Source organism: Carcharhinus amblyrhynchos, chromosome 7 (assembly GCF_965287045.1).
Source record: "Carcharhinus amblyrhynchos chromosome 7, sCarAmb.v2.hapA, whole genome shotgun sequence".
NCBI lineage: Eukaryota > Metazoa > Chordata > Chondrichthyes > Carcharhiniformes > Carcharhinidae > Carcharhinus > Carcharhinus amblyrhynchos.
The window spans coordinates 923,806-994,838 of NC_137330.1; the positions used below are offsets into that span (position 1 = coordinate 923,806).

The 71,033-nt window shown below is 48.5% G+C and overlaps 1 protein-coding gene and 1 long non-coding RNA gene across 2 annotated transcripts; both read left to right on the top strand.

Annotated features, from left to right (window-relative positions):
* Positions 1–39,291: 39,291 nt before the first annotated feature.
* Positions 39,292–43,717, top strand: LOC145345294 (uncharacterized). Its single transcript, XR_013887046.1, has 3 exons — positions 39,292–39,383; positions 41,854–41,885; positions 43,580–43,717. It is a non-coding gene; the product is annotated as an uncharacterized LOC145345294 (long non-coding RNA).
* An 11,727-nt stretch (positions 43,718–55,444) lies between these two features.
* On the top strand, positions 55,445–60,387 carry LOC145345362 (suppressor of cytokine signaling 3-like; the record flags this gene model as incomplete). Its single annotated transcript, XM_080193179.1, has 2 exons — positions 55,445–55,657; positions 59,597–60,387. Coding segments are annotated over 2 exons (966 nt in total), but the record flags the coding sequence as incomplete, so codon positions are not given.
* Between the last annotated feature and the right edge of the window lie 10,646 nt (positions 60,388–71,033).

A 71,033-nucleotide genomic window follows, 5' to 3' on the forward strand; every position in this document is an offset into this window, starting at 1 on the left:
CTCATATTATTTAAATGGAGAAAGACTGCAGAAATCTGCAACGGAAAGCGATTTGGGATGGACTTGTGCATGAAACACACAAAGCTAGCAGGTAATCAAGAAAGGGAACAGAACTTTGACCAATATTTCAAGGGGGTTGGAGTATAAGGAGAGGGAAGTCTTGCTGCAACTGTACAAGGTACTGGTGAGACCACATCAGGAGAACTTTGAGCAGTTTTGATCCCTTATTTAAGGAATTATTTCAGTGGAGACAGTTCGGAGAAGGTTCATTAGAATGATCCAGAGTATAGAGGGATTGACTAATGAAGCAAAGGGTAAACAAGTTGGGACTGTACTTATTGGAATTTAGAAGAATAAGAGATGATCTCATTGAAAGATATAGGATTCTTCAGGGGCTTGACAGGGCAAATACTGAAAGAATGTTTCCCCTCACGGTAAATGGGTGGATACTGAAGAGTGCAGTAGAACAGAGGGAGCTGGGAATACAGATGCATAATTCCCTAAAAGTGGCGTCACAGGTAAATAGGTCATAAAGAGTGCTTTTGGAACATTGGCCTTTATAAATCAAAGTATTGAGTATAAGAGCTGGAATGTTATGGTGAGGTTGTATAAGACATTGGTGAGGTTGAATTTAGGTGTTGTGTGCAGTTTTGGTCACCTAATTACAGGAAGGATGTAAATAAGGTTGAAAGAGTGCAGAGAAGGTTTACAAGGATGTTGCTGGGACTTGAGAAACTGAGTTACAGAGAAAGATTGACTAGGTTAGGACTTTATTCCCTGGAGCGTAGAAGAATGAGGGGAGATTTGATAGAGGTGTATAAAATTATGATGGGTATAAGAACATAAGAAATAGGAGCAGGAGTAGGCCATCCAGCCCTTCGAGCCTGCCCCGCCGTTCAATAAGATCATGGCTGATCTGTCGTGGCTTAGTTCCACTTTCCCACCCTCTCCCCATAACACTTAATCCCCTCGCTTATCAAAAACCCATCAACCTGCGTCTTAAAAATATTTAGCGAGGCAGCCTCCACCACCTCAACGGGCAGAGAATTCCAGAGATTCACCACCCTTTGAGTGAAGAAGTACCTCCTCAACTCCGTTCTAAACCGCCCCCCCTTTATCTTGAGGCTGTGCCCCCTAGTCCTACTGTCCTTTCTGAGCGGGAAGAGCCTCTCCACCTCTATCCTATCCATCCCATTCATCATCTTATAAGTCTCAATGAGATCTCCCCTCATTCTTCTAAACTCTAACGAGTACAAGCCTAGTTGATTCAGCCTCTCCTCATAGCTCAAGCCTCTCAACTCCGGTATCAGCCTAGTAAACCTCCTCTGCACTCCCTCCAAGGCCAAAATATCCTTGCGTAAGTGCGGCGACCAAAACTGCATACAGTACTCCAGCTGCGGCCTCACCAATGCCCTATACAGCTGCAGCAAGACCTCCCTACTTTTATATTCAATCCCCCTCGCTATGAAGGCCAGCATCCCATTAGCCTTCCTGACCACCTGCTGCACCTGCAGGCTGGGTTTTTGCGACTCATGCACAAGGACCCCGAGGTCCCTCTGCACCGTCGCCTGCTGCAGTTTTTCGCTCCATAAGAAATAGTCCTTCCTACCATTATTCCTATCAAAGTGGACAACCTTGCACTTGGCAACATTAAATTCCATTTGCCATTTCCTGGCCCATTCGCCCAGCCTATCTAGATCCTTCTGCAGACTCTCCACACCCTCCGCGCAATTTGCCGTTCCCCCAATCTTGGTGCCATCAGCAAATTTCGACACCATACACTCGGTTCCCTCTTCCATATCATCTGTATAAATGGTAAATAGCTGAGGCCCCAGCACCGACCCCTGGGGCACTCCACTAGTCACCAACCGCCAATCCGAATAGCTCCCATTAACCCCCACTCTCTGCCTCCTATTTGACAACCAATCCTCTATCCACGCTAACACCCTACCCCCAACTCCATGCCCCCTTACCTTCTGCAATAACCTCTTGTGAGGTACCTTGTCAAACGCCTTCTGAAAATCAAGAAAGACCACATCCACTGGCTCTCCTCTATCCACCGCCCTAGACACATTCTCATAGAACTCCAATAAATTTGTCAGACACGACTTCCCTTTAACGAAACCGTGCTGCGTCTGCTCTATCAAGCAATTCCCCTCAAGATGCCTCGCTATTTCCTCCTTGATGACGGATTCTAACATTTTACCTACAACAGACGTTAAACTAACCGGCCTATAATTCCCTGCCTTTTGCCTGGCACCCTTCTTAAACAACGGCGTAACATTAGCCGCTTTCCAATCTTCCGGCACTTCCCCGGAATCCAGCGACGTCTGGAAAATAACCACCAAGGCATCCACTATCACCTCCGCCATTTCTTTCAGAACCCTCGGATGCATTCCATCCGGTCCTGGGGACTTGTCCACAATCAGTCCCTCCAGTCTGTCGAGCACCACCTCTCTAGTAACAACAAAGTCATTGAGACCCTCCAGTCCTACCACCTTTCCATTGCTAACACCCGGCAAATTATTCACGTCTTCCTTCGTGAAGACCGAAACAAAAAAGTTATTCAAGACCTCAGCCATTTCCCCATCCCTGACTACTAAGTCCCCCCTCTCATCCTCTAAGGGTCCAACGTTCACCCTAGCCAGCCTCTTCCTTTTTATATATTTCTAAAAACTCTTGTTATCCTTTTTTATATTAAGCACTAGCCCAGCTTCATAGTTTCTCCTACCCTTCTTTATCAACTTCTTTGTCGTTCTTTGTTGACATTTATTACCTCTCCTCCTACAGTCCTTTTTAACCATCGGAATAAATTTCTGCTGAGCACCAAGAAAGATCTCCTTAAAGATCCTCCACTGCTCCTCAGCAGACCTACCTTCCAACGCGCTCCCCCAGTCAACATTCACCAATTCTTCTCTCATCCTACCGTACTCCCCTCTGTTCAAACAAAGGACGCGTGTCCGGGAACCCACTTTCTCCTCCTCCATCTGCACCAGAAACTCCACCATACAATGATCACTCTCCCCAAGAGGATCCTTCACCACAAGGTCCCTAATTCTTCCCGCCTCGTTACATAACACCAGATCCAAGATAGCTCGCTCCCTTGTCGGCTCCAACACACACTGTTCAAGAAAACTATCCTGCAAGCAGGCTTTTTCCACTGAGGCTAAGGGAGAAAGAAACTAGAGGACATGGGTTAAGGGTGAAGGGGGAAGAGTTTAAAGGGAATATTAGGGGGAGCTTCTTCACACAGAGAGTGGTGGGAGTGTGGAATGAGCTGCCAGATGAAGTGGTAAATGCGGGCTCACTTTGAACATTTAAGAAACACTTGGACTGGTACATGGATGTGAGGGCTGTGGAGAGATATGGTCCAGGTGCAGGTCAGTGGGACTAGGCAGAAAAAATGGTTTGGCACAGCCAAGAAGGGCCCAAATGCCTGTTTCTGTGCTGTAATGTTCTGTGATTCTATGGGAGAGTCTGGGACAAGAGCGTAGAGCCTCAGAATAAAAGGGTGCCAATTTAAGACAGAGATGAGGAAGAATTTCTTCTCTCAGAGCATTGTGGGTCTTTGGAACTCCTTCCCACAGAGAGCTGTGGGGCCAGAGTACTTGTGTAAATTTTAGGCTGAGATAGATTTTTGATCAGTAAGGGAATCGAGCGTTACAGGAAAAGTGGATGTGAGGAAAATCGGATCAGCCACGATCCTATGCAGTATCTGAAGTATAATTTGTTCAGACTGCTGTCTCCTTATCCCTTACATTCGAATATAGTCCTTCAGCAACAGCACCTGGAAAAGGATAAAATCATTGGTTATCAACAAGCTTGTTTGGGGGAGTGAAGGACCATCAGTGATATCTTTAGACTGTTAATTGACTGAACAACTACAGAGTATTAAAGGGGTCAGCCAGAAGGGACAACCTTCCACTTTTCGAACCTTTCCAAGTGGTTTACCAGCTCCTGTGTCAGGGGATAACTCTGCACAGTTTACCATTGGACATCGATGGATGATCTAGTGCCCTGTTTGATTTGATGAGGGCAGTCTCGTGAGGTGGTTGCATGTTCCTGGATGAGAATTGGCACTATGGTGGAGAATTCCAGGTTGCTGCAGCTTCACCCACCATTTTATGTGAGCAACACTTAAACAACCTCTCCCCGCTGACTGTCCATAGGCAAGACCAGGACAGAAAACAAATATTTGCACACAAGCATTAGCCACATGTACCATCTACAAGATGCACTGCAGCGATTCATCAAGTCTCCTTTGACAGCCCCACCCAAACCTGCTTCTTCTACCACCTAGACAGACAAGGGCAGCAGACACATGAATGTTATGGTTCAGATCGGAAACACAACAATATTTTTCTGAAGCCTGCCTGAATCATTAATTTTACGCCTTGAATTTGGCTCAGATAAGCATGATATAGTTCGTTTCAGGTATGATTCCAATGACCCAGGAGGGAGCTTTTATCAAACAAAGTTCAATTAAGAATATAGTTAACATGTATGGAAAGAAAATTAGCAATAACTTGTATCAATTACAAACAAAAACAAAACCACCATGATAATATATAACCCTTAACAACTATATATCTAAGATGTTCTAATCAAACCAAAACCTTCCATAGACAAGACCCTTTAAACAAGTTTAACACAGCAAAGTCCAAAGCTCATGTGTTACTGGAATTGAGTTCCTTGGTTGGAGAATTGAAAAATTTCAGTGTTGTAAGTTCCAGTAGTCCCCTTGACACACCCAGAACAATTTGAAGTCAGAATGGCTTCCCAGAATCCCAGGTAAAGTCTGGTCAAGCCATCAACAGCAGATTTTCTACTCCAGGCAGGTAAAACCTGCTTTTCGGACAACCAGCAGAATTCCAAATAAAACAGGGAGAGAGAAACACTTCTTTTCTGCTTCCTGTCCCTTCTAAAACTAACCTGCAGCTCAGAACTGAAAATGAAAGAACTCCTGTCACCTGACCTGCCAACCAGCTTTCCTCCTAATAATGCAGGACCATAAAACTAATCCCAGAGTAAACATAAAAAAACCCACTGAAGGAGCATTAAAAAACTCCTCATAGACAGCCTACCAACAATGACATCAGCCAGGCCTGTGAGCTTCAGAGACCATGATTTATTAAAAAGATCTCTTAAAGGTACATTAACATCACTTGGGAAACTTCACTATCTAAGTTCCCCCTCCAAGCACCCCCCCATACCATCCTGAAATATATTGGCTGTTCCTTCACTACAGCTGGGTCAAAATCCTGGAACTGCCTCCCTAAAAGCATTGTGGGTGTATCTTCACCTCTTGGGACTGACTGATCTCCAATAATAATCCTGGAATTGGCTCCCGAACAGCACTGTGGGTGCACCTATATCACACGGGACTGACTGATATCCATTAACATTTCTGAAGCTCCCTCCATAACAGCACTGTGGGTGTACCTACACCATATGGGACTGACTGTGTATGGACCTATACCACACAGACTGACTGATGTCCAAGAACAAATCCCTCCCTTACAGCACTGTGGGTGTATCTACACCACACAGACTTTCTGATGTCCAATAACAAATCCTAGAACTCGCTCCCGAAGAGAACTACGGATGTACTTACACTACATGAGACTGACTGATGTCCAATAACAATCCTAGAACTCGCTCCCTATGAATGTACTTACACCACATGGGACTGACTGATGTCCAATAACAATCCTGGAACTCCCTCCCTAACAGAACTATGGATGTACTTACACTACACGGGACTGACTGATGTCCAATAACAATCCTGAAACTCCCTCCCTAACAGAACTGTGGACGTACCTATATTCCATGGGATTGTAGTGGGTTCAAGAATGTGGCTAACCCACACCTTCTCGAGGGGGTGATTAGGGATGGGTAATAAATGCTGGGCGTAACCATCAATATTACTTAGTTATGGCATGGACAGAGTGAGAGAGCTTTATAACTGATTTTGTTCCAACATGAAATATTGTGGAGATTGAACAAGTCTTCAGACATACCGTCACCATCTTTTTTCATCTTGAAGAGTTTCAACTCTATTCCCAGGGTCACCACAATTCCGAACAGGACAAAGATCCCGAGACACAAACGAATGGTGAATGTTTTGGACGTTGAACTAAACTCTGGAAAGTGATAGAGAGGGAAGAATGTTAATGTTTAATTCTGCTCCACTGCAAAGACTTTAGGGAGGAGATCCAGACAGGTGCTGAGTGATTGTTGTGACTCATGTACCAGCGCAATCTCTCTGTACTGCTGCAGATTCCAATCACCCTTTCATTGAAATAGTATTCCCTCTTCATGGTCTTCTAGCCAAATTACAAAGGCTCACATTCCCCACAATACAATCTTTCTACCGTAGTATCCAACTTCCTCAAATCTAAACCCATAGAATGGAATCCCTACACTGCAGAAGGAAGCCTTTTGGTACCGACTCTCCGAAAGAACATCCCACCCAGGCCATGTCCCCCCCCCACTTCCATCCTACCCCTGTAATCCTGTGTATTTGTCATGGCCAATCCCCTGAACCTGCACATCTTTGGACACTAAGGAAAAATTTAGCATGGCCAATCCCCCAAACCTGCACATCTTTAAACACTAAAGAGTAATTTAGCATGGCCAATCCACTGAACCTGCGCATCCTTCAGACTGTGAGAGAAAATCGGAGCACTGGGAGGAAACCCATGCAGATACGAGGAGAACGTGCAGAGTACATACAGTGACTCATGCTGGGAATCAAATCCCAGAGACGTTGGCACTGTGAGGCAGCAATGCTAACCACTGTGTCACCAGTGCTACCCTTCCCAGAACCTCAGAATGGATATCTCTTTTTTGCATCTGGAGAGAAAGAAGGGGAGAGATAATGTAGCTGGAACATGAGAATCTTCCTACCCACTTTCCTTCCTTCATGCATCTGAAATGACATTTCATGAAACAGAAAAAGTTCTCTTATGAGGAGAAAAATGAAGAAAATAACATTCTGATGGTGAGGACAGAACCTCAAGTTATATTAGGAAGCCGGACTTGACCACAACAATTTACCCTTTTTGGCAAAACTGTGAGGAGTTTGCTCCTGGATTGATTCGACTGACAAAATTATCATTTTCATATTAATAAAGTCCTTATTCAGAAAACAGTTTGAATATAGCTCTCACAAATGAAGCAGCTTAACTCTTAACAGTTGAACAACAATTAATAATGAAAGGTGACTATTTCAGTTTGTAATGTTTCACTATTTCCGTTCCAAATCAGCAACATTCCTCTTTCAGACTTAAAACCATTTTAAATATAGTCAGCAATCACAAATGTACTTGCTATAAGTGTAGTCACTGTTTTCTGAGAGAGATGAGTTTTTTTTCCAGTAGCTTGCAGAAACCTCTGCTTCACACAATTTCCAGCTAAACCTCCACATCTAAACCTCAAAATTTCCTACTCTCTGCTCTGGATGTTAACCACATTATCACTAGATCCTGTCAATCAACTGCCCCAGGAATTTATTGTGTAAACCAAACTTCATTAGATCTATCAAAGTAATACATTCCGAGCTGAATGAGTTCAGCATAGAGTATAAAAATTGGCATGTCATGTTGCAGCTGTATTGAACTTTAATGAGGCTACATTAGGAATATTACATACAGTTCTGATTGCCACACTACCAGAAGGATGTGGAGAGTGCAGAAAATGTTTACCAGTGTGTTGGCTGGCTTGGAGAGTATTAGCTCTGAGGAAGGATCGGGCAAGCTTGAACATTGGCGGCTGAGGGGCGACCTGTTAGAAGTTTACAAAATTATGAGAGGCATGGATAAAATGGACAGTCAGCATCTTTTTCCCAGGGTAGAAATGTCACTCACTAGAGGTTATAGGTATGAGGTAAAAAGGGGAAAGCTTAAAGGAGATGTGAGAGGCAGGTTTTTTTATACAGAGGGTGGTAAATGCCTGGAATGAGCTGCCAGAGCAGGTGGCAGAAGCAGATACAATAGCAACGTTTAAGAGGCATCTTGACAGATACATGAATAGGCAGGGAATAGAGGGATACGGACTGTATAGAGGCAATAGGTTTTTAGTTCAGAAAGGTATCTTGTGTTAGCACAGGCTTGGTGGGCCAAAGGGCCAGTTCCTGTACTGTTCCTCGTTCTTAGAACTTGCTTTAACAACCCCTGAGTTCAATTTTTTTCCAGACACACCGACTGCCTGTAGATTAAAGCTGAAATTTTAAACATTCCACAGAAACATGTGAAAAACCAACATGTAAAGGCACCTTTAGCAACCGCCTACTATCATCATGAATACATAAAGGATAAAGAGTAACTAGGGAGAGAGTAGGGCCTCTTGTGGATCCACAGATAGATGACCTTGTTGACCCTTTAGAGATGGATGAGATCCTAAATGAATATTTCTCATCAGTATTCACTGTTGAGAAAAACATGGATGTTCGGGAACTTGGGGAACTGGAAGAGTGGACATATTACAGAGAAGGAAGTGCTGGAAGTCTTAAAGTGAATCAAGGTAGATAAGTACCCAGTACCTGATGAAGTGTATCTCAGGACATTGTGGGAGACTAGGGAGTAAATTGCAGATCCCCTCGCAGAGATATTTGAATCATCGATAGCCACAGACGTGATGCCTGACGATTGGAGGGAGGCAAATGTTGTGCCTTTGTTTAAGAAGAGCTGCTGGGAAAAGCCTGGGAACTACAGGCCGGTGAGCCTCACATCTGCAGTGGGAAAGTTGTTCGAAGGTCTTCTAAGAGACAGGATCTACAGGTATTTAGAGAGGCAAGAACTGATTAGGGACAGTCAGCATGGCTTTGTGAGTGGAAAATCAAGATCATAAATTTGATTGAGTTTTTTGAAGGGGTAACCAAGAAGGTAGATGAGGGCAGTACAGTTGATGTTGTCTACATGGACTTTAGCAAGGCCTTTGACAAGGTACCGCATAGTAGGTTGTTGCATAAGGTTAAATGTGATGGGATCCAGGGTGAGGTAGCTAAATGGATACAAAATTGGTTTGATGACAGAAGCCAGAGGGTGGTTGTAGAGGGTTGTTTTTCAAACTGGAGGCCTGTGACCAGCGGTATGTCTCAGGAATCGGTGCTGGGCCGACTGTAATTTGTTATTTATATTAAACTTCATTACAATAACTGACTGGATCATTGTCATTCCTGTAGAAAGTAACAGTAGAGCCAGCGAAGGGGAAATGACAGGTAAGTGAAACTTCCTCTCCTGGTAGAATAACACTGGATGATGGATCCAGAGACAGGGTGGGATTGGGTAAGGAAGCTGTAAAATAAACAATACATCAGACATGGCAGCTTGGATAGAATCCGACTTATTGAAGCTTCATAATGAATGAGTTCTGCTGCCATAAAATCCTCAATAAACTCCTGTCTGACAACGTTAACATCACCCTCCCAACCCCCATCCCCATCCCCTGACCCCACCTCCCTGACCACTGCCCCTGCTACCCCGCCCCCTGCCTCTGCCCTCTGGTCCCCTGCCCCCGCCTTCCATCCACCTGGCCCCGCCCCCACCTTGGCCCCCTGTCCTTGCCCCCCCCCCCCACCCTCCTGCCCTGACCTGCCTGCCCTCACCCCCCCACCCCCTGACCTCTCTGCCCCACCCTCCTGCCCACCCTGCCCTTGCCCCCCAACCCCCTGCCCTCCAACCCCCTGCCCTAGAACCCCCCCAACCCTCGCACCCCACGCCCCCACCCCCAACTTGCATGACCCCGCGCTCCCAACCCGCGAGCCCCCACTCCACATGCCCCACACCCCCCACCCCCACCCAACCCCACCCCACCCCTGCTCCCAGTGGGGAAAGAACAGACCAAATGGGACCAGATTTGAACCCTGCCCAATTCTACCCTGCATTGACTTTAGATTTTATACCTGTCCAATATCTGATGATGTTTCAGTGTCGTGTGTGGAACCAGAGTTGCTGCAGGATTGTATCTGAGATCGATCCGTCCTTTTAGATTAGAAATTCGCCCCATCTGCTGCTAATTTTGTTGTCCCCAAGTCAACGTTAATATTTAATTATCAGCCACAAGTAGGCTTACATTAACACTGCAATGAAGTTACTGTAAAAATCTCCTAGTCCCCACGCTCTGGCGCCTGTTTGGGTCACTGAGGGGGAATTTAGCACGGCCAATGTGCCCTAACCAGCACGTCTTTCACACTGTGGGAGGAAACCGGAGCACCCGGAGGAAATCCACACAGACACAGAAAATACATGCAGACTCCGCATGACAGTGGCCCAAGGCCAGAATCGAACCCAGTTCTCTGGCGCTGTCAGGCAGCAGGGTAAACAACTGTGCCACCGTGCCACCCTAAGTCACAAACATTACAGCTTTTGTGCCCATAAACACACTGTGATTGCAACCCATTCTTTCCTGCCAGATCCCAATAACTAAATGGAGCATTAGGCACCAACTGTACATTTACTCCTGCAACTGTGAAATTGTAATGCATTTGATCACACATTTCGCATTTTCAATTCATACTCATTCTTGAATAGATGAAGTAATTGACCAATGTTTCAGTTCTAAAATACACTCTTTAGCTAACCCACAGAATCATGGTGTCACTTCCACTGATTGCAATGGACAAGGTACAAACTGTACCTAAACATTCTGATCCTGTGAAACTCAAAGCCCAGTGTCCAACACGAAATATGACTCTGTGATTGACAACATTTGCAATGGAATCCTCAGGGCGCCAAGAATTCTGCTGAGAATCAGTTTAACATTATCAGTTGGCATCACAGTGTGATATATTAGCATGTTCTGGAGGTTACAAATGTTAATGCACAGACAGAACGGACAGATAGACATATTGCACCTGTTTAAGGCGAACAAATTAGGTGACAGCCATTTGCTGGTTCTTTCCTTAGAGCAATGCCATAACCATTGAGAACAGAAGGACACTGATTGAAATTGATTGGACAGAGAAGCAATGATGACATGTGGAGGGACCTTTCCAAACAGAGAGTGTTTAGGATCTGAAATGTTCTGACCACAATGTTGAGGAGGCAGGTTCAATAGCAATCCTTAAAGAATGGGAATTGAATAAGTGCCTCCTTGTGGAAAAATGCCAAGTTTCAGGAATGGGACTTTCTAAATCACCCTTTCAAAGAGGTGACAAGGACACCGAGGGCCGAATGGCCTACCCCTGCGCTCAAGCTATCCTATGGCTCATACCAATGAGTGAGATCGCAGCTGATGTGTCACCCTAATCTAGGTGCCTTCTGTGTCCCCCAATCCTTTAGGTTTTGTTTCAATAGAGACATCAACCTCAGATTAAAAACCAACCAACCATAAAAGATCAATAGCCGATTTGTGGGAGAGATTTCCAAACCTTTCTTTAGAAGTAAAAACAGAAAATGCTGGAAAATGTCAGCAGGTCTGACAGCATCTGGACAATTTCAGCAGGTCTCACCTGACAGGTGAGCAAAGAGAGCCGTTTCGAGTCCAGGTGACCCTTCATCAACTCTTGAGTTGTTGGGAGCCGCACTCATCCAGGCAAGTGGAGAGTATTCCATCACACTCCTGACTTGTGTCCTTGTAGATGGTGGACAGGCTTTGTGGGGAGTCAGGAGGTGAGTTACTCTCTGCAGGAGTCCTGCAGTGGTGGTGGAGGCGAATCCTGCAGTGGTGGCGAATCCTGCAGTGGTGGTGGAGGCGAACTCGCTGGGGTCTTTTAAAAGACTTCTGGATGAGTATATGGGGTTTTATGGGATTGGGGGTTATAGATAGGTGTTGATGTGATCGGCGCAACTCATGGGCCGAAGGGCCTGTTTGTGCTGTAGTGTTCTGTGTTCTATGTTCTAATATTGCAGAACGATCTCACCACAGAAACACTGCCACTGACACAGACACAACATGTCAAAGAGAGCTGGAACATTGAGGACTCAACACTGAGTCCACTGACATCTGACTGTGACCTTTCTCCTCCACCTTGACCCCTTTTAGTTATTCAAAAAGTAAAATTCTGTCCCAAGATAACAAACCCCCTCCCCCACTGGGCCACTGTCACTTGTTCTCAGGTTTACCTTTCACTGAGCACTGACCCTTGTCCTCTGATTGCCCCCATTCTGCTATCATACCTTCATGCAGCTATTAGCACCTTCTCTACCCTTCACACTGCCATTCACACTCCCTGTACCCTACATGTCTTGGTTGCAATGTCCCCAAGCTCCCACCAGTTACTGACATCCTACTCTTCAGCTGTTCCACCTCCCTCTTAATATAAAATCCATCACATTCTTCCCTGTCTTTAGTTCTGAAGAAGAGTCACACAGACTCAAAACGTTAACTCTGTTGAAGTGGTGGAGGCTACCTCGCTAAATGTTTTTAAGACGCGGGTTGATGGGTTTTTGATAAGAGAGGGGATTAAGGGTTATGGGGAGAGGGCGGGAATGTGGAACTGAGCCACGACAGATCAGCCATGATCTTACTGAATGGCGGGGCAGGCTCGAAGAGCTAGATGGCCTACTCCTGCTCCTATTTCTTATGTTCTTATGTTTATGTTCTTATGTTCTCTGTTTACTTCAGTCAGAATAAGACATTCTTTCTGTCCCAATTCCCTGGTTATCTGGACTGTATCTGGGTTATTCTTTGCATTCACTTTTCGTGTCCAATTTTGCTTCTAGTGTCTTGTCGTCAACTGCAACATAATCCAGCTAAAAATCTTTCTATTGTAAAAGCCCCCAGTTGCTTAGCAACCACCGCAACTTCTATTTACTCTTTGTGCTACAATGCTCTCTAAACACAATGGAAACTCAGTTGGAATTTAAACCAAACCCCACACACCGTGTAAGGCTGCAAGGGGCTGAAAGGCGCTATTACAATGCAGGTCCTCTTTACGTCCAACTGTCAACATTTCTACTTTTCAAAGCAGAGATCTCACCACTTCATCTCAGGGAAGAGAGAGAGAGGAGATGGTGAATAGACAATGTGTTCCAGTCATGGGGGTCAGTGGTGATTATCACCAGAAACCTCTTGGAAATGTTTCCCAGGGAAGATGCGACTCCCACACTCCAGGTCTGGATGGAGCCCAGGTTATGATGTCCCTGCTCTGAAAGGTGGGTGGAGGGGGCAGAGAGGGAGGGAGAAGAAAGAGAATCCTCATTGACTAACAGATAGAAAGGGGGAAAGGGGGGTTGGGGGGAAGGGGAGGGGGGTGTTGTTGCAGCCACACCAGCAGCAGAACCAGGCAGCTAAGGCTCACAGCGAAGCCTCTTTGCAAATTCAGCTCAGAACAGCGAAGTTTCCTCCATAACTGGTTCTGCAGAAGTTCATACAGGAGGAAAGATCTTTCTCACAACTTTACTTCCCTCACCTTCTCTCTTTTAAAATGAAGAAGTTACATTCCCCATCACGTCATGCCCATGCCAGTAATATCCGTTTACACAAGAACTGGCTGATTATGTCTTCAGCCCTTGCTCTCAGTCAGAGGAATGTGCAGAAGAGGATTGCTTTAAGATGTCTCTGTGTTGTATGAAAGCCAGACTCTGGATGGTGTCCCTCTCAATGCTGCTGCTGATTGGTGAGTCTGTCTTCATTTCTGTCCCTGGGGGGGGGAGAGATGGATGAGTGTCGAGCGGGAGGTTTCTTCATGTGAAACCTCTCTGTTGAAATGGTTTGAATGATGCCGATCTCACTCAGTGTTAACGATTATTTCCAGATTGCCACAAACTCAAACCCTCTGTTTCTCTACAGTTTAAATAGTGAGTTCAGCAATGTTCACCTGGCTTGTTCAGGACTTGAGGGCACAGCCTCAAGATAAGCGGGGGGCAGTTTAGATCGGAGTTGAGGAGGAACTTCTTCACTCAAAGGGTGGTGAATCTCTGGAATTCTCTGCCCGTTGAAGTGGTGGAGGCTACCTCGCTAAATATATTTAAGTCACGGGTAGATAAGTTTTTGACAGACAAGGGAATTAAGGGTTATGGGGAGAAAGTGGGAAAGTGGAACTGATCCACTTCAGATCAGCCATGATCTTATTGAATGGCGGGGCAGGCTCGAAGGGCTAGACGGCCTACTCCTGCTCCTATTTCTTATGTTCTTATGTTCTTATTGTTCAATCTCAGATGTCCCATCTCTCCCCTGCTCACTTTCTCACACCTCGGACCCTGCAAAAAAATACCCATTCTGCTGCCTGACCTGGAGCCCAATGATAAAATTCTCCTCTTCGTGTTTAATCTCCAACACTGCTCAATCCCTCCCTAGCTCTGTAACCTCCTCCAGCCCCTACAATTCTCATCCTCCTGTTCAAATCGATCTCTCCCTCTCTCTCTCTCTCTCTATAGAATCATGGAATCCCTACTGTGCACAAAGAGGCTGTTCAGCCCATCACGATTGCACTAACAACAATTCCACCCAGGCCCCTTAACTCCACCCATTTACCCCACTAATGCCCCTGACACCAATGGTTACTTTAGCAAGGTCAATCAACCTATATATCTCTCTCCATCTTTCCCTGTCTCTCTCTCTCTCTCTCTGTCCCTCTCACAGGTTCTCTCTCTTCCTCTCAGTTTCTCTTTCAGGTTCTCTCTCTCTCTCTGTCTCTCTCTCTCAGGTTCTCTCTCTCTCAGGTTCTCTCTCTCTCTCTGTCACAATGTTTCTCGCCATCGCTCTCACTCGCTCGCTGGACATTAGCAAATTGCTCACTGTGTTAAGAATTTACCACATCCCCTTTTCTGACTTGTCACTTGTTCAGTTTCCACATTAGCCTCTGCAGAAACAGCTGGTGTGTTCATAACCACACACTTGTTAAAAATAAAATCCTCACATTACCCACTGATCATTTACAATTATTGTCCTTTAACTAATTGCACACCAGATCAGGACTGACATTGTGAAAAACAGAGTGAAACAACACTGACTCCTTTTAAATTCATGAAGGAATCTGTTTGTGTTTGTCCCACACCCCCAGTCAATGTTTATATTAACTCTTCTGTTCAGACCATCATTTTATCATTCCATTTCAAAAGGGAAAAGCTCCAAAATTTCCAGATTTTTCTCCACATCTGTGTTATTTTTATCGTCCACCTCCATCTATTTGTGAATATGTTTCATTTCCCCAGAAAGTGGCATTTAAATATCTACACATCTCTCCATCTGAGCCAGTTTTTATGATCTCTTCCATTTCCACTTCCTCTTCCTTTACACTGATATCAACATCAATCCCCCCGACAATCAATATCCTGTGGGTTACTATTGATCAGACACTGAACTGGGACCCAGCCTTATAAATACTGTGGCTACCAGAGCAGGTCAGAGGCTGGGAATCCTGCGAAGAGTAAGTCACTTCCTGACTCCCCCCAAAGCCTGTCCACCATCTACAAGGACACAAGTCAGGAGTGCGATGGAATACTCTCCACTTGCCTGGATGAGTGCAGCTCCCAACAACACTCGAGAAGCTCAACACCATCTCTGTATCTCCATCTGTCTCCCTCTTTCTCTCTCGTCTGTATCTCTCTCACAGTCTATCTCTCTCTTTCGCTCAGTCTGTCTGTCTGTCTGTCTGTCTCTCTCCATCTGTTTTTCTCTCTGTCTCTGCCCATCTCTTGCTCTCCGTCTCTCTGTGCCTCTATTTCTTTCCCTGTCTCTCTCTCGCTCTCTCACTATCTCTCTTTCTGTCTGTCTCTCTATCTGTCCATCTCTGTAATGTTCTATGTTCTATCTCTCTCTCCCTATTCTCTGTCTCCCACCCTATTCTCTGTCTCTCTCTCTCTTTCTACTTCCTTTTTTCAAAATGGCCTTTTTTTTATTTCTTCCCTCCTTTCAAACACTTAAAGAGCTTCCTCTTTTTATTAGCAGCTTTCTCACAGATGTTATCCCTGTTGCTGTCTCTGACAGGCCATTCCAGATCCTAACCACCGTCTGATATATTTTAACTCTCCTGATGTCTCTCCACTTCTTCCTTAATGATCTGAAGTGTCTGCACTCAGTCACTGACTCGCTGATCACACAATGACATGGGAATGAAAACACTGTCATAGATTGTCTGGAATAACTAGTCCTGTTGGTGTCTATCCCCCTACACACAGCAGGCTCAGTCCCATCCTGTCTGTGCCAGTGTGTTAAAAGATTTATCAAACTCGTCCCTCTCACCCCTGCCCTTCCTTACAGTTCCATTAACTTTCCACTTGAACTGTCTGACTGTGAAAGTTTACACCAGAACTTCCCCCGTTTTCTAGTTAATAAAATGGGTCAGAGATCAGAATAATTCTGAATAAACGACTTTAAAGAAATGTTCAAATAAAAATAGAAACTGCAGATGCTGCAAATCTAAAATAAACCCAGAAAATGCTGGAAAATCTCAGGAGGACTGGCAGTGTCTGTGGAGGGAGGAACAGAGTTAACGTTTCGAGTCAAAGGACAAAGAACAAAGAAAATTACAGCACAGGAACAGGCCCTTCGGCCCTCCAAGCCTGCTTTGTCCATGCTGCGCGACTGAGCTAAAACCCCCTACCCTACCCTTCTGAGGACCACATCCCTCTATTCCCATCCTATTCATGTATTTGTCCAGACACCCCTTAAAAGTCACTCCCGTATCTGCTTCCACTCCCTCCCCCGGCAGCGAGTTCCAGCCACCCACCACCATTTGTGTGAAAAAACCTGCCTTGTTCATCTCCATTAAACCTTGTCCCTCGCACCTTAAACCCGTGCCCCCTAATAATTGACTCTTCCACCCGAGGAAAAAGCTTCTGACTATCCACTCTGTCCATGCTTTTATAATCTTGCAGACTTCTATCAGGTCTCCCCTCAATCTCTATCGTTCCAGTGAGAACAAACCAAGTTTCTCCAACCTCTCCTCATAGCTAATGCCCTCCATACCAGGCAACATCCTGGTAAATCTTTTCTGTACCCCCTCCAAAGCCTCCACATCCTTCTGGTAGTGTGGTGACCAGAATTGAACACTATATTCCAAGTGCGGCCTAACTAAGGTCCTATAAAGCTGCAACATGACTTGCCAATTTTTAAACTCAGTGCCCCAGCCGGTGAAGGCAAGCATGCCGTATGCCTTCTTGATGACCTTCTCCGCCTGCATTGCCACTTTCAGTGACCTGTGTACCTGTACACCCAGATCCCTCTGCCTATCAACACGCTTAAGGATTCTGCCATTACTGTATAAATGGCAGAAGCATTCTATAAGAGTCTATTGACTCTCCTTCAGAAGTAAAGAGAGGGAAGATTGTGATGTATTTTATACTGTTGTTAATTCCCAGGCCAGAAATTCTAAGGTATATTATGCCGTTAGCCTAGACCTCGACATTTACATTTGATTTTGGCATTAGGATGGGCAGAAGGTATTTCAGTCCAGGTATGGTTCAAGCGATCCACTTGGAAACTTTTATTGAACATATTTATTTGATAACACTGTTAGAAGAATTAGCATAACTTTTACCAATTAAAATATCTAGACATGGCAAAGTGTAATCTTTAACAGCTAGCTATCTCTGTTGTTGCAATTTCAAACCATATCCCATTGACATACACCCTTCTTTAGAATTAGTTAGCACAAAAACTAGTTTGCCCACATGATACTGGATTTTCAGTCTTTTAACACTTCTGGACAGAGCTCCCCACCACAGGGATGGGATTCTCCAGCCATGCTTGCCCCATGACTGGAGAATCCCACCAAAGGTCAGTATACCTTTGTGTGATCCGCCCCTGCCCACTACGTTTCCAGTAGCAGGTGGGATGGGAGAATTTCTTACCCCTCCCCCACCCCCACTCCAGTTTCTAAAACATGAATCCCAGAGAAAGACCCACTCTTATGCAGCAGAATCTCCAAGCAAGGAATTTATTTCCTGGCAGATTCCAGTCTCCAACTTCAGAGAGGGGAAAAGAGAGAGGGACTGCTCTCCCTGGCCTCAAAATCAGCCTCTCAGCTTGAACATTCTGTGTACGGCCACTTTCCATCACATCACCATACCAGCCAATCATACGAATCAAGCTCCACTCTGTAAAACCCCAGGGGGAAACAGCAGAACAGCATTACTTCAGATTAAAACCAACATACTAGCCATTAGAAGCAATTATGCTGCTGCAGGAACAATACAGGGTGCCGGTAACCAGAACGGCTCTGAGTGCACAAAACTGCAACAACTCACCCTGCACAAGAAAATGGCTCAAATACACTTCTTAAAGGCACAGTGACATCACACTGTGTAAGAGGGAGGTGGAACAGCTGAAGAGTCGGACGTCAGTGACTGGTGGGAGCTCGGGGACATTACAACCAAGATGTGTAGGGTACAGGGAGTGTGAATGGCAGTGTGAAGGGCTAGAGAAGGTGCTAATAGCTACATGAAGGTATGATAACAGAATGGGGGCAATCAGAGAACAAGGGGCAGTGCTAAGTGAAGGGTAAACCTGAGAACAAGTGACAGTGGCCCAGTGGGGGAGGGGGGTTTGTTATCTTGGGACAGAATTTTAGTTTTTGAATAACTAAAAGGGGTCAAGGTGGAGGAGAAAGGTCACAGTCAGATGTCAGTGGATTCAGTGTTGAGTCCTCAATGTTCCAGCTCTCGGGAGCTTTGACATGTTGTGTCTGTGTCAGTGGCAGTGTTTCTGTGGTGAGATCATTCTGCAATATTCTAACAGATTGTTTCACCATTCTGTTTCCTTTTCAATGTGTTTCTTTGCAGCCACTTCAGCTGGAGAAAACAGCGAAGGAAACCGTGAGTAAAATAATTTAATAAAACTTCTCTCTAAATGTCTAAAGTCACTCTGAAATGAGAGAAATTATTAGCATTGATGAAGTGTAAAATGAAACTACAGAGAACACAGCATTCTAATCTAATGATACTGGGTAACTTCACTCAGTGGTAACACAGTGGATTAGAGGCAGTGAACAGTTCAGGACACCACAGATGTCAATTAGAAACAGCACAGTGAATAGTGACCTGAATCATACCTGGATATCATGCACTAAGTTAAATGTCCATTAGTGTCACATCCTTTCCAATTAGAAGATTAGACATTTATTTGCTGTAATTTTTCAATATATTTGTTGATCTTGAACCGGACCCAGCCATATAAATACTGTGGTTCCCAGAGCAGGTCAGAGACTGGGAATCCTGCGGAGAGTAACTCACCTCCTGACTCCCCCCAAAGCCTGTCCACCATCTACAAGTCAGGAGTGTGATGGAATACTCTCCACTTGCCTGGATGAGTGCGGCTCCCAACAACACTCGAGAAGCTCGACACCATCCAGGACAAAGCAGCCCCCGCTCGATCGACACACTAACCCCCACCTTCAACATTCACTCCCTCCACCACCGACACACAGAGGCAGTCGTGTGTACCATCTACAAGATGCACTGCAGTGACTCACCAAGGATCCTTCCGCAGCACCTTCCAAACCCGCCACCTTTACCACCTAGAAGGACACGGGCAGCAGACACATGGGGAACACCACCACCTGCAAGCTCCCCCTCCGAGCCCCACACACACCATCCTGACTTGGAAATATATCGGCCGTTCCTTCACTGTCACTGGTGTCAAAATCCTGGAACTTCCTCTCTAACAGCACTGTGGGTGTACCTACACCACACGGGACTGACTGATGTCCAATTACAATCCTGGATCTTCCTCCCTAACAGCGCTATGTGTGTACCTACACCACGTGGACTCACTGATGTCCAATAACAATCCTGGAGCACCATCCCTACCTGCATTTTGGGTGTACCTACACCAGACGAGATGACTGATGTCCAATAACTATCCTGGAACTCCCTCTCTCACAGCATTGTGGGTGTACCTACACCACATGGACTGACTGATGTCCAATAACAATCCTGTAACTCCCTCCCTAACAGCATTGTGGGTGTGCCTACACCACTCGGACTGACTGATGTCCAATAACAATCCTGGAACTCCCTCTCTAACAGCACTGTGGGTGTACCTACACCACACGGACTGACTGATGTCCAATAACAATCCTGTAACTCCCTCTCTAACAGCACTGTGGGTGTACCTACACCACATGGACTGACTGATGTCCAATAACAATCCTGGAACTCCCTCCCTAACAGCACTGTGGGTGTACTTACACCACACAGACTGACTGGTGTCCAATAACAATCCTGGAACACCATCCCTGACAGCGCTGTGGGTGTACCTACACCAGACGAGACTGCAGCAAGTTCAAGATGGCGGCTCACTCACCACCTTCTCAAGGGGCAATTAGGGATGGACAATAAATGCTGGGTCTGACCAGCAGAGCCAATTTCCCTTGAATGAGTAAAAAGATCAAGGGGAGAGATCCAGTAGATGGAGGGATAACACCAGTTCAGGAGTCCAGGACCAGGGGGTGTATCATAAACAGAGATTAGAGCAAGATATTTCATACACAGAGTTCGGGAACACTTCTGACAACAAAATGACCTTGAGGAAATCTCTCCCACAAATTGGTAATTGATCTTTGATTATTGAATGATTTTAAACCTGAGGTTGATGTCTCTGTTGAAACAAAACCTGAAGGGGTTTCAGTTGGGATCTGGAATAGGGTGACACATCAGCTGTGCTGTCACTCATCGCTGTGAGTCATTAGATAGCTTGTTGTGCCTGCCGCACAGTCTGTTTTAACCCTTATACCGTGGACAGTAACTGTGAGTAGGTGTCTTGTTAGTACAATCAATATTTATTTAAAACACACAATCAGTAATCACCCACCCACCCAACAATAAGTTACATTTACAGAAAATAGGAAAGTTCAAGTCCAATACAAGACCTTGATTTAACTCTGTGTGACTGTAAGTCATGATGTGGGTATGCCGGCGTTGGACTGGCGTAAACACAGTAAAAAGGTACATTGGGGAGACCATGCAGACGCTACGACAACGGATGAATGAACATCGCTCGACAGTCACCAGGCAAGACTGTTCCCTTCCTGTTGGCGAACACTTCAGTGGTCACGGGCATTCAGCCTCTGACCTTCGGGTAAGCGTTCTCCAAGGTGGCCTTCATGACACACGACAGCGCAGAGTCGCTGAACAGAGACTGATAGCCAAGTTCCGCACACATGAGGACGGTCTCAACAGGGATCTTGGGTTCATGTCGCACTATCTGTAACCCCCGTGACTTGCCTGGGTTTGCAAAACCTCACTTACTGTACTGTCTGGAGACAATACACATCTCTTTAAACTGTGATCAGTGCTCCTTCCACTCACATTATCAGCCACTTCAGGTCTTGAACAGCAGGTTAGGTGTAAAGATTCGCATTCTAATCAGTAATCTCTAAACTGTCTGTGCTTTATATGCTCTGTCTGAGGCCAGAACTCTCCATTCACCTGACGAAGAGGGTGTCCCTCGAAAGCTTGTGAGTATATTATCAAATAAATAGGTTGGACTAAAACCTGGTGTTGTCAGACTTTTTACTGACTGTAAGTCCCCAGGTAGATATTGGCCTTTATCTGTGTGCTGGTCTCGGCCGTCCTCTGTGTAGTCTGGTCCTTTGGTCTGGTCTGGCTCTCCGGCTCTGGTCTACCTTCCTTCTCGGGTCTGGTGGCTCTCCTCGTGCTGGTCGTCTCTGGTGATGGTCACCGGTGTTGTAGCTCGCTCGTGGGGTCAGAGAGAGAGAGAGAGATTCCTGTTTGTGCAGCACCCTTTATACCCGGGTGGGTTTCAGGCCCCTTTTGGCCATTTCCAATCAATCGATCAGGACTTGATCACCCTGATCAATAAACTCCAATCAGGTGCTGCCTCACCAATCTCTGGGTGTGTCCCCAACGGCCATGTCTGTAGGTGCTGGGGACACGTAGGGTTCACACCTCCCCCCCAGATAAGAGGTTACGGCACCCCCTGTATCTGGTAAACAAAGTAAAAAGTCTGACAACACCAGGTTTTAGTCCAACCGATTTATTTGATAATAGACTCACTAGCTTTCGGGGTTAGTCCCTTTGTCAGGTGAATGGAGAGTTCTGGCCTCAGACAGAGCATATAAAGCACAGACAGTTTAGAGATTACTGATTAGAATGCGAATCCTTACACCTAACCTACTGTTCAAGTCTTAAAGTGGCTGACACTGTGTGTGGAAGGAGCACTGATCACAGGTTACAGAGATGTGTATTGTCTCCAGACAGTACAGTAAGTGAGGTTTTGCAAACCCAGGCAAGTCACGGGGGTTACAGATAGTGCGACATGAACCCAAGATCCCTGTTGAGACCGTCCTCATGTGTGCGGAACTTGGCTATCAGTCTCTGTTCAGCGACTCTGCGCTGTCGTGTGTCGTGAAGGTCGCCTTGGAGAACGCTTACCCGAAGGTCAGAGGCTGAATGCCCGTGACCACTGAAGTGTTCGCCAACAGGAAGGGAACAGTCTTGCCTGGTGATTGTCGAGCGGTGTTCATTCATCCGTTGTCGTAGCGTCTGCATGGTCTCCCCAATGTACCATGCCTCGGGACATCCTTTCTTGCAACGTATCAGGTAGACAATGTTGGCCGAGTTGCAAGAGTATTTACCGTGTACCTGGTGGTACATGGTATGATATGGAGACAATACACATCTCTGTAACCTGTGATCAGTGCTCCTTCCACACACATTGTCAGCCACTTCAGGTCTTGAACAGCAGGTTAGGTGTAAGGATTCGCATTCTAATCAGTAATCTCTAAACTGTCTGTGCTTTATATGCTCTGTCTGAGGCCAGAACTCTCCATTCACCTGACGAAGAGGGTAACCTCGAAAGCTTGTGAGTCTATTATCAAATAAATCGGTTGGACTAAAACCTGGTGTTGTCAGACTTTTTACTGTGTTTACGCCAGTCCAACGCCGGCATACCCACATCATGTCTGGTGAACAGCCCAGTTTGACCAGAAAGTCTCCTTTGTCTTGGCGACGACCCTGTGTATTTACCCGTCTGGGTTACAGCCTGGTTCTCTCTGTCTTTTAGGCTGTAGCCTGTCGTTTCAGTTCTTGCCCAATTGTCCCAGAGTGCCATCACCACATCACCATTTTAGATAGCCCATTTGGTCACAAGTCGAGCACAGAGGAGGCCATTCGGCCCTCAGTATCCCTGACAGCTCTTTGAAGGGGTGATTTAGGGAATCCCATTCCTCCTCACATTCCTGAAAACTGGCATTCTTTCCACAATAAGAGGCACATATTCAATTTCCTTTCTTTCAGAATTGTTATTGAACCTAGCTGCTAGACACTGTGAGCCAGAACATTCCAGACCCTCAGCACTTTCCCCCTAGAAAGGCCCTTTGATCATTGCTTCTCTGTCCAATCACATTAAATCTGTGCCCTCTCATTCTCCATCGTCATGGCATTGCCCTGGGGAATGAACCAGCGAATGGCTGTCACCTATTTTGTTCAGCTGAAACAGGCGCAGTGTGTATACTTGTCCTTCCTGTCTGTGCATTAATATATGTAACTTCCAGGGAGAGGGGGCAGCGATGGGGGTGGGGGGTGAGTGGGAATAAGTAAAACATTAACTCCAGATGCCCAAAAGGAGGCTGCTGGGATGAAGTTGATATTCCCCCCACCTGATTTCACTCGTTATTGAAGTCAGTGCAGGGTAGAATCGGGCAGGGTTTAAATCCAGCCCCATTTTGTCTGTGTTCCTCCCCCTCCCCCCCTTCCCTCCCCACCCCCACCCTGGGAGGATGATGTTAACACTGTCAGACAGGAGTTTATTGAGGATGTTATAGCAGTAGAACTCATTCATTGTGAAGCTTGAATAAGTCGGGTTGTATTCAAGCTGCCGTGTCTGATGTATTGTTTATTTTACAGCTTCCTTACCCAAACCCACCCTGTCTCTGGATCCATCATCTGGTGCTATTCTACCAGGAGAGGAAGCTTCACTCACCTGTCATTTCCCCCTCACCATCTGTACTGTTGATTTCTACAGGAATGACAATGATAAACTCAGTTATTTTAATAACGTTAACTACAACATCACCTATCAGTTTAAAGTAGGTTTACCCCCGAAAGGTCACAAATCCTACACCTGTAAATATAACAAATACTTCGAGAACAACAAGACCTGGGGCTTTTCCCCACGCAGTGATCCAGTGTGGTTAACTGTAACAGGTAAGTGAGACACACCAACATTCTCAATGGCAAACATAACACTCGGAATCAGAGCATAACACAGCACAGCAAGAGGCCATTCACCCATCCTGCTGTCTCATTGAAAGGAATCTCCAAATAATCACCCTGATTTTCCCAACAGCACAGATTCCCAATCCCAAACCCTCCCCATCCCATTTGGTCCCTGTCTTGTCCTGTAATTCTTTCTCTGCTTCAGAATTTCCCCCAGTCTGGGGGCGGTGAGGGGGGGGGGGGGTGGGGTGGGAGTGGGGGGGGTGGGTGCAGGGGCGGTGACATCCAACCTCCACCTACCCCTGTGGCACACTGTAAACAACCGTGTACCTTTCACCGAGATCACCGCTCATTCTTCACAACTCTCCAGAATCCAGGCCCACTTTCTTCAACCTCTCCTCATCGGATAGTCCTTCCATCCCAAAGATTGGTCTGCTGAATCCCCACTACAATCCCAATACAGCAAGCGCAACCTTCCTGAGAAAACGAGACTAAAACTGTACACGGTGCTCCAAGTGTGGTCCAACCAACACTCTGTACAATCGCAGCAGGACATCTTCACTCAAATCCCCTTGTAATGAAGGCCAGTGTACCATTTGCCTTGCTAACTGCTCACTGTCTCTGTCTGCTGCCTTTTAGTGTCCCATAAACAAGGACACCCAGATCTCTCTGGACATCAACTCTTTCCAATCTCGCACCATTTGTACTCTTTCTCGTTTTTGTACCAGAGTGGATAATTTCACAGTTATTCACATTATATTCCATCTGTCCTATCCTTACCCAATCACTCAACCTGTCCAAATCCAACCAAACCCTCCTTTCACCATCTCCACAACTCACATTCTCACTCAGTTTATGTTTAATCCCTCCCTCGCAACCTCCCCAGTTCTGTAACCTCCTCCAGCCCCTACAATTCCCATCCTCCTGTTCAAATCCCTCTGTGAATCCCTCACACAGCCTCCACATCTCTCTGCAACAACAATCTGCTTTATTTTCCATTCACTCCGGTATATTGATAAAGGATTTTATTTTCTCTGTGTGATCGATTTGTTACAGATAAACTTCCAGAGCCCACACTCTCTACAGAGCCAGCCTCTGGTGTGGTCACAGTGGGGGAACGAGTTCAGTTTAACTGCACCTCCAGCTACCCAGCCAACATCTCCCACTTGTACAAGAAACATAGCAGATTCCCTATCGATTCCCGGAATGTCTCAGACTCCGAGCGCACTGTAATCTTCACCCTCAGTGACCTTGTACCAGAGGATAGTAACGAATACAGCTGCAGTTTTGAGAAAACTGTGAATGGGAAAGTTTACAAGTCAGATCGCAGTGCCTTCGTGGAGGTAACAGTGGAAGGTGAGAGGCATTTTAGTTACTGAATATCTTTCCCATTGTTCCTGCAAGGAGGGATTGTTATATCCCCAATAATAACTCAATTCAATTAAACTTGTGTTTAATTTATTATAAGCTGCTGGAGAGGGGGCGAGAGAGACAGAGAGAGAGAGACAGAAGAAGAGAGAGACAAAGAAAGAGACAGACAGATGAACAGACAGACAGAAAGAGAGAGAGAGAGAGCGACAGAGTGAGACAGGCTCAGAATGCCCCTTCCTCTCTATCTATGTAACCTCCTCCAGCCCCTACAATACTCATCCTGTTCAAAGCCCTTCCTCGCTCCCTTCCTCCCTATCTCTGTAACCTCCTCGGGCCCTCTACAATCCTCATCCTCCTGTTCAAATCCCTCCCTCGCTCCCTCCCTCCCTATCTCTGTAACCTCCTCCAGTCCCTACAATTCCCATCCTCCTGTTCAAACCCCTCAGTGAATCCCTCACACATCCTCCACATCTCTCTGCAACAACAATCTGCTTTATTTTCCATTCACTCCGGTATATTGATAAAGGATTTTATTTTCTCTGTGTGATCGATTTGTTACAGATAAACTTCCAGAGCCCACACTCTCTACAGAGCCAGCCTCTGGTGTGGTCACAGTGGGGGAACGAGTTCAGTTTAACTGCACCTCCAGCTACCCAGCCAACATCTCCCACTTGTACAAGAAACATAGCAGATTCCCTATCGATTCCCGGAATGTCTCAGACTCCGAGCGCACTGTAATCTTCACCCTCAGTGACCTTGTACCAGAGGATAGTAACGAATACAGCTGCAGTTTTGAGAAAACTGTGAATGGGAAAGTTTACAAGTCAGATCGCAGTGCCTTCGTGGAGGTAACAGTGAAAGGTGAGAGGCATTTTAGTTACTGAATATCATTCCCATTGTTCCTGCAAGGAGAGATTGTTATATCCCCAGTAATAACTCAATTCAATTAAACTTGTGTTTAATTTATTATAAGCTGCTGGAGAGGGGGAGAGAGAGAGAGAGAGAGACAGAGAGAGATAGAGACAAAGAGACAGAGGGAGGGAGAGAAAAGAAAGAGACAGAGAGACAGAGAGAGAGAGACAGAGAGAGAGAGACAGAGAAAGAGAAGGAGAGAGACAAAGAAAGAGACAGATAGACAGACAAACAGACAGACAGAAAGAGAGAGAGAAAGAGACAGAGAGAATGAGAGAGCCTCAAAGCGCCAGGGATCCAGGTTCAATTCCAGCCTTGAGTCACTTTCAGTGTGGACTCTGCATGTTCTCCCCGTGTCTGTGTGCATTTCCTCTGGGTGCCCTGGTTTCCTCCCACAGCCCAAAGATGTGGGGATTAGGTGGTTTGGCCATGTTAAGTTGCCCCTCAGTATCCGAAAGATGTGCAGGTCAGATGGATTGGCCATGCTAAATTTCCCTTTTGTGTTCAAAAGTCTGAGTTAGGTGGATTGACTATACTAAATTGCTCCTTAATGTCAAAAGATGTGCAGGTTAGGGGGATTGGCCATGCTGAATTCCCCTTGTGCAGGTTAGATAGGTTGGCCACGCTAAATTGCCCCTTAGTGTCCAAAGATGTGTACATTAGGTGGATTGGCCATGATAAATTACCGTTTGGTGCCCAGAGATGTGTAAGTTAGAAGAATCGGCCATGCTAAATTGTCTCTTGGTGCCCAGTGATGTATAGTTTCGGTCGATTGGCCATGCTGAATATGCGGGATTACAGGGTTAGGGCCTGAGTCAGATGCTCTTTCTGAGAGTGGGTGCAGACTCGATGGGCCAAATGGCCTCCTTCTGCACTGTTGGGATTGTGTGGTTTCTATTCTGGAGGAAATTGGAAAGCTCACCAGACTGAGTCCTGGGAGAAATGATTGAGTGGTAAGAGTTTATGTTCCATCGAAGTTTGGAGATGAAGCGGTGAACTCCGATGAAGCTTGTGAAATTCTGCAGGGGTTTGACAGGGTGGATACTGAGAGGTTGTCTCCCTTTCCTCCCCAACACCCCCTGGCTGGACAATCAGAACTGGGGAGATGGGGGTGATGGGGGTCACGCTTTCAGTATAATGCGGGGGGGGGAGGGTGAGGTGAGGGGGGGGAGGTGGCAGGCATGGACATTGAAGACTGAGATGAGGAACAATGTCTTCACTCAGAGGGTGGGGAAAGTTTTGACCCAGAGAGCAGTGGAAGGTCAGTCACTGAGTGTGTTCAAACTGAGATTAATGAACCTTTTGGTCATCACTGAGGGAACCTGGAAATATGGATTGGGAATGGAGTGTGAGTGAGGAGTTGAGGCCCAATATCTTCCATCATCCTATTGAATGGGAACACAGGCTAAACGGGGCTGAATGGCCTCCTCCTGCTTTTATACTTTCTCACTGGTTATTGACTGAGGTTTGTTAACTAACAGTCCTTTATACCATCGGACGTAGGAGTAGAAATAGGCCATTCGGCCCATCGAGTCTGCTCTGCCATTCAATGAGATCGTGACTGATCTGATGTGATAATCCTTCACTCCCACTTTCCCACCTTATCCCCTGGATTTCCTCACTGATTAACAATCTGTTTGTCTCAGCCTTGAACATACCTAACCCCCCCCCCTCCCCCAGCCTCTCCAGCCCTCTGCGGGAAAGAATTCCACAGATTCCCTCCGCCCTGAGGGAAGAAATCCCTCCCCATCTCTGTCTCCAATGGGTGACCGCCCCCCCCACCCCCGGTCCCAGACTCTCCCACAAGGGGAAACAGCCTCTCAGCATCGACCCTGTCACCACCACCACCCACCCACCTCGAGAATCCGATAAGTCTCAATAAGGTCTCCTCTCATTCTGTGAAACTCCAATGAGTACAGACCCAACCCACCTCAACCTCTCCTCATAAGAAAATCCCTCCCTACCCGGGATCGACCGAGTGAACCTTCTCTGGACTGCCTCCAATGCTGGGATATCTTTCCTTAGATAAGGAGACCAGTGCTGTGCACAGTATTCCTGGTGTGGTCTAACTCGCACCTTGAATAGTTTGAGGAAAACTTCCCTATTTATGTGTTGTTGTAAAGACTCACAATAGAAAATATAGATAAACTTAACTGTGATAATGGTCACACACACACACACACACACACAAAGACACCCTACCTTGGATTAACCCCACTCCGCATATACCTGTTTCTAAAACTCTGAGAGATGTCCATTTCCCCAAAACAACAACCCATGCAGTTTAATTCCATGAGCTAAATCCAGAAAATAGTTCCCACACCCGGTTCATGCAGGTGCAACAGGCGGTAAAGAAGGCAAATGGTGTAGAAACATTACAGCACAGTACAGGCCCTTCGGCCCTCAGTGTTGTGCTGAGCTACGTCCAATCTCAAGATCAAGCTATCCCCACCCTATAATTCTGGTGTGCTCCATGTGCCTATCCAATAACCGCTTGAAAGTTCCTAAAGTGTCCGACTCCACTATCACAGCAGGCAGTCTATTCCACACCCCAACCACTCTCTGAGTAAAGAATCTACCTCGGACATCTGTCCCTCCTATATCTCCCACCATGAACCTTATAGTTATGCCCCCTAGTAACAGCTACATCCACCCGAGGAAATAGTCTCTGCACGTCCACTCTATCAATCCCTCTCATCATTTTATAAACCTCTATTAAGTCGCCTCCACTCCAAAGAGAAAAGCCCCAGCTCCCTCAACCTTTCCTCATAGACCTACCCTCCAAACCAGGCAGCCTCCTGGTAAATCTCCTCTGCACTCTCTCCAATACTTCCACATCCTTCTTATAGTGAGGTGACCAGAACTGAACACAATATTCCAAATGAGGTCTCATCAAGGGCCGGTATAAATAACCCCACGGCTCTTAAACCCCTGTTAATAACCGTTAACACACTATAAGCCTTCTTCATGGCTCTGTCCTCTATGTTGGTCTTCATTGCGAGAGGTTTCGAGTACAGGAGCAGGGATGTGTTGTTGCAATTATACAGGGGCCCTGTTGAGGCCACACCAGAATATTGTGTGCAGTTTGGGTCACCTTTTCTGAGGAAGGAGGTTCTTGCTCTCGAGGGAGTGCAGCGATTCCAGGGATGGTGGGACTGATGTATGAGGAGAGATTGACCAGGTTAGGATTGTTTTTACTGGAATTCAGACGAACACAGAGTGGATAATCAGAAGCTTTTTCCCAGGGTGGAAAAATCAATTACTAGGGGGCACAGGTTTAAGGTGCGAGGGGCAAGGTTTAAAGGAGATGTACGAGACAGATTTTTTACAGAGGGTGTGGGTGTCTGGAAATCGTTGCCGGGAGAGATGGTGGAAGTGGATAAGATAGTGACTTTTAAGTGGCGTTTTGACAAATACATGAGTAGGATGGGAATAGAGGGAGATGGTCCCTAGAAGGGTAGGGGGTTTTAGTTCAGTCGGGCAGCATGATCAGTACAGACTTGGAGGGCCGAAGGGCCTGTTCCTGTGCTGTAATTTTCTTTGTTTTGAATGAGGGGGATCTCTTACAGATTTATAAAATTCTAACAGGACTGGACAGGGTAGATGCAGCGAGGATATTCCCGATGGTGGGAGAGTCCAGAACCAGGGGTCACAGTCCGAGGGTACAGGGTAGACCATTTAGGATGGAGGTCTAAAGAGTGGTGAGCCTGTAAAATTCATTCCCACAGGAAGTAGTCGATGCCAAAACATTGAATGTATTCAAGAGGCAGCTGGATATCACACTTGGAGCGAATGGGATCAAAAGTTATGGGGAGAAAGCAGGATTAGGATATTGAGCTGGACGATCAGCCATGATTGTAATGAATGGTGGAACAGGATTGAAGGGCCGAGTGGCCTCCTCCTGCTCCTATCTTCTATGTTTCTGTGAATTGTACCTTTAATTTCAGGGAGCCTTTTTTCTGAAACAGCATAGCCTTCCTGAGATTCTAGCAGGGAATTCTGCTTTCCAGGACAACTTCTGTTTCCAACTGGCTGTGGCTCTGAGTGTAACTCCTCACCAGCCAGTCCTATAGCAGCGTACAGCTAACCCTGGCCCTGATATAGGAACTAGGAACAGGAGTAGGCCATCCGACCCCTCGAGCCTGCTCCGCCATTCAATAAGATCATGGCTGGATTCAGCTCCACTTACCCGCCCGCTCACCGTAACCCTTAATTCCTTTACTGTTCAAAAATTTATCTATCTTTGCTTTAAAAACATTCAATGAGGGACTGCTTCACTGGGCAGGGAATTCCACAGATTCACAACTCTTTGTGTGAAGAAGTTCCTCCTCAACTCAGTCCTAAATCTGCTTCCCCTTATTTTGAGGCTATGCCCCCTAGTTCTAATTCCACCCACCCATAGAAGCAACTTCCCTGCTTCTATCTTATCCATTCCCTCATAATCTTATATCTTTCTATAAGATTTCCCCTTATTCTTCTGAATTCCAATGAATGAGTGTAGCCCCAGTCTACTCAGTCTCTCCTCAAAAGCCAAACCTCTCAACTCCGGAATCAACCTAGTGAATCTCCTCTGCACCCCCTCCAGTGCCAGTTTTCTCAAGTAAGGAGACCAAAACTGTACACAGTACTCCAGGTGTGGCCTCACCAACACCTTATACAGCTGCAACATAATCGTGCTGTTTTTAAACTCTATCTCTCTAGCAATGAAAGACAAAATTCCATTTGCCTTCTTAATTACCTGCTGTACCTGCAAACCAACTCTTGAGATTCCTGCACGAGGACACCCAGGTCCCTCTGCACAGCAGCATGCTGCAATTTTTTACCATTTAAATATTAGTCCATTTTGCTGTTATTCGTACCAAAATGGATGACCTCGCATTTACCAACATTGTACTCCGTCTGTCAGACCCTCGCCCACTCAGACTACGAACATTCCTTTGCAGACTTTTAGCATCCTCTGCACACTTTGTTCTGCCACTCACCTTAGTGTCATCTGTGAATTTTGACACACTCTGCTGTGTTTCCCTTTCAATCTCATTCTATCTGAACACCTCACCCAGGAAGTCATGCTTTTGGCGTGCCAGTGTGACGTGTTCCGATGTTCTAAACTTTGAAATCATACCTTCGATATTTTAACACTTCTATACCCTATTCTTCTCCATTTCACTTAAGTAAGTAATTGTTTATCCTGCTGCTAATCTAATTCACATTTCAAAAAATGTCCAGACAGCGGCACTCTTTTAAATTCCTCTTCATCCAATTCTTTAACCTTTATTGTCTCCCAGCTTCCTTCACCTTTATTTTGGAACCATTCACTTTATTTTAGACCATTTTGGAAGGTCTAGTACAGATAGGAAATATATAGTAAATGGCAGAACTCTAAGAGTATTGATAGGCAGAGGGATCTGGGTGTACAGGTACACAGATCACTAAAAGTGGCAATGCAGGTGGAGAAGGTAGTCAAGAAGGCATACGGCATTCTTGCCTTCATCAGCTGGGGCATTGAGTTTAAAAATTGGAAAGTCATGTTGTAGTTTTATTGAACCTTAGTTAGGCCGCACTTGGAATATAGTGTTCAATTCTGGTCGCCACACTACCAGGAGGTTGTGCAGTTTTGGTCGTCGCACTTACGCAAGGATATTTTGGCCTTGGAGGGAGTGCAGAGGAGGTTTACTAGGCTGATACAGGAGTTGAGGGGGTTGAACTATGAGGAGAGGCTGAATAAACTAGGCTTGTACTCGTTAGAGTTTAGAAGAATGAGGGGAGATCTCATTGAGACGTATAAGATGATGAATGGGATGGATAGGATAGAGGTGGAGAGGCTCTTCCCATTCAGAAAGGACAGTAGGACTAGAGGGCACAGCCTCAAGATAAAGGGGGTCAGTTTAGAACGGAGTTGAGGAGGAACTTCTTCACTCAAAGGGTGGTGAATCTCTGGAATTCTCTGCCCGTTAAAGTGGTGGAGGCTGCCTCGCTAAATATATTTAAGACACGGGTAGATAGGTTTTTGATAGGCAAGGGGATTAAGGGTTATGGGGAGAGGGCGGGAAAGTGGAACTGAGCCACTTCAGATCAGCCATGATCTTATTGAATGGTGGGGCAGGGTCGAAGGGCTAGATGGCCTACTCCTGCTCCTATTTCTTATGTTCTTATGTTCTGATGTGGAGGCTTTGGAGAGGACACAGAAAAGATTTACCAGGATGTTGCCTGGTATGGAGGGCATTAGCTATGAGGAGAGATTGGAGAAACTTGGTTTGTTCTCACTGGAACGATGGAGGTTAAGGGGGCGATCTGGTAGAAGTCTACAAGATTATGAGGGGCATGGACAGAGGGGATAGTCAGAAGCTTTTTCCCAGGGCGGAAGAGTCAATTACTCGGGGGCACAGGTTTAAGGTGCGAGGGACAAGGTTTAAAGAAGATGTATGAGGCAGATTTTTTTACGCTAAGAATGGTGGAAGCAGATACAATAGTGACTTTTAAAGGGCTTCTTGACAAATCCATGAATAGGATGGGAATAGGGGGATAGAGTCCCTGGAAAATTAGGGTGTTTTAGTTCAGTCGGGCAGCATGGTCGGTGCAGGCTTGAGGGCCGAAGGGCCTGTTCCTGTGCTGGAATTTTCTTTCTTCTTTGTTCTATTTCACCCCAACAGAACCATAGAACCACAGAACATTACAGCACAGAAACAGGCCTTTGGGCCCTTCTGGGCTGTGCCAAACCATTTTTCTGCCTAGTCCCACTGACCTGCACCTGGACCATATCTCTCCACACCCCTCTCACCTGTCCAAGTGTTTCTTAAATGTTCAAAGTGAGCCCACATTTACCACTTCATCTGGCAGCTCATTCCACACTCCCACCACTCTCTGTGTGAAGAAGCCCCCACTAATATTCCCTTTAAACTTTCCCCCCTTCACCCTTAACCCATGTCCTCTAGTTTCTTTCTCCCTTAGCCTCAGTGGATAAAGCCTGCTTGCATTCACTCTATCTATACCCATCATAATTTTATACACCTCTATCAAATCTCCCCTCATTCTTCTATGCTCCAGGGAATAAAGTCCTAACCTATTCAATCTTTCTCTGTAACTCAGTTTCTCAAGTCCCAGCAACATCCTTGTAAACCTTCTCTGCACTCTTTCAACCTTATTTACATCCTTCCTGTAATTAGGTGACCAAAACTGCACACAATACCTAAATTCAACCTCACCAATGTCTTATACAACCTCACCATAACATTCCAGCTCTTACACTCAATTCTTTGATTTATAAAGGTCAATGTACCAAAGGCACTCTTTACGACCCTATCTACCTGTGACCCCACTTTTAGGGAATTCTCTCCCTGTATTCCCAGATCCCTCTGTTCTACTGCACTCTTCAGTGTCCTACCACTTACCTTGTATGTTCTACCTTGGTTTGACCTTCCAAAGTGCAATACCTCACACTTGTCTGCATTAAACTCCATCTGCCATTTTTCAGCCCACTTTTCTAGCTGGTCCAAATCCCTCTGCAAGCTTTGAAAACCTTCCTCACTGTCCATTCCACCTCCAATCTTTGTATCATCAACAAATTTGCTGATCCAATTAACCACATTATCATCCAGATCATTGATATAGATGATAAACAACAGTGGACCCAACACCAATCCCTGTGGCACACCACTCGTTACAGGCCTCCACTCAGAGAAGCAATCCTCCACTACCACTCGCTGGCTTCTTCCATTGAGCCAATGTTTAATCCAATTTACTACCTCTTCATGTATACCTAGCGACTGAACCTTCCTAACTAACCTCCCATGTGGGACCTTGTCAAAGGCCTTACTGAAGTCCATGTAGACAACATCCGCTGCCTTCCCTTCATCCACTTTCCTGGTAACCTCCTCGAAAAACTCCAATAGATTGGTCAAACATGACCTACCACACACAAAGCCATGTTGACTCTCCCTAATAAGTCCCTGTCCATCCAAGTATTTGTAGATCCTATCTCTTAGTACTCCTTCCAATAAGTTACCTGCTACCAACGTCAAACTTATCGGCCTGTAATTTCCTGGATTACTTTTTCAGCCTTTTTTAAACAACGGAACAACATGAGCGATGCTCTAATCATCCAGCACCTCACCCGTGGACACCGGCATTTTAAATATATCTGCCAGGGGCCCCTGCAATTTCAACACTAGTCTCCCTCAAGGTCCGAGGGAATACCCTGCCCGGTCCTGGGGATTTATCTATTCTGATTTGCCTCAAGACAGCAAGCACCTCCTCCCCTTTAATCTGTATAGGTTCCATGACCTCCCTACTTGTTTGCCTTATTACCATAGACACCATGCCAGTTTCCTTAGTAAATGTGGATGCAAAAAACCCATTTAATATCTCCCCCATTTCTTTTGGTTCCATACAAAGCCGACCACTCTGATCTTCAACAGGACCAATTTTATCCCTTACTATCCTTCTGCTCTTAATATACCTGTAGAAGCTCTTAGGATTATCCTTCACCTTGACTGCCAAAACAACCTCATGTCTTCTTTTAGCCCTCCTGATTTCTTTCTTGCACTTTTTATATTCCTCAAGCATCTTATTTGTTCCGTGTTGCCTATACATGTCATACATCTCTCTCTTTATCAGAGTTCCAATATCCCTCGAGAACCAAGGTTCCTTATTCTTATTCACTTTGCCTTTAATCCTGACAGGAACGTATGAACTCTGCGCTCTCAAAATTTCTCCTTTGAAGGCCTCCCACTTACCAATCACATCCTTGCCAGACAGCAGCCTATCCCAATTCATGCTTTTTAGATCCTTCCTCATTCCTTCAAATTTGGCCTTTTTCCAGTTTAGAATCTCAACCCGAGGACCAGGTCTGTCCTTATCCATGATCAAGTTGAAACTAATGGTGTTATGATCACTGGAACCAAAGTGTTCCCCTACACACACTTCCATCACTTGTCCTAACTCATTTCCTAATAGGAGATCTAATATTGCATCCTCTCTAGTTGGTGCCTCTATATGTTGATTTAGAAAATTTTCCTGAACACATTTTACAAACTCCATCCCATCTCGACCATTAACAGTATGCGAGTCCCAATCTATATGTGGAAAATTAAAATCCCCTACTATCACAACCTTATGTTTCCAGCAGTTGTCAGCTATCTCTCTGCAGATTTGCTCCTCTAATTCTCGCTGACTATTGGGTGGTCTATAATACAATCCCATTAATGTGGTCATACCTTTCCTGTTTCTCAGCTCCACCCATATGGCCTCAGTAGACAAGCCCTCAAATCTGTCCTGCCTGAGCACTGCTGTAACATTTTCCCTGACTAGCAATGCCACTCCCCCACCCTTCATCCCTCTGTCTCTGCCACGTCTGAAACATCAGAACTCTGGAACATTGAGCTGCCAGACCTGCCCCTCCTGTAGCCAAGTTTCACTAATGGCTATAATGTCATAATTCCATGTGTCAATCCACGTCCTCAACTTGTCCGCCTTCCGCACAATACTCCTGGCATTGAAATAGACACACCTCAGAAGATTATTACCACCACACACAACCCTTCTATTTGTGATTTTACATGAACTATCATCATTTATTTTCACCCTCATTCCACGATCTGGCACTCTGGTTCCCATCCCCCTGCAAATCTAGTTTAAACCCTCCCCAATAACACGAGCAAACCTCCCTGCCAGTATATTGGTCCCCTTGTAGTTCAGGTGTACAAGGTCTCTCTCGTACAGGTCCCACCTGCCCCAGAAGAGGTCCCAATGATCTAGAAATCTGAAACCCTGCCCCCTACACCAGTTCCTCAGCTACGTGTTCATCTGCCTAAGCATCCTACTCTTACCCCCACTGGCATGTGGCACAGGTACCAATCCTGAGATTACTACCCTCGGAGTCCTGTTTTTTAACTTCCTGCTGAGCTCTCTATACTCACTCTTCAGGACCTCCTCACTCTTTCTTCCTACATCATCGGCAGCGATGTGGACCATGACATCTGGCTGATCATCCTCCCACTCCAAAATGCTGTGCACGCGATCAGAGACATCCCTGAGCCTGGCACCCGGGTCACATCCTTGCCAGAGAACAGCCTGTCCCAATCCACGCTTTTTAGATCCTTCCTCATTTCTTCAAATTTGGCCTTTTTCCAGTTTAGGAACTCAACCCGAGGACCAGATCTATCTTTATCCTTGATCAAGCTCAAACTAATTCTTAAATCTTTATTTTATTCCGACCCCGGGATCTGTCTCCTCCCCCACCAATCACTGACTCTGTGACTGTTCCTGAGTGCTGTAAACTATTCATCACCCTGTCTGTTTAATTGCAGAGAAACTCCCCAGGGCCAACATTTCGATCGACCCGCCCTCAGGTGAGGTGAGCAGAGGGGAGGCCATTCACATTACCTGTGTCGGATCCATTCTAGCCCGTGGAGGTCGGTTTCACTTACACAGAGAGGGTGAAGAGGACAGGACCCTGAACGTGTCTGACCCCCAGCAGTCAGCACATTTCACCGTCAATGACACCAACACAACCGGGACATGGAATTACTCCTGTAGTTACAACAGGATGGTAAAGGGAAGAGAATATCACTCACCCCGCAGTGATGGGGTACGGGTAACAGTGAAACGTAAGTGGTGACACATCCAATAAAAATATTTATTCTGAGTGTTCAGAACCTTCAGACATGTCTTCAGTAGATTTAAAATGAAAGATTGTAGTGTCACTGCTATTGCAGTGAGGGAAACGGGGGCAATTCCTTTGTGCACAGCAGGATCCCACAGGCAGCAATGAGATAATGACCCAGGTGCTAAAATGATGCAAGTTGCAGGGTAGATATCTCATTGGTCTCCAGGGACAACAGCTCAGGCTCGCTTCACAACTCCGGACATTTAATGTTTTGTCTCACACGCGTCTCAGAGAGCAGCCAGCACTGTCGCTCTGCATCTCCTCTGAACGTAGGAACGATTGGTTTCAGAGCAGGAGTAAGGCCCACTCAGCCTCTCCAGCCCTCCTGTTTTTATTCATTTGTGGGACATGGGCATCACTGGCTGGGCCAGTATTTATTGCCCATCCCTAGCTGTCCTTGAGAAGGTGGTGATGGGCTGCCTTCTCGAATCACTGCAGTCCATGTTCTGTGGGCTGACCCACAGTGCTGTTAGGGAGGGAGTTCCAGGATTTTGACCCAGTGACAGTGAAGGAACGGCCGATATATTTCCAAGTCAGGATGGTGTGTGTGGGGCTCGGAGGGGGAACTTGCAGGTGGTGGTGTTCCCCATGTGTCTGCTGCCCTTGTCCTTCTAGGTGGTAGAGGTGGCGGGTTTGGAAGGTGCTGTGGAAGGAGCCTTGGTGAGTCGCTGCAGTGCATCTTGTAGATGGTACACACGGCTGCCTCTGTGTGTCGGTGGTGGAGGGAGTGAATGTTGAAGGTGGGGGTTAGTGTGTAGATCGAGCGGGGGCTGCTTTGTCCTGGATGGTGTCGAGCTTCTCGAGTGTTGTTGGGAGCCGCACTCATCCAGGTAAGTGGAGAGTATTCCATCACACTCCTGACTTGTGTCCTTGTAGATGGTGGACAGGCTTTGGGGGGAGTCAGGAGGTGAGTTACTCTCTGCAGGATTCCCAGTCTCTGACCTGCTCTGGGAGCCACTGTGTCTGCATCTAGTTGAGTTTCTCCTACTACTCCATTTGATTAGAATGTGGCTGACCTTTTTGTACCCTACATTCCATACCCTACACCCCACTCCCTCCGTCCCCCCCACTCCCTCTGTCCCCCCCACCCTCACCTCCCCCCCCACTCTTCCCTCCCCTAACCCCACCCCTCCTCCCATCCCCTGGCACACTCTGGCAATGCAGCACTCCTTCAACGTTGCACTGGGACTGAAGGCCTATGTGAGATGTCCATGGCTGATAACAGCAAGAAGGACAAGGGGGGGTCAGTAGATGCACGGGGAACACCATCACCTGGAGGTTCAACCCTCCAAGTCCCATACTTACTGCATTGGAAATATATCGGCCGTTCCTTCACTGTCACTGCGGTCAAAATCCTGGAACTCCCTCCCTAACAGCACTGTGGGTGTACCTACACCACACGGGACTGACTGAAGTCCAATAACAATCCTGGAACTCCCTCCCTAACAGCACTGTGGGTGTACCTACACCTCAGGGAACTACAGTGGATTCAAGATGGTGGCTCACCCACCACCTTCTCAAGGTTGATAGAGGTGGGAACTGTTTTGATCAGCACTTGCGTGACCATACATACAAGGATGGGGAGAAAGTACTGGAAAATGGGGTTGGGATCGATAGGTGCTTGATGGTTGGAGCAGACACGATAGACTGAAGGGCCTCTCCCTGCATCATAACTTTTCTATGGTTCGAGGGTTTGCCATTGGTTGATCTAGCTCAATAAGAAACATTATATTCCAGTTGTGACAAAAACATCTTCTCATTTCAGCTGCATCGAGTGGAGAAAACGGGGACAAGGGCTCCAATCAAGGTTTGTGTCACACTTATACCATTCCTCTCTCCCCCTACCTCTCCCCCTCTCGCAAATTGGCTGGGGAGTCTTGCATTTGCACCTGTCATTTTGTCATGAGGACATGGGAAAAAGACAAGGCCATTCAGCCCCTCAAGCCTGTTCGTGCCTTGCATTGAAATCACAGCCAATATTGCTCATTCGCCTATTACCCGATTGTGTATTGTAGCCTGTGTTGCTGATGTTACAGAGAGATGTACGTATGTACGGGTCTGTCTGCCCATCCACCCTCCGTCCCTCCCTCCCTTCGTTTGTCTCTCCGTCCAGATGTGTTCTGTAGCACAGACACTGTTGCAGAACAGGACTGTGCAGATGTTCCAGGGAGATGGTTTCTCTTTGGACTTGGCGGGAGTATCTGAGGTTGTTGTTGGGAGGCGGTGAGAGTTGTTCTCTCTGGTTGTTAGTTATTTTTTAATGGATATTCCAACAGGTACAGAAACCATGGTGGTGATAGTGGGTGTGTGTGCAGCGCTGACATTAATCCTCCTATTCATAGGACTTGCCATCTTCATCCACCGCAAGAAACGTAAGTGATAGTTTATAATCTCCCTCCGTGACGCAACACTGCCAAAATCAATCACCTCCGACAGTGCAGCCCTCCCTCAGTACTGGCACCGGGGGGGAGTGTCAGCCTGGATTATGGAGCTCAAATCCTAGAGTATATACATCTACCCCCGACAGTGCAGCACTCCCTCAGTACTGGCACCGGGGGGAGTGTCAGCCTGGATTATGGAGCTCAAATCCTAGAGTATATACATCTACCCCCGACAGTGCAGCACTCCCTCAGTACTGGCACCGGGGGGGAGTGTCAGCCTGGATTATGGAGCTCAAATCCTAGAGTATATACATCTACCCCCGACACTGCAGCACTCCCTCAGTACTGGCACCGAGGGGAGTGTCGGCCTGGATTATGGAGCTCAAATCCTAGAGTATATACATCTACCCCCGACAGTGCCGTACTCCCTCAGTACGTAGCTTGGAGAGGGTTGGGATTGTTCTCCCTGGAGAGGAGAAAGCTGAAAGAAGAGATTCTAATGATAATAGAACACAGAACATAGAACATTACAGCGCAGAACAGGCCCTTCGGCCTTCAATGTTGCGCCGACCAATTAAGAAAAAGCAATGACCCTCTAACCTAAACCAATCCCTTTCCATCCATAAACCTATCCACGGATCTCTTAAACGCCCCCAAACTAGGCGCATTTACAACTGCAGCAGGCAGGGCATTCCAATCCCTCACCACCCTCTGGGTAAAGAACCTACCCCTGACATCCGTCCTATAACTACCACCCCTTAATTCAAAGCTATGCCCCCTCGTGCTAGCTTTCTCCATCCGAGGAAAAAGGCCATCACTGTCCACCCTATCTAAACCTCTAATCATCTTATATGTTTCAGTAAGGTCCCCTCTTAGCCGCCTTCTTTCCAGCGAAAACAACCTCAAATCCCTCAGTCTCTCCTCATAGGACCTCCCCTCCATACCAGGCAACATCCTGGTAAACCTCCTCTGCACCCTCTCCAAAGCCTCCACATCCTTCCTATAATGTGGGGACCAGAACTGCACACAATACTCCAAGTGCGGATGCACCAGAGTTTTGTACAGTTGCAACATGACGTTGCGGCTCCTAAATTCAATCCCCCTACCAATAAACGCCAAGACACTGTATGCCTTCCTAACAACCTTATCGACTTGATTTCCAACTTTCAGGGATCTATGCACATATACACCTAGATCCCTCTGTTCATCCACACTATTCAGAGTCCACCGTTAGCCCTATACTCTACACATCTGTTGTTCCTGCCAAAGCGAATTACCTCACACTTTTCCGCATTAAACTCCATCCGTCACCTCTCGGCCCAACTCTGCAACTTGTCCAAGTCTCTCTGCAAACTATGACACCCCTCCTCACTATCTACCACTCCTCCGACTTTGGTGTCATCAGCAAATTTACTAATCCATCCTTCTATACCCTCATCCAGATCATTTATAAAAATTACAAACAGCAGTGGCCCCAAAACAGATCCCTGAGGCACACCACTCGTAACCGAACTCCATGACGAATACTTTCCATCAACCACCACCCTCTGTCTCCTATCTGCTAGCCAATTCCTGATCCAATTTCCTAAATCACCCTCAATCCCATACATCTGCAATTTCTGCAGAAGCATTCCATGGTGAACCTTATCAAACGCCTTACTAACGTCCATATATACCACGTCAACTGCCTTACCCCCATCCACCTCTTCGGTCACTTTTTCAAAAAACTCAATAAGGTTAGTAAGGCACGACCTACCCTTCACAAAACCGTGCTGACTATCTCCAATCAATTCATTACTCTCCAAATAACTATAAATCCTATCCCTAATAATTTTTTCTAATACTTTGCCCACAACAGAAGTAAGACTCACCGGTCTATAATTCCCAGGGAAATCTCTGTTCCCCTTCTTAAACAATGGGACAACATTCGCTATCCTCCAATCTTCTGGCACTATACCAGTGACCAACGACAACCTGAAGATCAGAGCCAGAGGCTCTGCAATCGCCTTCCTTGCCTGCCAGAGAATCCTAGGGTAAATCCCGTCCGGCCCAGGGGACTTATCTATTTTCAAACCTTCAAGATAAGTTCGGAGCCTGAAGGGAGCTGGACAGGGTAAACCGGTAGAGATTGTTCCCCCTCGTAAAAAGATCAAGAACAATAGGATGCAAATTTGAAGTGATTGACAAAAATGTGACGTTGAGGACAAAGCTTTTTGCACACGAGTGGTTGGGTTCTGGAATGTTCTGCTTGGGATTGTGGTGGAGGCAGGTTCAATCGAGACATTGGAGAGGGAATTGGAATCGAAATAATGTGCAAAGGGTATGGGGAAATGGCAGGGGATTAGAACTAATCATGATGCTCGTTTTGAGAGCTGATGCAGACATGATGGACTGAATGGCCTCCTTGCACAGATCCCATGCTCCTGTCTCACTCGCCACTCTCTTTTCTCTCTGTTTCTAGATGCTCCAGGGCCTCCCTCCACAGAAAATAACGTGAGTATCTTCAATCGCGTCTCTGCTACACTTGCTATTTATTTTTCACGGCGTTCTCTCTGAGATGTGGGGGTCACTGGCCAAGCCGGTGTTGGATCCCCAATCCCAAACACCAGCCTCACCAGCGATGCCCACATCCCCGTGATGCAATGAGCCACCAGGCAGCCAAACCGGTGCCCATTAAGAGTCAGCCGTGGGGCAGAGTCAGGTCTAGGCCAGACTGGGTAAGGAACTGCAGATTTCCGTTCCCGAATGGGGAGAGGCACCGAACCAGATGGCCTGTTAATGGTCATCATTACTAAGATTAGTGCCGAACTTCTGATCAGCAGCTTGATCTTCCATTCCAAAACTGTATTCCAGGAGGGTTCACCTGGCTACCCAGCCCAGAATTCCCAGATTTCCACCTCCCGTGGCTGCTCCCACTACTGCCCCCTGCCTCCAGCCACCCCTCCCAAGGCTTCCTGGAGCCAGCGGCTGTGGAGTGATGATTCCATGGGATTTATCCACCGTGGGATTCGGGATGTGTGCATCTCCATCCATGAGGGTGGCAGGACATGCTGAGAGAACAGGAGGCAAAGCTAATAAATACTTGGAAATTGGAGAAGGAGGAGGACAAACGGTCTTCTGCACAGTAGGGATTCTATGATTGTGCTAAACTCCAGTGAATACAGGCCCAGTCAAACCAATCTCTCCTCAGAGGACAGTCCCACCAACCCTGGTATTAGCCAAGTGACCCTCCACTGCAATCCCCCTATGGCAAACACATCCTTTCTTAGGGGAGACCAAAACCTCACACAATACTCCAGGTGTGGTCTCACCGAGATCCCTGGGCAGCTGCTTTGAGACACCTTGACTTCTGAACTCTGATGCCACTATTGAGGGTGCGGAGGAGGATGGGGGTACGGATGAGGGCTCCCAGGCTGGGCGTAAGTGCCAGCCCCAGATTTAAGTTACCTGTCAAAAGACACAAATACACTGTTGGATTTATTTGTAACAGAGCTAGTTGTCAGAAGAACAGCAGGAACAGAGGCAGTACCAGGGTGGCACAGTGGTTAGCACTGCTGCCTCACAGCGCCAGGGACCCGGGTTCGATTCCAGCCTCAGGTCACTGTCTGTGTGGAGTTTGCACATTCTCCCCATGTCTGCGTGGGTTTCCTCCAGGTGCTCTGCTTTCCTCCCATTGTCCAAAGATGTGTGGGTTAGGTGGATTGGCCGTGCTAAATTGACTCTAGTGTCAGGGGGGCTATCAGGGTAAATGTGAGGGGATACGGGGATACCAGGCCTCCAGCTTGGGTGGGATTGTGGTCAGTACAGACTCAATGGGCTGAATGGCCTCCTTCTGCACTGTAGGAATTCTCTGAGCTTTCGAAATGGAATTGAGTGAATTCTTCATCAGTTTGATGATGGCATTTAATGGAGAAATGGCATCATTTTTAATTTGAGAAATGGTGGTGGGGTGTGGCAGGGGAATTACTCCCGCAGGGGGCCAATATGGTCAAAGGGCATTCTTTCCTTCAAAAACCATTCAATGATTGAAGATGAGACTGTTTAGTGGTGCAGGGTGGGTGAGGAATGGAGGGGGGGAGCCAACAATGGGGGAGCGGGGTGAATGGGACAGTAACACCAGGGGCGGATGGGCCAAAAGGCCTCCCTGCTGTATCCACGCCTTCAACACTATCGCTTCTGTTGTGCAGGGATCTGACCAACTTGTCTACGCCACTCTGAACACCACCGCCCTCAATCGCAAAGCCACTTCCCCCACCAGAGCCCTGTCCCCAAGCCGAACAGCCGATGAGGAGACCTGCGTGTACGCGGAGATGAAGATCCAATAGCAGGACGGGGACGGGGACGGGGGCGGGGGGTTTATGGGGAGAGGAACAGAAGATGGAGAGCGATTAGCCAAAACTACTGTCCAACCCAGCGGTGAAGGTTTGGGATCCGTCCCTACTCAATATTGAACTCAATCACAGCGATAATGACAGCCGGATGCCCAACAACATCTCAAAGACCAGCACACCATAATCCGCAAGAGAATCAGGCCATTCGGCCCATCGAGTCTGCTTCACTATTCAACAAGATCACGACTGATCTGATGTGACAATTCTTAACTCCCGCTTTCCCGCCTTATACCTTGGATTCCCTCACTGATTAACAATCTGTCTGTCTCAGCCTCAAACATACCTAACCCCCACCTCCCAGCCTCTCCAGCCCTCTGCGGGAAAGAATTCCACAGATTCACTCCGCTCTGAGAGAAGAAATTCCTCTCCATCTCTGTCTCCAATGGGCATTTATTGTCTTTTTTATTTCTGTTTGGTGTAAGAGTGGTGAGGCAATTGCGGCCAAACCATAGCTTCGAAGGGAAATTAGAGATAGGATCAGATTCAAGGAAGAAGCTTACAAACTGGCAAGAGAAAGCAATAGCCGGAGGATTGGGAGCAGTTTAAAATTCAGCAAAGGAGGACCAAGGGATTGAATAAGAAGAGAAAAATAGAGTATGAAAGTAAGCTGGCGGAGAGGGAGCCTAACATCAGCACTGGGGAAGTTGCGAGTCTATTATCAAGGATTTCATAACTCAGTATTTGGAAGGCAGTGATAAAATCAGACAAAGTCAGCATGGATTTACAAAAGGGAAATCACGCTTGACAGATCTGTTGGAATTCTTTGAGGATGTAACTCGTGGAATTGACCAAGGAGAACCAGTGGATGTGATTTATTTAGACTTTGAGAATGCTTTTGACAAGGTCTCACATAACAGACTACAATGTAAAGTTAAAGCACATGGGATTACAGGTAATGTATTGAGATGGATAGAAAGTTGGTTAGCTGATAGGAAGCAAAGAGTTGGCATAAATGGGTCTTTTTTTGATTGACAGACAGTGACTAGTGAGATTCCACAGGGATCTGTGCTCAGACTCCAACTGTTCACATTATGTATTAACGATTTGGAAGAGGGAACTGAATGTGTTACCTCCAAATTTGCAGATGATACAAAACTGGGTGGGAGGGTGATCTGTGAGGAGGATGCAGAGATGTTTCAGTGTGATTTGGACAGGGTGAGCTTGTGGGTATCTGCGAGGTAGATGCAGTTTAATGTGGATAAATGTGAGGTAGCAATTATAGGAAGGCAAATTATCTGAATGGGTATAAATTAAGAGAGAGGGATACTCAGCGAGACCTTGGAGTCCTCGTGTATCAGTCGCTGAAAGTAAGCGCGCAGGTACAGCAGGCAGTAAAGAAGGGAAATGGTATGTTAGCCTTCATAGCGAGAGGATTTGAGTATAGGGATAGGGATGTTTCACTGCAATAGTATAGGGTTTTGGTGAGGCTGCATCAGAGTATTGTGTGCAGTTTTGGTCTCCTTATCTGAGGAAGGATGTCCTTGCTATAGAGGGGGCACAGCGAAGGTTTACCAGGCTGATTCCTGGGATGGCAGGTCTGTCATACGAAGAGAGACTAAATTGTTTCGGATTACATTGACTGGAGTTTAGAGTGAGAGGGGATCTTATAGAAACTTCTTAAATTCTAACAGAGTTAGACAGATTCAGAATGAATATTCCCAATGGTGGGGGGAGTCCAGAACTCGGGATTATAGTTAGATAAGGGGTAAACCTTTTAGAACTGAGGTGGGGAAAAATTTCTTCACCCAGAGAATGTGTGGGATTCGCTACCAGAGAATGTAGTTGAGGTCAAAATGCTGAGTGATTTCAAGAAAAAATTAGATATCACTCTTGGTGCTAAAGGGACCAAGGGAGATGGGGGAAATGGGGGAGATGGGGGGGAATCAGGATATTGAATTTGATGATCAGCCATGATCAGAATGAATAGTGGGGCAGGATCAAAGGACCGAATGGCCTACTCCTACTTCTATTATCTATGGTTTTATGTTTCTATGGGTGACCTCTCACTCTGAAATTATGCCCTCTGGACTCTCCCACTAGGGGGTGTTATAAAGCAGAGGTGGATCCCTCTCTTTGAGAACCAACACTGAAAGAGGAGGACTTCACCTTATGAGGTGTAAAAAGTGTGTGTGAAGTGGTGTGACCTGCTCTTCAGCAACCTCTAGTGGTTAAATACAAAATGAAATTAACTAATGTATTAACAAACAAAATAAATCCCTTCAGGAATAAAATTATTCCTGAATAAAGCATGATTCTAATAGAATGCTGCTCAAATAAATGCAATTCCCACTCATTAACAAAAATAGAATTTAGTCACTCTCTAAATTACAGCCAGGTTTTGTCTTTTCCAGAATATTCTGGGCCTTCTCTGTTGATTCTTCTGTCTGGAACTTTGTTCTTCTGTGGTACCTTTGCTTTCTTTCTCCAAGACATAGATGAAGCTATGAGTGCCAGTGATTCTCTCTCTCTCTCTGGCAGGTGGCAGTTGCTCTCTCTTTTCATCCCACTGCTACCCTCTTTTATACCTGTGATGACATATCAATATTTCCCATAATAGGATTGGCCCGAGGTTGTCAAAACCATCAGATTTAAATTTAATATTATCTTGGTATCAAAGTGCCTGATTCAGATTGATTGGCTAAAATCAGAAGTGTGTTGTCTTGGTAACACAGCTGCTTGGCCTTTTGATATAAATGTTTCAGTTTGGGCTCTCTGTGTACTTACATCTTTAAACACAGAAAAGGCATCACTTTTTAAAGGGACCATGCAATGCTTTCCCCCCGAGCATTTTACACTTTTACAAACACCAAGTTCTAATTTCCTACCTCCCAATCTATAATTACTCTCCCCAACAATGTCTGAGCACCTACTCTGTCAACCCCCACCCCTCACCCTGAGAATCTGATACATCTCAGTAAGGTCTCATTCTTCTGAACTCCAATGAGTACAGACCCCCAACCTGCCCAATCTTTCCTTAGATAAGGGGACCAACAGGCGCGATCTTATTAGTGCCTTGGATAGTTTGAGCAAGACTTCCCTATTTTTATATTCCATTCCCTTTGGAATAAAGATCAACGTTCCAGTGACCTTCCCAATGAGCCGCTGAAGTTGCAGGCTAACGTTTTGTGATTGACACAAAAGAATTCTCAAATCCAACCACAATTGGAAAGCCATTGCTCCCACAGCATGTGTGTGCTTGCGTATGCGTGTTTGTGCGTGCGTGAGTGTGTGCGTGTTTGTGCGTGTGTGTGTGTATCTGCATGTTTGTGTGTGTGTGTCTGTGTGTGCATGTGTGTGTGTGTGTCTCTACGTGTTTGTGTGTGTCTGTGTCTGAAGTTGCAGTGGGTGAGGTGAGAGAGGGGATCGAGCTCTCAGGGTCACATCCAGTTCAGCGTATGGCATTGGAGGCTGTTCCCTTCCAGCAAATCCGTGTCAGGGAAGCAGAGTTTAAAAGCTGCCTTTGATTTCACTGTGGAGGAAAATACATCAACTGATTGGGAGCTGTTGCAAGCTCCACCGAAAGCTCCAGAATCGCCCCCACAGCGACACACACATCCCATGAATGAATTAATTAAACAATTCCATCATCTAACTGGGATGATACTGTACCTTTAGGAATGTATTTTAATCATCTTTCTCTTCGGTTCTCTTAAGAGGTTCTGGGTATTTTGTGCTTGTTGCTGTACTGTCTGTACCGATATCTTTTATGGTTGCTGCAGCAGGATAATTGCAGCAATGGTTTTTTTTTAAATTTGGGCCTAATGCAGTATCCTGGAGATTGACTAGTTTTACGATCCTTTTGAATTGTTGGGGGAAGACTAATTGACAGCTCAAGGTCAGGTGGTTCCTTCAGAGGGAAATCCAGAGTTACTTTTAGTTCAGCTAGTTAGAAGCAGTTGAACTCCAGACTGCAAGCAGTGTGTTTCTGTGTCCTTCTCCCTGATATTGGAAATTTAGCTCCAAGTGGCTGGCTTTTCTGAAAGAAATGGCGGAGGTGATAGTGGATGCCTTGGTGGTTATTTTCCAAACGTCGTGGGATTCCGGGGAAGTGCCAGAAGATTGGAAAACGGCTAATGTTACGCCGTTGTTTAAGAAGGGTGCCAGGCAAAAGGCAGGGAATTATAGGCCGGTTAGTTTAACGTCTGTTGTTGGTAAAATGTTAGAATCTGTCATCAAGGAGGAAATAGCGAGGCATCTTGAGGGGAATTGCTTGATAGAGCAGACGCAGCACAGTTTCGTTAAGGGGAAGTCGTGTCTGACAAATTTACTGGAGTTCTATGAGGATGTGTCTAGGGCAGTGGATAGAGGAGAGCCAGTGGATGTGGTCTTGATTTTCAGAAGGCGTTTGACAAGGTACCTCACAAGAGGTTATTACAGAAGGTCAGGGGGCATGGAGTTGGGGGTAGGGTGTTAGCGTGGATAGAGGACTGGTTGTCAAATAGGAGGCAGAGAGTGGGGGTCAATGGGTGCTATTCGGATTGGCGGATGGTGACTAGTGGAGTGCCCCAGGGGTCGGTGCTGGGGCCTCAGCTATTTACCATTTATATAGATGATCTGGAGGAGGGAACCGAGTGTATGGTGTCAAAATTTGCTGATGACACCAAGATTGGTGGAATGGCATATTGTGCGGAGGGTGTGGAGAGTCTGCAGAAGGATCTAGATAGGCTGGGCGAATGGGCCAGGAACTGGCAAATGGAATTTAATGTTGGCAAGTGCGAGGTGGTCCACTTTGGTAGGAAGAATGGTAGGAAGGATTATTACTTACGTGGCGAAAAACTGCAGCAGGCGACGGTGCAGAGGGACCTCGGGGTCCTTGTGCATGAGTCGCAAAAACCCAGCTTGCAGGTGCAGCAGGTGGTCAGGAAGGCGAATGGGATGCTGGCCTTCATAGCGAGGGGGATTGAATATAAAAGTAGGGAGGTCTTGCTGCGGCTGTATAGGGCATTGGTGAGGCCGCAGCTGGAGTACTGTGTGCAGTTTTGGGCGCCGTACTTACGCAAGGGTATTTTGGCCTTGGAGGGAGTGCAGAGGAGGTTTACTAGGCTGATGCCGGAGTTGAGGGGGTTGAGCTATGAGGAGAGGCTGAATAAACTAGGCTTGTACTTGTTAGAGTTTAGAAGAGTGAGGGGAGATCTCATTGAGACGTATAAGATGATGAATGGGATGGATAGGATAGAGGTGGAGAGACTCTTCCCGCTCAGAAAGGACAGTAGGACTAGGGGGCACAGCCTCAAGATAAAGGGGAGGCGGTTTAGAACAGAGTTGAGGAGGAACTTCTTCACTCAAAGGGTGGTGAATCTCTGGAATTCTCTGCCCGTTGAAGTGGTGGAGGCTACCTCGCTAAATATTTTTAAGACGCGGGTTGATGGGTTTTTGATAAGAGAGGGGATTAAGGGTTATGGGGAGAGGGCGGGAATGTGGAACTGAGCCACGACAGATCAGCCATGATCTTATTGAATGGCGGGGCAGGCTCGAAGGGCTAGATGGCCAACTCCTGCTCCTATTTCTTTTGTTCTTAGCTAGCAACTAGAAGCGAGGAGTGTCTCTGTTTCTTGAAGTGTGCTGAAAGTTCCAGGCTCCACACAACTCAACTTGCAAAGGGGTAAACCACAAAAGGGGTGTTGCAAAGCTGCAAAATCCAGCATCACATGAGCATACTTACTTTCTGTGCTAAATCTAGGCTTACATTAAGCTGTTGAGGATTATACAACATCATGTTTTTTTTCTTATTTGTAATTGGCAAAAGCTATTGCTAATTTTCTTTGTATACATGTTACATAAATAAACAGTGTTTGATAAAAGCTCCCTAGTGGGTCTTTTGAATCATACCTGGAGTAAAACATCTTCTTCTTACATGTACCAAAGTTCAAAGTGCAAAACTTACAATCCAGGCTGACTTTGTAAAACGACTTGGAGTTTCTGAGCTGAATTATAACATATCCTTTTACCTTCAAACATTGACTTTTAATCATTGGCAGCATTTCTCGGTTATGTTTGGTGTGTTTGTGGGAATTAGTGTAGATGGAAAGGGTAATCATTATTCTTTCCAATTTCATTGCGTGTGTCAATAAGCTTTGCCTTTCTATTGAGAAGTCTTAAAGTTTATTTATTAGTGTCACAAATAGGCTTACATTAACACTGCAATGAAGTTATTGTGAAAATCCCCTAGTTGCCGCACTCCTGTTCGGGAACTCTGAGGGAGAATTCAGCATGGCTAATGAATTCAGAGTGTCTTTTTGACTGTGGGAGGAAACTGGAGCACCCAGAGGAAACCCACACAGACACAGGGAGGCTCTACGCAGACAGTGACCCAAGCCAGGAATCGAACCCGGGTCTTTGGTACTGTGAGGCAGCAGTGCCAACCACTGTGCCAGCCCGGTGATAAACAAATGTACAGCTTGATAATAAACAAATGCTTGTTATTTATTAAAGAAACCTGGGTGTTGGGTGGTCACACTGAGGTGAATCGGTATAGCACAGATTTGGATCTGTAGCCAGCTGGAGAAGTTACTGACCTACATATCATGACCAGGACAGACAATGTACTTTACCCATCCCAGCTTTAACACATCCAACACTCGACTGTTACCTTCTGAGTTTTGCCAGCACAAACCGGCGGAGTACATCCAAAACTCTACCGAGGCTTTCAGACGCAGGCACCACCAATCCACCCTCCCCACTGCCCCTGTCTTTGCAAGCATTAGAACCCAGCTGGGCTGTACGGTCAGCGTGCCAGAACTCACCTCCTGGCTGACTTGGTCGTGCGATAGGCGGGAGGTCCTCCTTGTCTCGAACACAGGACAGTCAGTGGAGGGAGAGCACCAGTGATTCTATTCCATGGTGGCAGCATGGAAAGGGCTTGCTTCTCAATTTCGATGCTCAGATATTTATGATGCCTCACTCTTACAGGGTTCTCTGCTTAACATCCTGCATATCACCACCAGCTCTCCTTCCAACAATGTAGAATCTCTGCTTACTGACGCACTTGCCAAAGGGGAAGAATTTTCCTCAGCCGACACCAAACATCTCACCATCTTAAACGTCTCAGTTGGGTCCCTTCTTAACATTCATCGCTTCAAGAAGCGCCTCAACCTTCCCAGTCGTTGCTCGTCACTGAACCCCTTCATTTCTTCCCATGAAACCTCTCTCAGGAGGAGGCCATTCAGCCCCTGCTCCACCATTCTATACTATCATGTCCCATCTCACCTCATCTCCACTTTCCTGCCCGTTCACCGGAACCCTTCATCCTGCGGCTCATTATAAACTGATCCATCTGTTCCTTAAATCCGCTCAGTGTCCCGGGCATCCACTGCACTCTGGGATAGACAGATTCACCAGCCTTTGAGTGAAGTTATTCCTCCTCATTTCCATTTCAAATCTGACCCCCCCCCCCCCCCCACCTTAGCTACAAACTATGGCCTCTCGTTCTAGAATGTTCCACAAGGGGAGCGTCCTCGCTACGCCCATCCTGTCAATTCCCCCTTAGCATCTTATACACATCAATTAGATCCCTCCCCTCGTTCGTCTGAACTCCAGTGAGTAGCAGCCCAATCTCTCTTTGCAAGACAAATCCCTCATCCGTGGAATCAATCTGGTGAACCTCCTCCGAACCACCTCCAATGCCACTACATCCTTCCTCAAGAGGACCCAAACTGTGCGCAGTGCTCCAGATGTGGTCTCTGTCCTGTACAGATACAGCAACACATCCTGACTTTCACTCTCTTTCCCATTCGCAATGAATGCCAAGATTCCGTCTGCCTTCCTGCTGTACCTGCGCACTAACTTTCAGCGATTCATTCACAAGGACACCCAGATCCCTCTGCACTGAAGCACTTTGTAACTTCTCTCCATTTAGATAATAAGTTGCTCTTTTGATTCCTCTGAACAAAAACCGATAACCTCGCACTTATCCCCCGGTAAACTCCATCTGCCACATTTTTGTCCGCTCACCTAACCCGTCCATATCCAATTGTGGAATTCCTTATTTCAACCTCAAAATGTCCTGCCTCCTCCACCATCCCATAATTTCCCTGAGAGGCTGAAATATCTGTCCCCGCCACCACCGCCCCCCCCCACCGCATTTGGCCATGGAACACCCACAATCCCTTGGGGGTGGAAGATTCACAACCCCTCCCCACTCCCCCCTCATCCCCTCCCCCCCAATCCCCTCCCCATCATCCGCTTCCCCTCCCCCCCTCATCCCCTCCCACTCATCCCCTCCCCCATCATCCCCTCCCCCCTTCCCCTCCCCCGTCACCCCTCACCCTCCCCCCTCCCCCTCATCCACTTCCCCCTCCCCCTCCCCCTCATCCCCTCCCCCCTCTCTGCCCCACCTCCTCCCCTCCGCCCCAACCCCTACGGTCCCCCATCCCATCACCTCCCCCATGATCCCCTCCCCTCCCCACCCTCCCACCATCCCCTCCCCAACCGTCACCTACCCTCCCCCCTCATCCCCTCCCCTGTCCATCCTCCCCACCCCCTCATCCCCTCCCCGTCCCCTCCCTCCCCCCTCCATCCCCAACCCCCTCATCCCCTCCCCCTTCCCCCTCATCCCCTCCCCCTCATCGTGCCCCTCCCCCCATCCCCTCCCCACTTCCCCCTCCCCATCCTCCCCCCTCATCCCCTCCCCCCATCCTCCCCCTCCCCTCTCATCCTCCCCTCCCCCCACCCCCACCCCCTCCCCTCTCGTCCCCCCCCATCCCCTCCCCTCTCTCCTCTCCCTCCCCCCCTTGCCTTCCCCCTCCCCATCCACCCTCCTTCTCCCCCATCCTCACCTCCCCCCCACCCTCTCCTCCCCTCATCCCCTCCCCCCACCCTCTCCCCCCTCATCCCCTCCCCCTCATCCCCTCCCCCTCATCCCCTCCTGCCCTCCCCCCACATCCCCTCCCCGTCATCCCCTCCCCCTCCCCTCTCATCCCCTCCCCACCACCCTCTCCCCCTCACACACTCTTCCCCCCCACACCCTCTCCCCCTCAACCCCTACCCCCACATCCCCTCCCCCCACCCTCTCCCTCCTCATCCCCTTCCCCCAACATCCCCTCCCCCCACCCTCTCCCCCCTCATCCCCTTCCCCCAACATCCCCTCCCCCCACCCTCTCCCCCCACCCTCTCTCCCCTCATCCCCTCCCTCCACCCTCTCCCCCCTCATCCCCTTCCCCCAACATCCCCTCCCCCCACCCTCCTCATCCCCCCCTCCACCCTCTCCCTCCACCCTCTCCCCGCTCTGGCCTCATCCCCTACCCCCCCTCATCCCCTCCTTGTCATCCCCTCCCCCCTCCCCTCTCAACCCCTCCCCTGTCCCCTACCCCCCTCATCCCCTCCCCCTGTCCCCTCCCCCCATCCCCTCCCCCTCATCCCGTCCCCTCCCCCCTCATCCCCTCCCCCATCCCCTCCCCCTCATCCCCTACCCCCCTCATCCCCTCCCCGTCATCCCCTCCCCCCTCATCCCCTCCCCTCTCAACCCCTCCCCCTGTCCCCTACCCCCCTCATCCCCTCCCCCTGTCCCCTCCCCCCTCTCCCGTCCCCTCCCCCTCATCCCCTCCCCCCTGTCCCCTCCCCCTCATCCCGTCCCCGCCCCCCTCATCCCCTCCCCCATCCCCTCCCCCTCATCCCCTCCCCTCTGTCCCCTCATCCCCTCCCCCCTCATCCCCTCCCCCATCCCCTCCCCCCTCATCCCCTCCCCCTCCCCCCATCCCCTCCCCCTCCCCCCCATCCCCTCCCCCCTCATCCCCTCCCCCCTCATCCCCTCCCCTCTCATCCCCTCCCCCCTCCCCTCCCCTCCCCTCCCCTCCCCTCTCATCCCCTCCCCTCCCCTCTCATCCCCTCCCCTCCCTCCCCTCCCCTCTCATCCCCTCCCCTCCCCTCCCCTCCCCTCTCATCCCCTCCCCTCCCCTCCCCTCCCCTCCCCTCCCCTCTCATCCCCTCCCGTTTGTCTTTGAGCCCATCTTTCTCTGCCTTTGTGTCTCTCTGCCTGTGAGTGTGTGTCTGTGTGTGTGTCTCTCTCTGTGTATCTGTGTGTGTTTCTATGTCACTGTGTGTCTCTCTCTATCTATCTGTGTGTGTGTCTGTGTATCTGTGTGTGTTTCTATGTCAGTGTGTCTCTCTCTATCTGTATCTGTGTGTGTGTCTCTGTGTGTGTGTTTCTATGTCACTGTGTGTCTCTCTCTATCTGTATCTCTGTGCCTCTCTCTCTGTGTATCTGTGTGTGTTTCTATGTCAGTGTGTCTCTCTCTATCTGTATCTGTGTGTGTGTCTCTCTGTGTATCTGTGTGTGTTTCTATGTCACTGTGTGTCTCTCTCTGTGTATCTGTGTGTGTTTCTATGTCACTGTGTGTCTCTCTCTGTGTATCTGTGTGTGTGTTTCTATGTCACTGTGTGTCTCTCTCTATCTGTATCTGTGTGTGTGTCTCTCTCTGTGTATCTGTGTGTGTTTCTACGTCACTGTGTGTCTCTCTCTATCTGTATCTGTGTGTGTGTCTCTCTGTGTATCTGTGTGTGTTTCGATGTCACTGTGTGTCTCTCTCTATCTGTATCTGTGTGTGTGTCTCTCTGTGTATCTGTGTGTGTTTTCGATGTCACTGTGTGTCTCTCTCTATCTGTATCTGTGTGTGTGTCTCTCTGTGTGTGTTTCTATGTCACTGTGTGTCCCTCTCTGTCTATCTGTATCTGTGTGTGTGTTTCTATGTCACTGTGTGTCTCTGTCTATCTGTATCTATGTGTGTGTCTCTGTGTATCTGTGTGTGTTTCTATGTCACTGTGTGTGTCTCTCTCTGTGTATCTGTGTGTGTTTCTATGTCACTGTGTGTCCCTCTCTATCTGTATCTGTGTGTGTGTGTTTCTTTGTCACTGTGTGTCCCTCTCTATCTGTATCTGTGTGTGTGTCTCTCTCTGTCTGTCTGTATCTGTGTGTGTCTCTCTCTGTGTATCTGTGTGTGTGTTTCTATGTCACTGTGTGTCTCTCTCTATCTGTATCTGTGTGTGTGTTTCTATGTTACTGTGTGTCCCTCTCTGTCTATCTGATTCTGTGTGTGTGTTTCTATGTCACTGTGTGTCCCTCTCTATCTGTATCTGTGTGTGTGTTTCTATGTCACTGTGTGTCTCTCTCTGTGTATCTGTGTGTGTGTTTCTATGTCACTGTGTGTCTCTCTCTATCTGTATCTGTGTGTGTGTCTGTGTATCTGTGTGTGTTTCTATGTCACTGTGTGTCCCTCTCTATCTGTATCTGTGTGTGTGTTTCTATGTTACTGTGTCCCTCTCTATCTGTATCTGTGTGTGTGTTTCTATGTTACTGTGTCCCTCTCTATCTGTATCTGTGTGTGTGTTTCTATGTTACTGTGTCCCTCTCTATCTGTATCTGTGTGTGGTTTCTATGTTACTGTGTCCCTCTCTATCTGTATCTGTGTGTGTGTGTCTCTCTCACACAGACAGACATTCTCCTCCCCTTTACCTCTAACCCTGCCCCCCTTTACCAGAATCCCATGTCGCTTCCCATCTGATTGCAGCCTCTTCCAGTAATCCCCAGGAGGGGGGCGGGGCCTGGCCTGGCCTCCAGCCAATCGGCTGTGCGGGCTGTGGGGAGGGAGGCTGCAGTTTGTGGTGTGTCCGGAGGGCGGGCGGGCGCTAGGACCCCGCGTGTCCCTGGGGAGGGGGCCGGGTGATTGACAGCTGAGCCCAGGGCTGGGGACAAGTTGCAGAGACACTTTGCAGAGTTTCCCAAAGTTTGTGTTAGCAGGTTTCTGTCTCTGTCTGGATCCCCCCAGCCACCCCCTCCTGCAATGTGTGCACCCCTGTGTGTGCTGTAACAATCCCTTTCCCCTTCCTGAAACATTCTCACAGGAATCCCACCAGAATCCGTGCACAACTGAGAGATTTGAAGTGAGTATTTTATTTGCAACGTTTGATTATTCTGTGCATGGAAAAGTTGTGGGTGTCTGTGTCTTTCAGCTCTGGCAAATCATTGCCCCTCCCCCCCGCGCCTTCCAGTGCAGAGGGAGACCCTTCGGGCCATCGTCCTTGTGCTAGCACTCAGATAAATCCATCCACACATTGGATTCGTCTCATTTCATCCTTCAACCTGAGGTTTTATTTTGTTTAAAAGTGTTGGGTGTTTAGTTGAAGTGGAGGGGAAGAGAGGAAGGATTACATTAATAATCCCACCTGGACTAGTCACTGTGTGTGTGTGTGTGTTGGGGGGGTGGGGGAGGCGTATGTAAGAGTGTGTGTGTGTTGGGGGGAGGTGTATCAGTGTGTGGGGGAAGTGTGTGTTGGGGGGGGAGGTGTATCAGTGTGTGGGGGAAGTGTGTGTTGGGGGGGGAGGTGTATCAGTGTGTGGGGGAAGTGTGTGTTGGGGGGGGGAGGTGTATCAGTGTGTGGGGGAAGTGTGTGTTGGGGGGGGAGGTGTATCAGTGTGTGGGGGAAGTGTGTGTTGGGGGGGGAGGTGTATCAGTGTGTGGGGGAAGTGTGTGTTGGGGGGGGAGGTGTATCAGTGTGTGGGGGAAGTGTGTGTTGGGGGGGGAGGTGTATCAGTGTGTGGGGGAAGTGTGTGTTGGGGGGGGAGGTGTATCAGTGTGTGGGGGAAGTGTGTGTTGGGGGGGGAGGTGTATCAGTGTGTGGGGGAAGTGTGTGTTGGGGGGGGAGGTGTATCAGTGTGTGGGGGAAGTGTGTGTTGGGGGGGGAGGTGTATCAGTGTGTGGGGGAAGTGTGTGTTGGGGGGGGAGGTGTATCAGTGTGTGGGGGAAGTGTGTGTTGGGGGGGGAGGTGTATCAGTGTGTGGGGGAAGTGTGTGTTGGGGGGGGAGGTGTATCAGTGTGTGGGGGAAGTGTGTGTTGGGGGGGAGGTGTATGTGTGTGTATGTGTGTGTGTGTGTGTGTGTGTGTTGTTGGGGGGGAAACTAGTTTGGGTCATTCCGCATGTGCAGTGCAGATGAGCAACTGCTCCTGGTCTGAAGAGATGATTTTGCAATCGAGCCTTTGAACTCTTGCTTCTCCCTCGCAGCAGATCCCACCCCAGCTGATCCAGCATCTTGCCTGATTCTTAAATATACCGTGCTCCTAAAGCGAGGGTCTGTACCGTACAGAGAGAGCCGGGTGCGTCTGTGTATCAAGGAGGGTGAAAGGACTGACTGCGAGGATGGTTAATAAAGTAAATAGTAACCTGGGCTGTATTAGTAGGGGCACAGAGTACAAGAGCAGGGGAAGTTGTGCTGAATTTAGTTAGTTCTCGGCTGGGATATTGTGTACAGCTCTGGGGCCCACATTACAGGAAGGATCGATGTGAAACTGGTTATCTCCAGAGGGGTGGGGAGCAGGACAGAGTAGAGAGGGACAAACTGTTCCCAGTTGTAAAAAGCATGGAGAATGAGAGGGGGACAGATTTAAAAGAACCAAACGTGACGTAGAATCCATAGGATCCTGACAGTACAGAAGGAAGCCATTCGACCCATCGAGTCTGCACCGACAACAACCCCACCCCAGCCCTATCCCCGTAACCCCATGCATTTACCCTGTTAATTCCCCTGACACTAAGTGGCAATTTAGCACAGCCAATTTGGATGAGAATATAGGGGGCCTGGTTAGTAAGTTTGCAGATAACACCAGGATATGTGGCATAGTGGACAGTGAAGAAAGTTATCTCCTATTGCAACGGGATCTTGATCAACTGGGCCACTGGGCTGACGAATGGCAGATGGAGTTTAATTTAGATAAATGTGAGGTGATGTATTTTGGTAGATCGAACCAGGGCAGGACTTACTCAGTTAAAGGTAGGGCGTTGGGGAGAGTTACAGAACAAAGAGATCTAGGGGTACATGTTCATAGCTCCTTGAAAGTGGAGTCACAGGTGGACAGAGTGGTGAAGAAGACATTCAGCATGCTTGGTTTCATCGGTCAGAACATTGAATACAGGAGTTGGGATGTCTTGTTGAAGTTGTACAAGACATTGGTAAGGCCACACTTGGAATACTGTGTACAGTTCTGGTCACCCTATTATAGAAAGGATATTATTAAACTAGAAAGAGTGCAGAAAAGATTTACTAGGATGCTGCTGGGACTTGATGGATTGAGTTATAAGGAGAGGCTGGATAGACTGGGACTTTTTCCTCTGGAGTGTAGGAGGCTGAGGGGTGATCTTATAGAGGTCTATAAAATAATGAGGGGCACAGATCAGCTAGATAGTCAATATCTTTTCCCAAAGGTAGGGGAGTCTAAAACTAGAGGGTATAGGTTTAAGGTGAGAGGGGAGAGATAGAAAAGTGTCTAGAGGGGCAATTTTTTCACACAGAGGGTGGTGAGTGTCTGGGACAAGCTTCCAGAGGCAGTAGCAGAGACGGGTACAATTTTGCCTTTTAAAAAGCATTTAGACAGTGACGTGGGTACGATGGGTACAGAGGGATATGGGTCACATGAGGGCAATTGGGATTAGCTTAGGGGTTTAATAAAAAAGGGGCAGCATGGACAAGTTGGGCTGAAGGGCCTGTTTCCCTGCTGTAAACCTCTATGACTCGAATCCACCTAACCCACACATCTTTGGAGTGTGGGAGGAAGCTGGAGCACCCGGAGGAAACCCACGCAGACATGGGGAGAATGTGCAGACTCCACACTGCCAGTGGCCCAAGGCCAGACTTGAACCCGGGTCCCTGGCGCTGTGAGGCAGCCGAGCTAACCACTGAACCACTCATGTGATGTGAGAACAATCTTCTCCGCCTTGTGAGTGATTGGGATCTGGAATGTTCCGCCTGGAAGTGTGATGGAGGCAGGTCCACTTGACACATTTGAGTGGGGATTGGATGGTTATTAGAATAGAAGCCATGTGTAGGGGTATGGCGACGGGGCTGGAGAATGGAATGGATGCTCGTTTGGAGAGACACTGTAGATATGACGGGCTGAATGGCCTCCATCTGCACCTGTAACAATTCTGTGACTATCTGTAGTGAGCAAACTAATCCATTTTCTCCAGAGTGATCGACGTACAGAGTGTTTCTGAAATGCAAAGAAGTGAGAAAGTGTGGATGTACAGAGGGAATTCTCTACTCCAGAGAGATGTGGGAGCTCAGTCACTGAGTCTGTTTCAAGCAGAGATTGATAGGTTATTGATTAATGATAATGTAAAGGGGGTTCGGGGGGGGGATGGTTAGTGTCCGATCAGCCAGTGAGAGTATTGAATGGCAGAGCAGGCTCGATGGGCTGAATGGCCTCCTGTTCCTTCTCGAGAGCGCTTAAAGATGATGAAAGGAGAGTCCCCTTGGCTGAGGGCTCAGTCACGAGGGGGCAGAGTTTGAGGGTGAGGTGTTTCAGAGAGGATGTGAGAATAAACCTTTTTCTCTCGGAGAGCGGTGGGAATGGGGACCGCGCTGCCTGGGAAGGTAAGTGGGGACTGGAAACCTTCCAATCTTCCAAAAAATGTTTGGATGAACTCTTGAAATTCAAGGACGTGGGACGAGTGTGGAGACTGCACATTCTCCCCGTGTCTGCGTGGGTTTCCTCCAGATGCTCTGGTTTCCTCCCACCGTCCAACAACGTGTAGGTCGGGTGCATTGGCTGTGCCCCATAGTGTCCCGGGATGCGTGGGTTAGAGGGATTAGCGGGGTAAGTATGTGGGGTGATGGGGAGAGGGCCTGGGTGGGATTGTTATCGGTGCAGACTCAATGGGCTGAATGGCCTCCTCCTAAGTGCAGGAAAATGGGATTGGTGCCACGTTAGTGATAGTTACTGTTAGTGCGGACTGGATGGGTCAAAAGGCCTTTTCCATCCGGTCTGATTCACTGGAACGATATCCCAGAGGGAAAGTGGACTCATTCTTGTCTCTATTTTCCTGCAGGTCTGTCCCGGGACTGCTGATGGAAGGGTTTGGCTGAGGAGGGGGAGACGAGAGGATATTGCGTTGCCCCCCCCACTCCGGGAGGGTTTGGGGCGGGGGAAGGGGAGGAGGGTGCCCCGGAGGACATCCGGGCGAGCGGAGAAGCTGGAACCTGAGGATGAGCAGCCGGCCGCTGCTGCCCCCGTCAGCCCGGAGGCCAGGTACCGATTCAAGGCGTTTGCCGGGGACCTGGGGAGGGTGGAGAGCGCCCTGGCCCGGCTGGAGTCCAGCGGCTTCTACTGGGCCGCCCTGTCGGGGGTGGAGGCCAAGGAGAGGCTGTCCGGCCAGCCGGTGGGGACCTTCCTCCTGCGGGACTCTGCCGACCCGCGGCACCTCTTCACCCTCAGTGTGCGCACCCAGGAGGGGATCACCAACCTGCGGGTTCGCCAGCGCCGGGCCCCGGGCCCCGGGGGGGCCTTCTACCTGGAGACGGAGGGAGGGGGTCCGGCCACCCCGGCCGCCGCCTACGACTGCGTGGTCAAGCTGGCCGATCACTACGTGCGCCTCTCGGGGGCCGGGCCGGCCTTCTACCGGGGGTGCGGCGCAGGGGGCAGGGGCCAGGGGGCTGCCCCGCTGCTCCTCCGCCACCCCCTGCTCTGCAAGGTGCCCGCCCTGCAAGACCTCTGCCGTCGGGCGCTCAACCTCCAGCAGGCGGGGGGCCAGCTGGACACCCTGGCACTGCCCAGCGGCCTGAGACATGCCATCGGGGACTGACCTGCGGCGTCAGAGAGGACGGCACAACCTTTGGAAAGGGCGGCAGGCGGACCCGCTGCCACCTCGCCGTGCGGGAATTTTAATCGGCACCTGGGACCTGCCTTCCGGATTCTTAAAGGGCCCACACCACAGTTAAAGGGACAATTGACTGTCGGACACTTTTCGGAGAAGCGGGACTGAGCGCTTGCTTTGGAAAACGGGTGGGATCTTCCTCTGCAACAGCCAGCAGGAGAGAGGAAGGGGCAGCAGCAACCCCACTCCGACCTCTGGGGGCTACAGGGAAACGGGATCGGCTCCCCTCCCAACCAGCAGCACCAATCACAGCCTGCCCTCGGAGAGAGACACGGACGAAAGAATCAGTGGGCCCAAAGGATTTTTAAATTGTCCCCCTGCTGTCCCTGTCCTGGGAGTGTTTGATGGGGACAGTGTAGAGGGAGCTTTACTCTGTATCTAACCCCGTGCTGTCCCTGTCCTGGGAGTGTTTGATGGGGACAGTGTAGAGGGAGCTTTACTCTGTATCTAACCCCGTGCTGTACCTGTCCTGGGAGTGTTTGATGGGGGGACAGTGTAGAGGGAGCTTTACTCTGTATCTAACCCCGTGCTGTACCTGTCCTGGGAGTGTTTGATGGGGGGACAGTGTAGAGGGAGCTTTACTCTGTATCTAACCCCGTGCTGTACCTGTCCTGGGAGTGTTTGATGGGGGACAGTGTAGAGGGAGCTTTACTCTGTATCTAACCCCGTGCTGTCCCTGTCCTGGGAGTGTTTGATGGGGGGACAGTGTAGAGGGAGCTTTACTCTGTATCTAACCCCGTGCTGTACCTGTCCTGGGAGTGTTTGATGGGGGGACAGTGTAGAGGGAGCTTTACTCTGTATCTAACCCCGTGCTGTACCTGTCCTGGGAGTGTTTGATGGGGGACAGTGTAGAGGGAGCTTTACTCTGTATCTAACCCCGTGCTGTCCCTGTCCTGGGAGTGTTTGATGGGGGGACAGTGTAGAGGGAGCTTTGCTCTGTATCTAACCCCGTGCTGTACCTGTCCTGGGAGTGTTTGATGGGGGGACAGTGTAGAGGGAGCTTTACTCTGTATCTAACCCCGTGCTGTACCTGTCCTGGGAGTGTTTGATGGGGGACAGTGTAGAGGGAGCTTTACTCTGTATCTAACCCCGTGCTGTACCTGTCCTGGGAGTGTTTGATGGGGGGACAGTGTAGAGGGAGCTTTACTCTGTATCTAACCCCGTGCTGTCCCTGTCCTGGGAGTGTTTGATGGGGGGACAGTGTAGAGGGAGCTTTACTCTGTATCTAACCCCGTGCTGTACCTGTCCTGGGAGTGTTTGATGGGGATAGTGTAGAGGGAGCTTTACTCTGTATCTAACCCCGTGCTGTACCTGTCCTGGGAGTGTTTGATGGGGGGACAGTGTAGAGGGAGCTTTACTCTGTATCTAACCCCGTGCTGTACCTGTCCTGGGAGTGTTTGATGGGGGGACAGTGTAGAGGGAGCTTTACTCTGTATCTAACCCCGTGCTGTACCTGTCCTGGGAGTGTTTGATGGGGGACAGTGTAGAGGGAGCTTTACTCTGTATCTAACCCCGTGCTGTACCTGTCCTGGGAGTGTTTGATGGGGGGACAGTGTAGAGGGAGCTTAACCCCATGCTGTCCCTGTTTTTTGCCTTTTTCTGTTCTGTACTTGCCTTGTTGAGTTTGGTTGGGAATTGGAAGCTGTACTGTGTATTTATAATACTAAAAGGAATGTATTTTACTCAATACAGGCTTTGTCTCTGATTTCAGTGTCCTGCTGCTTTGACAGCTCTCCAACTCCCCTTTCCCTATCTCCACATCGCCCTCCCCCCTGCCCCACTCCTTATTTTCCCAAAAAGTTATCTCCGAATGTGCGCCTGTGAGCTCACTGCCCCTTTAACCGTTCCCCAATCGCCACTGCCATCCACGAGCCGGGAATCAGAAAGATGGTGACAGAGAGACACACACACACACACACACACACTACAAGAGAGACACACACAATCTCACGCAGATACATACAATCTCTCTCGCGCACACACACATGCAGAAACTCACACACAAACCCATACACACGTGCACACACAAACCCGTACACACACACACACACACACGCGAACCCGTACACACACACACGCGAACCCGTACACACACACACGCGAACCCGTACACACACACACGCGAACCCGTACACACACACACGCGAACCCGTACACACACACACGCGAACCCGTACACACACACGCGCGAACCCGTACACACACACACGCAAACCCGTACACACACACACACGAACCCGTACACACACACACACACACACACACGAACCCGTACACACACACACACGAACCCGTACACACACACACACACACACACACACGAACCCGTACACACACACACACGAACCCGTACACACACACACACAAGTTTGCTGAAACATGCAGAAATCCACAGACAGACAGAAACTCAGGCAATCTTGTGCGCACTCACACACATGCACACGAGGGGAGGGGGGAGTATCTCGAGCCCCTCCCCCCCGGGGCCTGGCGCTAAAGGACAATGTTCCACTCTCCCCCCTGGTCACTTGCTGCACCTACGCAGCAACTTTGGTTCATGTGCTCTGTGACACCCAGATCCTTCTACACTTGCAAGGTGTTCCACGTGTTTCTCACCGTCCTGATGATTTGTCTCCTTTCTGTTCTTGCTGCCCCTCTGGGCTGAATGAATTACATACACTGACAGGCAAAGCAATAAGAAACATAGACGGTAGGAGCAGGAGGAGGCCATTTGGCCCTTCGAGCCTGTTCCCCTGTTTATTACGATCATGGCTGATTCTCCAACTCAGTATCCTAATCCTGCTTTCTCCCCGTAACCTTTGATCCCGTTCACCCCAAGTGTGATATCCAGTTGCCTCTTGGGTACTTTCAGTGTTTTGACGTCAACTCCTTCCTGTGGGAATGAATTCCACAGGCTCACTGGGTGAAGAAATGTCTCCTCACCTCCGTCCTAAATGGTTTACCCCCAGTCCTCAGACTGCGACCCCCTGGTTCTGGACTCCCCCACCATCGGGAACATCCTCCCGGCATCTACCCTGTCTAATCCTGTTAGAATTTTGAGTCTCTGAGATCCCCCCTCATTCTCTGAATTCCAGTGAATACAATCCTAACCTGGTCAATCTCTCCTCATACATCAGTCCCACCATCCCCGGAATCAGCCTGGTAAACCTTCGCTGCACTCCCTCGAGAGCAAGAACCTCCTTCCTCAGAAAAGGTGACCCAAACTGCACACAATATTCTGGTGTGGCCTCATCAGGGCCCCTGTATAATTGCAACAACACATCCCTGCTCCTGTACTCGAAACCTCTCGCAATGAAGGCCAACGTACCATTTGCCTTCTTTACCACCTGCATGCTTACCTTCAGTGACTGATGCACAAGGACACCCAGATCCCTCTGCACACTCCCCTCTCCCAATTTACAGACATCCTTTTCCATGACTATTCGAAAGTTTACAGAATTGTGGTCACTGTTTTCCATATGTTCCCCCACTGAAACTTTGATGACCTGACCAGGCTTATTCCCCAGTGCTAGGTCCAGTATAGTTCCCTCGCTGGTTGGAGTATCAACATATTCATAGAACCCTACAGTACAGGAAGAGGCCATTCAGCCCATCGAGTCTGCACCGACCACAATCCCACCCAGGCTCTACCCCCATATCCCTCCATATTTTACCCACTAATCCCTCTAACCTACACATCTCGGGATACTAAGGGGCAATTTAAGCATAGTCAATCAACCTAACCCACACATCTTTGGACTGTGGGAGGAAACCCACGCAGACACGAGGAGAATGTGCAGACTCCACACAGATAGTGGCCCAAGGCAGGAATCAAACCCGGGGTCCCTGGAGCGGCGAAGCAGCAGTGCTAACCTCTGTGCTGCTGTGGCGCACCTATTGTTCCAAAGAACCTTCCTGGACACATTTTACAAAATCCTCCCTGTCCGGATCCCCAAGCCGAAGGGATTTCCAGTCTATATGAGGGAAATTAAAGTCTCCCACTACAACAACCCTATTTTTCCTGCACCTGTCCAGAATCTCCTTACATATTCGTTCCTCAACTTCCCGTGGGCTGTTGGGAGGCCTGTGGTATACCCCCAGCATAGTGACTGTGCCCTTCCTGTTTCTGAGCTCTACCCAGTGTCTCGTTACATGATTTATAGCGAGGGGGATTGAATATAAAAGCAGGGAGGTCTTGCTGCAACTGTACAGGGCACTGGTGAGGCCGCAGCTGGAGTAGTGTGTGCAGTTTTGGTCGCCGCACTTACGCAAGGATATTTTGGCCTTGGAGGGAGTGCAGAGGAGGTTTACTAGGCTGATACCGGAGTTGAGGGGATTGGACTAGGAAGAGAGACTAAATAGACTGGGTCTGTACTCGTTGGAGTTTAGAAGGATGAGGGGGAATCTTAGAGACGTATAATGAATGGGGTGGATAGGATGGAGGTGGAGAGACTCTTCCCGCTCAGAAAGGACAGTAGGACTAGGGGGCACAGCCTCAAGATAAAAGGGGGGCGGTTTAGAACGGAGTTGAGGAGGAACTTCTTCACTCAAAGGGTGGTGAATCTCTGGAATTCTCTGCCCGTTGAAGTGGTGGAGGCTGCCTCGCTAAATATTTTTAAGACGCGGGTTGATGGGTTTTTGATAAGAGAGGGGATTAAGGGTTATGGGGAGAGGGCGGGAAAGTGGAACTGAGCCACGACAGATCAGCCATGATCTTATTGAATGGCGGGGCAGGCTCGAAGGGCTGGATGGCCTACTCCTGCTCCTATTTCTTATGTTCTTATCTTTCCAAATTGTCCACCCTCTGTACCACTGTAATATGCTCCCCAACCAGTACTGCTACTCCCCCACCCCTTCTAGCCCCTCCTCTGTCTCGCCTAAAACATTTATACGTCGCAATATTCAGCTGCCAGTCCCATCCTTCTTTTAACCAAGTCTCTGTCACTGCAACCACATCCAAGGTCCGCGCATGCATTAAGGCTCTAAGTTCATCTGTTTTGCCCATTCTGCTCCTTGCATTGAAGCAGATGCACTCCAGACCTCCAGGCCCATTGAGTTCATCCTCCCCCAGATTGCTCTTCCTCTTAGGTAGCCTTGTCTTTGCCCCATGCTCGTCCCCAGTCTCTACACTTGCTGATCTATTGTTCTGATCCCCACCCCCCGACACATTAGTTTAAACCCACCCGAACCTCTCTAGTAAAGCTCCCAGCCAGGATATTGGAGCCCCTCCAGTTCAGGTGTGACCTGTCCTCCTTGTACAGGTCCCCTCCTCCCTGGGAGACCTCCCAGTGATCCACGAATCTGAAACCCTCCCTCCCGCACCAGTTCCGTTGCCATGTGTTCAGCTGCAGCATCTCCCTGTTCTTAGCCTCACCAGCACGTGGCATGGGGAGTAATCCAGAGATTACCACCCTAGAGATCCTGCCCTCTAGCCGACTCCCTAAATCGGTCTCACAGGATCTCTCTCTGCCTACGTCACCTGTACCAATGTGGACGATGATGTCTATCTGATTACCCTCCCCCTTTTAGGATGCTTTCTACCTGCTCAGAGACATCCAGGACCCTAGCACCAGGGAGGCAGACTACCATCCCGGAGTCTCGTTCGTGCCCACAGAACCGCCTGTCTGTGCCTCTAACTATTGAGCCCCCCACTCCTACTGCTCTCCCCCTGTCCCTTCTGAGCCACAGAATCCAACTCGGCACCTGGTCACCGTGGTTTACCCCTGGAAGGTCATTTCCCCACCCCCCCCACACCCCCCCCCCCCACACACACAGTATCCAAAACAGTCTACTTATTTTGGAGGGGAACCACTGGGGGTCCCTACACCGAACGCTTCCTCCCCTCCCCTCTGTGAAGTGAGTTTGGGTAGGATTGAGGTGTACCGGTTTCGAACATAAGAAATAGGAGCAGAAGTAGGCCATCTAGCCCTTCGAGCCTGCCCCGCCATTCAATAAGATCATGGCTGATCTGTCGTGGCTCAGTTCCACCTTCCCGCCCTCTCCCCATAACCCTTAATCCCCTCTCTTATCAAAAACCCATCAACCCGCTTCTTAAAAATATTTAGCGAGGCAGCCTCCACCACTTCAATGGGCAGAGAATTCCAGAGATTCACCACCCTTTGAGTGAAGAAGTTCCTCCTCAACTCCGTTCTAAACCACCTCCCTTTATCTTGAGGCTGTGCCCCCTAGTCCTACTGTCCTTTCTGAGCAGGAAGAGTCTCTCCACCTCTATCCTATCCATCCCATTCATCATCTTATACGTCTCAATGAGATCTCCCCTCATCCTTCTAAACTCTAACGAGTACAGACCCAGTCTATTCAATCCCTCCTCATAGTTTACGAGAGACGTGGACAGAGTGGGTAAGGATCGGCCGTTCCCCTTAGCTGAAGGGTCAGTAATGGGGGGACATGGGTTCAAAGTCAGGGGCAGGAAGTTGAGGGGGGATGTGAGATAAGAACTGTTTCTAACCAAGAGGTGGTGACGGGCTGGAATGCGCTGCCGGAGGGGGTGTTAGAGAGAGGGGGGGGGGATTGCCTCACATCCTTTAAAAAGCACCCAGATGAGCACTTGGTGCATCAGGCCTGTGGGCCAGGTGCTGGTCAGTGGGATTGGATGGGAGGTGAGGAGGTTCTGGTGTCGGTGCAGACTCGATGGGCCTCTTCCACACCGTGTAATTCACTGAATCTCAGATCATTTCATTGATGAACCCTGCTGTTTTCCTTTACTTATTCATTTGTTCCCAGGGTGTGAGTGTCGCTGGCAGGGCCCTGCACTAATTACCCACCCCCAACTCCCCCCCGAGAGGGTGCCATCTTCAACCTGCTGCAGTCCCGTGTGGTGTAGGTACACCCACAGTGCTGTTAGGGAGGGAGTTCCAGGATTGTTATTGGACATCAGTCAGTCCCGTGTGGTGTAGGTACACCCACAGTGCTGTTAGGGAGGGAGTTCCAGGATTGTTATTGGACATCAGTCAGTCCGTGTGGTGTAGGTACACCCACAGTGCTGTTAGGGAGGGAATTCCAGGATTTTGACCCAGTGACAGTGAAGGAACGGCCGATATATTTCCAAGTCAGGATGGTGTGTGTGGGGCTCGGAGGGGGAGCTTGCAGGTGGTGGTGTTCCCCATGTGTCTGCTGCCCTTGTCCTTCTAGGTGGTAGAGGTGGTGGGTTTGGAAGGTGCTGTGGAAGGAGCCTTGGTGAGTCACTGCAGTGCATCTTGTAGATGGTACACACGGCTGCCTCTGTGTGTCGGTGGTGGAGGGAGTGAATGTTGAGGGTGGGGGTTAGTGTGTCGATCGAGCGGGGGCTGCTTTGTCCTGGATGGTGTCGAGCTTCTCGAGTGTTGTTGGGAGCCGCACTCATCCAGGCAAGTGGAGAGTATTCCATCACACTCCTGACTTGTGTCCTTGTAGATGGTGGACAGGCTTTGGGGGGAGTCAGGAGGTGAGTTACTCTCGGCAAAGAGAGAAGGAGAAGGAGACAGAGGGGAGAGAGGAGGAGAAGGAGAGAAAGGAAAGAGGGAGGGGATTCCGACATGAATCTGCAGAGAGACACGGACGAGATATCTCCACAATGGCTGACATCAGGGATTGGTTACAAACTGGGACCAATTTACGGAGAAAGGTGTCCGATGTTTCCACCCGGATGGATTAGGAGCAGCAGGTGGCCATTCAGCCCCTTCAATCTGTCATTTCCCATTGTGACCTCACATCAGAGACAGAGAGGGGGGGAAGGCAGTGAATATGATGGAGGTAGAAGAAAAAAGCAGTCTGGATGGGAAAATATTAATCCGATTGACAGGGAAGGGGAGGGGGTAGGGAAGAGGGCAAGATAGTTCAAGAGAAGAACAAACTTCCTCTTTGACCCAGTGTTGCTCTCTGTGTCGCTCTCTGTGTCGCTCTCTGTGTCGCTCTCTGTCTCGCTCTCTGTCTCGCTCTCTGTCTCGCTCTCTGTCTCCCTCCCTCCCTCTCTCTCTGTCTCCCTCCCTCCCTCTCTCTCTGTCTCCCTCCCCCCTCTCTGTCTCTCTCCCTCCCTCTCTCTCTGTCTCTCTCTCTGTCTCCCTCCCTCCCTCCCTCTCTGTCTCCCTCCCTCCCTCCCTCCCTCTCTGTCTCTCTCCCTCCCTCTCTGTCTCTCTCTCTGTCTCCCTCCCTCCCTCTCTCTCTGTCTCCCTCCCTCTCTCTCTGTCTCTCTCTCTGTCTCCCTCCCTCCCTCTCTCTCTGTCTCCCTCCCTCTCTCTCTGTCTCTCTCCCCACCCCCACCCCCCGCGACTCTCTCTCTCTCTGTCCCCCCCCCTCTCTGCGTCTCTCTGTCCCATTCCCTGATTCCAGGGGGGATCAGATAGATTGGATTTGTCCAGTGGTCCAGGCTGTGGGTGTAGTCAGGGTTGGTGTTGGGCTGTGTGTGACAGAGGGTGGGGAGTGGGGGGTGGGGTTGGTGAGAGGTCACAAAGTGCCTGGAGCAAGTGATTTCCGAGCAGCGAGCTGTCACAGTGGGTGCGGGAAAGCTGGTGAGAATCGCTGTGGTTATATTTAACCCTGGCTGCCGGGAAGCTGCATGTTTGACAACAACCTATTATTATTACAGCCGTTACCAAAGGATCAGAGAGTTAACCCATTCCTAACTCACACTCCCTCTCACAGCAACACACACAGGAGATACAGGGACAGCTTAACCTGAACCTAACCCCGTGCTGTACCTGTCCTGGGAGTGTTTGATGGGAACAGTGTAGAGGGAGCTTTACTCTGTATCTAACCCTGTGCTGTACGTGTCCTGGGAGTGTTTGATGGGGGGACAGTGTAGAGGGAGCTTTACTCTGTATCTAACCCCATGCTGTCCCTGTCCTGGGAGTGTTTGATGGGGGGACAGTGTAGAGGGAGCTTTACTCTGTATCTAACCCCGTGCTGTACCTGTCCTGGGAGTGTTTGATGGGGACAGTGTAGAGGGAGCTTTACTCTGTATCTAACCCCGTGCTGTACCTGTCCTGGGAGTGTTTGATGGGGACAGTGTAGAGGGAGCTTTACTCTGTATCTAACCCCGTGCTGTACCTGTCCTGGGAGTGTTTGATGGAGACAGTGTAGAGGGAGCTTTACTCTGTATCTAACCCCGTGCTGTACCTGTCCTGGGAGTGTTTGATGGAGACAGTGTAGAGGGAGCTTTACTCTGTATCTAACCCCGTGCTGTACCTGTCCTGGGAGTGTTTGATGGGGACAGTGTAGAGGGAGCTTTACTCTGTATCTAACCCCGTGCTGTACCTGTCCTGGGAGTGTTTGATGGGGGGACAGTGTAGAGGGAGCTTTACTCTGTATCTAACCCTGTGCTGTACCTGTCCTGGGTGTGTTTGATGGGGTAAACACAGTAAGAAGTTTCATGACACCAGGTTAAAGTCCAACAGGTTTATTTGGTAGTAAACACCACGAGCTTTCAGAGTGCTGCTCCTTCATCAGTTGAGTGGAGAATTCTGATCACAAACAGAGAATATAAACTCAGTTTACAGAATACTGATTAGAATGTGAGTCTTTACAGCTAATCAAGTCTTAAAGATACAGACAATGTGGGTGGAGAGAGGGTTAAGCACAGGTTAAAGAGATGTGTACTGTATCCAGACAGGACAGTGAGTGAGATTTTGCAAACCCAGGCAAGTCACGGGGGTTACAGATAGTGCGACATGAACCCAAGATCCCTGTTGAGACTGTCCTCATGTGTGCGGAACTTGGCTATCAGTCTCTGCTCAGCGACTCTGCGCTGTCGTGTGTCGTGAAGGCCGCCTTGGAGAATGCTTACCCGAAGGTCAGAGGCTGAATGCCCGTGACCACTGAAGTGTTCGCCAACAGGAAGGGAACAGTCTTGCCTGGTGACTGTCGAGCGATGTTCATTCATCCGTTGTCGTAGCGTCTGCATGGTCTCCCCAATGTACCATGCTTCGGGACATCCTTTCCTGCAGCGTATCAGGTAGACAATGTTGGCTGAGTTGTAAGTGTACATACCGTGTACCTGGTGGATGGTGTTCTCATGTGAGATGATGGCATCTGTGTTTGTTGGGAACACTGTAGATGGAGCTTTACTCTGTATCTAACCCCGTGCTGTCCCTGTCCTGGGAGTGTTTGATGGGGGACAGTGTAGATGGAGCTTTACTCTGTATCTAACCCCGTGCTGTACCTGTCCTGGGAGTGTTTGATGGGGGGACAGTGTAGAGGGAGCTTTACTCTGTATCTAACCCCGTGCTGTACCTGTCCTGGGAGTGTTTGATGGGGGACAGTGTAGATGGAGCTTTACTCTGTATCTAACCCGTGCTGTACCTGTCCTGGGAGTGTTTGATGGGGGACAGTGTAGAGGGAGCTTTACTCTGTATCTAACCCCGTGCTGTACCTGTCCTGGGAGTGTTTGATGGGGGGACAGTGTAGAGGGAGCTTTACTCTGTATCTAACCCCGTGCTGTACCTGTCCTGGGAGTGTTTGATGGGGGGACAGTGTAGAGGGAGCTTTACTCTGTATCTAACCCCGTGCTGTACCTGTCCTGGGAGTGTTTGATGGGGGGACAGTGTAGAGGGAGCTTTACTCTGTATCTAACCCCCGTGCTGTACCTGTCCTGGGAGTGTTTGATGGGGGGACAGTGTAG